The sequence below is a fragment of the Cupressus sempervirens genome, chromosome 2 (genome assembly GCF_028749045.1).
Source record: "Cupressus sempervirens isolate cs-2001-9-10 chromosome 2, ASM2874904v1, whole genome shotgun sequence".
NCBI lineage: Eukaryota > Viridiplantae > Streptophyta > Pinopsida > Cupressales > Cupressaceae > Cupressus > Cupressus sempervirens.
The window spans coordinates 454,298,821-454,370,909 of NC_143119.1; the positions used below are offsets into that span (position 1 = coordinate 454,298,821).

General features: G+C 35.7%; 1 protein-coding gene and 1 pseudogene across 4 annotated transcripts; both read left to right on the forward strand.

Annotated features, from left to right (window-relative positions):
- Positions 1-27,357: 27,357 nt before the first annotated feature.
- On the forward strand, positions 27,358-30,949 carry LOC149573011 (UBP1-associated protein 2C pseudogene; annotated as a pseudogene). 3 transcript variants are annotated; one of them, XR_016360001.1, is made up of 2 exons: positions 27,358-28,718; positions 30,506-30,949. The product of XR_016360001.1 is annotated as a UBP1-associated protein 2C pseudogene, transcript variant X1 (transcript). The 3 variants fall into 3 exon arrangements; XR_016360003.1 differs by having other exon boundaries at positions 30,509-30,949; XR_016360002.1 differs by having other exon boundaries at positions 30,681-30,949.
- A 16,450-nt stretch (positions 30,950-47,399) lies between these two features.
- Positions 47,400-49,813, forward strand: LOC149573012 (LOB domain-containing protein 1-like). The gene is made up of 2 exons (XM_089814151.1): positions 47,400-47,677; positions 48,874-49,813. Exons 1-2 carry the CDS (start codon positions 47,489-47,491, stop codon positions 49,237-49,239), a joined length of 555 nt encoding a protein of 184 aa, XP_089670277.1. The 5' UTR covers positions 47,400-47,488; the 3' UTR covers positions 49,240-49,813.
- The last annotated feature ends 22,276 nt before the right edge of the window (positions 49,814-72,089 follow it).

The following is a 72,089-nucleotide window of genomic DNA, read 5'->3' on the forward strand; positions in this document are numbered from 1 at the left end:
AGAGGTACTGAAGTCATGTGTTTCACAATGGCTTCCTCTGTTTCTTTCCTTACTTCCTCATTATTTCCTCCCATAAGAAGAATAACTCTTCTTTTATTCCTTAGCAGGGGTTGAATGCCTTTCAAAATTATGTCCAAGTCTTCCTTGGTGTTTACTTCACACAATTCATTAACCATGCTCTCTCTTAGCCTAGTCTCTTCTTTTACTACTCTCCTTTTTCTATTTAGTAACCTATTATAGGGATCTTCTGGGATCTTTCCTTGTATATTATCAAATATGTTTGTTCCTCAAGATCATATTCCTTACTATGGCATTCTCTAATTGCCTTCTATCCATATTATTATATAAGCTATAATACTTATTCAATTGTACAAAATTATCATCATTAATAATCTGCATGTTCAGATTTTCTACCTTTGATTTCCATGCCTTCATGCCTGCTGGTATTCTTCCTTATTTTGTTTCTTGCTCAATCAGTTTCTTCTCTGTTTCATCATCAGATTCCTTAGAATCACTAATTTTCAACATTTTTCTTCTTTTCTTGGGTCCACTTGTGGTTTGCTTGACCCTTTTATATGGAGGATGATGTAGGTTCCTACTTTGTCTTCTCAAATCGCTTAGATTTTCTTTGCGCAATAGGTGTGTCATCCTCTTCTTGCTTCCTTGGTTGATCACGTTGAGCTATGATTGGTTGCACTTGCACAACTTCTAAATAGGGTGCACGTATCTATGCAATAGGTTTTACAATTGTTACCCCTTTAAATGGTGTTGCAATAGTAATTGGTGTTGCTGCTATCATGTAGTGCCTCTCCCATTTGACTTTTGTAAGTTGTCTGGATGGATGCGACCTTGATGATCTTTTGTTGTGATGGGATCATGATTGTGACCCTGAGTGGTCTACACTGTTGAGGTGTTTGGATTTATGCTTCTTTATCAGTTGCTTTATTTATGCTTTTGACTGATCTTTGAGATTATGATGTGATTTTTGGTTCACTGAGGTTTGTGCCAGTGGTTACCAGAATCGATGTGGTATCATGAGGTTGTTCCATGATTACCCTGAGATGTGTGCAGAGATTGCACTATGTTCTTTTACCATGCTACACTAGACTAGGTTCCTGTAGCAGTGGTTAGTCATGTTTATGACTGTGTTTGCTTATGTGTTTTAAATGCCTTTTAATGCAGAGTAATCAATCATTATTAAATGCTTAAGTAATTAGAATGGATCGTTCTTGTTGGATTATTTGGTTATGTGCTACGAACATTTACCTTGTTTTATTTTGATCTAAGAGATATCTGTTCTCATGTTATGTTTACATTTGAGATGACCTGAGGGTCAAATGTTACTCTTTGATTCCAGTATCATAGATATTAGACTACTATGTTGTTCAGTTAATCATATTGCATGATGATGCTATTTTGAGATGACAGTGTGTTTTGTGATGTTCTCTGGTTATTTGGTATTTGGACATACCTCTGATTTTGTTATGTGATGGATTTAATGCTATGGTTATTTACTTCATTCTTGCATTGCTATGCCTTTTGCGAACGTGAGTGATGTAAATAGATTATTTTAATATAATTAATTAAATGGTTAAATTAGGTGATTTAATGCATTTATTGCTTCGGCTATGTTATTATATGTAATTGCACTTGATCGTGTTGTTTAGTGTGCAAGATTTATATCCCTGGCAGTGGCACATGGAGTTAGTGATTTAGTCGTTCATATTTTACCAATGTCGTCCTCATATGGTCGACGTATCCTTAATTAAATGTTTGAATTAAACCTTTCGGTGATTATTAAATCCGAACTCATTTGCATTATGTGATTAGACCAGTAAGCGTGTCTGTGCATTTAGAGGTTCGCATTGTCGCGAAAGTTGTTAAGGAGATTTATGTGTTTTTGGGTTTTCGGGCTTTTTAATTGATTTATTTTAATTTTTGGCAGCTTTGCCATAGATGAATTCCTATTTATAGGAATAGCCTGTTTTCGTTTGGGTCGATTCGGGGTTTAACTAGATTGGCTGGTTAAATGCCCTAATCGATTATTCACCCAAAAAGTGAATAAGTATCCAAAGAGGAATTTAATTCCTCACTTTTCACTTTCAAATTGGAAAGTTGGAGAGTAAAAACCCAAAATCCTCTTCATGAGGATTTATTGTTTTGTTCGTTGTGGGAGCTACGGGCGTAGGATCGCCGCAAGATTGGGCTCGTTGGATCCAGCTCGGGGAAACCTTGGATTTCTGCGATTTTCAACTACTTCTGCGAGATATTTATTTTATGGTTCAGATTCCCGTTTTGCCCTTTTGGCTGTGAGGTAGGGCTTTCCTGTTTTATTGTTTCTGCTCCGTTTCTACTTCTGTTTTTGGTAGCCGTTTGTTTGGAGGCTGAGAACTAGTGTTCCCCTCTGTTTTTGTATGTTAGTTCTACCCGGTTGGGCGGGTATGAACATTTCCTTGTTTTTTTGGGATGAGGGTTTGGAGTTTTGCACCATTATGCTGTCCGTTTTTGCATACGGTGTCTGATTCCATTTATTTTTGGATTTTTGGGGTTTTTGAACCCAAAGGCCAAATGGGTTTTAATGTTGAAGTTTTATCAAAATTTGAGATTTTTACCTCGTTTTGCATGCTGCCCTGTTTTCTCGAGTTTTCTTGGTACATTGTGGTTCGTGGACCTGGATGATCCATTTGGATATCAGTCAGACCACTTTTGCACTTTTATGTTACATTGGGATGCGTGTTGCATCCGTACTCCCGACGTGTTCGATTGAGTGATTTTATACCTGTTATGGTTTTTGTTGGACCTTTGCTTTCGTTTCGTGAACCCTAGGATTCGTGTAGAATCCATACTCTCGGATTGAGGCCGGTTGAGTGATTTCATGATGTATGATTTTATTGGCTTTGGGATTCATGTAGAATCCGTCCTTCCCGTGTTGCTTTCAGTTGGGTGTTTTATTTGCATCGTGTTCTCATTCCTGTCCTTGTGTTATGATCTTCGTGATGGTGGTGCGCCACACACGAGGATGTGCGCATACATTTGTTGGGTGACTTGCGAGGCCTAATCTTCCATGGATTTACCGGAAGTTATGATCATTGGGGTTGGGATGAGAGTATGCATGCCCACGGGCACTTGTTGTAGGATGAGCATGGGTAGGGTAGGGTAGCATCTGGAGGGGGCTTCTATCTCGCAGCCCGACGATCATGGCGTCATGGGTTGGCAGAGGAAGCTTTATATAAGTGATAACTAAATAAAATGTGTGATTGTTAATAAAACTTAAGATAAGTAAAATGTGTGAGCACCCGATTAAGTTCGAGGACACAATGTGTGAGCACCCGTTTAAGTTTGAGGACACACGATCCGAGCTTGGGCTTTTTGATGCCAAGCGACTCTCCAGGATGTCAACCCCTACATAGTAGCCTATTGAGTGTCTGACCAGGACCTTTACTCCTTGCATTGTCTTAGGTTCTTGGTTCAACCATCATACTGTCTGGCGTGAGTGTTAGCCATGGATGTTGTGTTTTATGTGTGGTTGTGGTTGGATCATTATCTCCATTAGCATGGCGGGTGTGGACCTACAGGTGCCACGTGGTTGGGAGGCGTAGCTACCTTCACCACTACTAGGGATTGGTGTACAGAGACGATCTTTGTCCTAGTGCGACCGTTGCTGGATGTTTTCACTTGGTACTTTGGGTTCCGGAGTATGCTTTCTTGTGATTTATGCTTTCATCAGGATGCTTGTATATCATGTTTAGATGATGTTAGTTTACTTGACGCATTCCCTTATCATGATGTTTAGCATATGATTAGATGATGTTATTTGATTTAGTAGTATATATGTTGCTTACTGTTGTTTAGCATGTGATAGGTGATGTTATCTACTGTAGGATTATCTTATGCGTTATCACTAGTATGTTAGATTTCCTTGCGCTTATATTGTTGCATGTTTTAGTAGTGACGTCCCTATTACGACAATACCGATGATTTGGTCGGTTGCTTGGGATGTTACGCACGGGGGATGGCTAGGACCCACGATGGTCTTATGATGCTATTGACGGTTGGGAGGAACTGCGTACTTAGTTTGGTTGTTTTGTTCCTGAGATGTATTTCTGTACATTGCGATGTTGCTTTTGTTCTCTGCGATGTTTAATTCAGTGTGTTCTTTGCTGCTGTAGTTTAGATGGTTTGATGTTCTTCATTCTGTGTTGTTCTTGCACTTGAGTGTTCATTCCTCGAGCCTTTGTGGATTCGGTACTCCCCAGTGTGGAGGTTCTTTTGTTGGTTTTTCCCCGTTTTTGAGTTCTGGAAGTGTTTTTACTTTCTATGGGCGACATTTGTTCAGCATTGTGCGACACTGATAAAGTATCGCACGCCCATAGAAAGAATGTCGTACGATACTATAAAGTGTTGTATGACACTGGAAGAGTGTCGCACGGCTTTATGAGAAATGTCGCGCAATACTTTTCCAGTATCGCACGCCTTCTTGAGAAGTGTCGCACTCAGTAAGGGAGAAGTGTCGCCCTCCCTTAGTAAAAAGTGTCGCACGGTTTTTGTGAAAAACCTGCGCGTGCCATCAGCGGGCACTTTTCTTCATGATTTGATCTTTTTTAGAGTGGTTTTGGATACCCTTTTGGGCGTTATTCGAGCCTATGTTGTATTTTGTATTCAGGAGGTTTTCTTTGAAATTCAATTTTTGGGTTTCTGTTGTGGTCCATCGGGGTTTAAAATATATCGTTTAAGTATAAGGAATTTAATTCCTTATACTTAAGATATATTTTAATATATGCGACAAATCGTTTGAGATAGGTTTCAGACCTCTCAGAGATAAGTTATGGATTCTAGGAAATTTCAGGGCTTCAAAAATCCAGACTTAGCCAATTTTCAGGGCTTCAGGATTTCAGGCTTAGCCAAATTTCGAGATTCTGCATTTTACCCCAGCTTGGTGTTTTGTTGATGAGTGGTTGTTTCTTGTGCCCTCATCATGTGCGTTGTCTTTGTTGGCTTTGTTTGTGTGTGTCAGTTTGGTAGTGGCATTCGAAGATTCGTTGGTTGTCGAGATTGTGTTGAAGTCTTTCGTTGTGATCTTTGTGATCCCTGTATGATGTTGTCTTGTGCATTCATACTTGTAAAATATATATATATATATCTTGGCTTGATTTGAATCCTTGTTTCCAAGGATCTCCGGGCGGGGCATTACATATCACCTTAGTTTGTCCACTATTTTTTATTTCAAGTGCAATACCTTTGATCTCATTAAAATCCTCTCAAGTCATACCTGATTCCTCGAGGATGGAATCTATCTTCTTCTCCACTTTCTTCTTTATTTCCTTGTTGTAAAGTTCAGAATGAACTTCCCTTACCTTGTCCTGATAGGTAGCCCATCTAGGGCATTTAGTGTCCTTCTCTAACTGTAGTATGATTTGCATATACCTTTCTATGAGTTCTTCACTCATTTCATATCCCATAGGTTCAATGAATTGTACCCTTGGTTCTATTACTTATATACAAGTATTATCAGTTTCCACCATGAAGCATATATCATCTTTATACTTTTCCCCCATGGAGGGAGGGATTCTATATCTATGTTTCATTTCATATTGAAATTTCTTCATCATTTTGTCAATGTCACTATCTCTGACATTCTCCAATCTCATCCTATAACATTGTGTTGCCATCTTCATAGTACATCCATCACTAATCCAATTTGTCATTCCAAGGAATTACTTGGTTGCATAGAAGAATAGATGTGCCAATAATGACTCAAATCTAAAGTTTGCATTCTTGGTCTTCTTTATCTTTGCAATGTTTTCCAACAATTGTGTTCTGATAATCTTGCACATGTTTACCTTTCTTTTCTCTACAACCATCACATATGTTGCATGCATAAATCCTACTAGAATTGAGTTCACTCTAGAATTGTGATTCAGTTTATATCCAAAAAATTTGCTCAATAATTTAACTCCTTTTATTGTGAATCATGTCAACTTTCATGTTTCTTCCATCAAATTTGGTGTACAAGTTTGTCTCGACTATCTTTCTCATGTTTCTATCATTCATTGGGTTGCATTCTTCATTGCTTAGACCTGCAACCTTGTGAATTAGGTCATTTTCAATTGTGCCTGATACATCACCTATCCAAAACATCACATCATGAACTCTACTCAAAATGATTCTGGTCCACTCATGATTGTCAAACTTTGTGTAGAATATATACTTGATCAAATTCAACTCATTTAGGTGTGCATACTCCAATTTAAGGGTTAGGTCACTGTTGTACTTGAATCCTAAATTCTTATGAATGTCCTCATCTCCAATGCTTTCAAATTTGTAATGCATGTAACTTTGAACATCCTCTACATGAAGAACATTAAAAGGGATTTGTGAAAATGCTCCTAACGGATCATCCATAAAGAAACAAATGGGTATTTCTTGAACTTATACCTCAACCTATCACTTACATCATATATTGTCTAACTTTCCATAATTCTTAACTGTATATGCTAGAAATTTAATTCAAGCTTCATAAAATCCTATGAAATATCACTTTTTAGGGCTTTTGTAACTTCACACTTCAAACACCTTTCTTTGTACTTAAGATTTCTATCAAATCACTCTTAGATCACTCTAAACTCTTCACATGATCAAATGGTACTCACAATCTTGTTTGCATCATTAGATCACTTCAAATTAGACTTTGCATTAAATGTGCATCCACCACAAATTCAAAAAATGTCACTGCTCACCAGTAAACTTATTTTCTATCTGACAACTTATTGTGATCATATCTAATCTTGTGTAGTCAATCATATCTTCCTCTCTATGTCTTCTACCTATTGTTGATTGCACAACTTATAATCTACTCTTTAACATTAATTATGATTAACTGGCACTCTATCTCTAATAGAATTGCTTAATCTAGATAGGATAAGTAACAAACAACTTCTGACTTCAATTTCCCTTTAGGTACATCAAAAATATTGTTCTTCCAACACTATATAAGAATTCTCTAGATTATAGGATTTCACAAATTCTTCTTTGAATTCATCAACATGTTCTGTGATTGCTTCCTTCTGACTGTTGCACTACCATTATCATTTCTTCTATCATTTATGTTATTGTCCCTTCTATGATTAGGATTCATGTTGAAGCTCCTTCTATCCATTCTACAAAATCTTACTGTGTATCCAAAGTTAATACATAATTGACATACAGGTGCATTCGTCCTCTGATTGGTTCCATTCTGACTATCAAGTGTTCTATAATTCCTTGCAATGTGTCCATGATTGTTACATTTATAGCATACAATCTATTTTCTTTCACCATTATTTAATCTACTATGTGGTCTTCCTCTTTCATTACCTGTAGGGTTAGTAGTCCTAAACATTATATTATTTGTATTATTATTATTATCAAACTTAGGTTTCTTACAATCTACTACTTTATGTCCATAACCATGACACTTATAACAATAAAAATTAGTAATAGGTTTGAAAGAATTACCTATGAAATATCTTTTCATATGACCAACTTCGTTCCATATGAAATATTTACCTCTAAATTCATATCTAACTTCCTTGGGTGATTCAACTTGCTTAGGTTAATCAACTTGCTTTGTTATCTTAGGTTCATCAAATTTCTTAGACAAATCAACTAGTTCAACTCCTTTAGATGACTCGATCTTATCCTGATCAATTTCTTTAGGGTTTTCTACAACTAGATCTGGTACTTTCCTAATTTCAAATTTCTTGGCTGACTTTTCTCCAATAAGATATCCAAGACCTATTTTTTCATAAGAGAGTCTATGAAAAATATTTGCTCATCATTTTTCTCACTACTTGTATAAAGTTTCTCTAACTATTGTTTAGCCTATGTCAACTCTCCTTTCACAATAGTGTTGTATTTTTCTAACATAGCATGTTTTATCTTGATAGAGTCTAATTCAGATGTTGCTTGACTCAACTGGGATCTAAGGTCCACATTCTCAGATTTTAGATTATGTTCATTCTTACTATCACTTTTCTTAATGCTCAACTTAAGTTCAACAATTTTCAACTCATGCTTCAAGATCTCATTTTATTTTTTGAGATTTTATACTTCATCATTGTCACTAGTTTGCACATTTGATTTGTTGCTAGATTTCAGATCATCAATCTTGTCTTTCAGTTTTCCAATGTAAACTTTCACATCTTCATATCTATCTTTTAGGTTATCTCTTTCTTCTATAAGAAGGTCAATCTACTCAAGAGCTTCTTTAAGATTTCTCTTTAATTATTCCATATCCATAGGGATCTTACTTAAGTTGTTAAGCCTCTTCAAAGTAACTGGGATCTGATACCAATTGTTAGAAATAAACAATATTGGGGGGGGGGGTGTTTGCCCACAATCGAATATTGTTAATTACTTTATAACTTGCATATGAAAGTAAACCAACAATGTTGAAGAGTAGATATAACTAATATAACTAATATAACTATACACAAAGAGAACTCATAACACCATTATCTATTAAGTAGGGAAACCCTGGCCAAAGGAAAACCCTAGTGGGGATGATACCCACTAGATGATTCTTAAAACAAAAGAATCCTATTAAGGATATTGACCCTATTAGGAGTCTATGAAGTACATATAGTGTCTCAAGTCCTTGTTAAAGGACTAGGCCCTGTTAACAGCCTCAACCTTGTTAAGAGTTTCTTCAACCCTATTAGGATTTGGTAGATCAAATGCAATGTATGCAGTAAGAGTCCACTGCCCTAACATGAAATAAGCAATAAAGTTCTTCACAAGTATAGGTATATATATGCAATACTTTCTCACTATTGAAACTTGCACTTGATCTGATCATGCACCAAATTTCGTATCACATAAGGCTAGCATATCTTTCAAGCTATCTTCACAATAGTTTGCATCTCACACATCTTACACATTATTTGTGCAAGATAAGATCTTTACTCATATCTCGCAAATTAATAAATCTTTTCTCAGTTTTCCTTCATGTCTTCACATGGTTGACTTATTATAAAATCACTTGGGGATTAATGTCTATAATGTCATCTCATCATGACTTAGTAATTATTTTATCACCAAAATAATTCCTTAAGACTTACAACTCATATTTTTTACATGCCCTATTATATCTTGTTAAATACATGAATTGGTAAATCAACTATAACTTGCATCATACTATCCGTACACATCTACACACTGACCTACGTCATCATGCTATTGTCATATAGCTATCCTGAACTACACATGAGCTAACTTGAAGTGTGTTGTTTGTACAAATCACATTTGTCTATGTATTGTTGCAAACTATCTAATACTTAGACAATTTTCTAACTCTAAATACATAAATGAAATACTAAATACATGTTGCCATAAAGGACAAAACTCTTGACATCCGACTAACCATACTACCAACAACATTTTCCTCAACTTTTTCTTAATAGGCTTGACACCAGGAGAAATAGATAGATGATGCATAATTAGATTAGTATCAAGGCCAACAATATCTGAATAGGTCCATGCGAAGTTGATCTTTTTGTCTTGGAAAAACTTAGCAAAGTTCAACTTTTCTTCCACTAATAAAGATTGAGCCACATGAATGATTTTGGGAGACTTTTATGTACCCAAATTAATAGGTTGTGTAGGTTTGATGAGAACCAAATAGTTGCCTCGAAAATATCTTGGTAGACCACCAAGTATCTCATCTTTAGGTGCCTCAAAGAGGTTTTCACCTTTAGATACATGTTTATTTTTACCTTTTCAGGGTTCAGAGACCACCCCAAAGTAGTTTTTGTCACCAATACGCTTATTTTTTGTTTTTATCTTGATTTGGTAACTAAGGTACTAGATATCTATTTCTATCATGTTAACCATAGGTTTTTTGGTGGAAGATATCACTAGCTCAATGAAATTGAGGTAGCAAGTGATCTCATAGTCATTTTAAAAAGATGGTAGTTCCAGTCTTTGGTGTTGAGTAGACCAATCTATGAGATTGGGGTGGATTAATGAGAGGGACATGAAGGCTTCAAGGTTTTTGATATGGAAGGAGTCATCTCTAGTGACATGAGAGGTTGAGCCTATAGTGAAAGTTTCAAAGGAATCCAAATCAGGAATAGATTTAGAGGGATCAAAATGATCCATTAAAGTAGATTACAAACCAAACTTGTCAGGCCCTAGACTAGACTCTTCAACTCTATTTGGTTGGTAGCATATGCATGGATAAAATCCACTACTAACTTACAAGATGCATCACAAATGGATTCCAATTCATATTCACCAAAATCTATACTCTGGTTCCTATCCTTCCTCTATTTTGATCTTCATGATCATATTCATCTTATTGGTGTTGTCTAGAGGTAGAAGCCTCAACATCATTATGGGTGACCATTTTTTCTTCTCCCAAAAGGAGAGAAGTAGGAGGCATGAAATACTCTTCTTCTAGAATGGTAGTAATAAAGGGTGGATCATCATCCTCCGAGTCACTAAACATGGGGGCCCTTTTATCAAACTTTGGTAATTCATCTTCTAGCCCAAAGCCTAGGCCAATAGTATCTCTATTTTTGTGACCCTTAGAATGACATAAGGGTTCTATGAGAGCTTTCTTATTACCAGTTAAGGACACTTGGCCATGATAGCCCTTTTTTTTAGAAATTTGTAACCCTTTCCATAATGCTTATGAGAGATAGGAGTAGTGACCATAACTTCCTCTACATCTTCCTATTCCCTATAAATCCAATATCGTATAGCTTTATCTTATTTTCTACTTCTAAGGGAATATAGGATTGAATAAAAGTGCCAAAAATGGTCATAGTAGAAGCTGAAGGACTCAATTTTCTAGAAGGCTTCATGTAAGATCGAAGAGAAACTAGTAGAGCAACAATGGATCCAGAGTGTACTCACCCATATCGAGGCTCATCATTTTAAATTTCTATTCACACTGTTGGAGAGATGGTTTGAGCTCATAGGAAGAGTAATTATGAGGGACTAGTGTTTCACCAATAGACAATGTGTTGATAGTCATTGAGTTGTCCTCTGGAACAACTATTTTGGTACCACTGAAAGGAAAATTTATGCATTGATGGTATGTTGACGACATAGCTTGTATGTCATGGATCCAGGGTCTTCCTAGCAACAAATTATATGCTAGTTGGATGTGTAAAATTTGGAAGACCATATCTTTTTCAACAGGACCCACATGGACTGGTAGTACAATAAGACCTTTAGAAGGTCATTCAACCTCATCATAGGCTTTGATGGTGATTTCCACCTAGGGTTGATAGTAAATTTGGACATGCCTGGTTGTTTAATAACATTGAAAGAGATGATTTTTAACCCTACACTATTGTCTATCAAGACTTGGAAAATGTGAGAATGAAAGATTTAGACTTCTATGCGTAGGGATAGATTATGGGGATGACTAAGTGACTTCTCATCTTCTTTAGAGAATGTGAGGTACTGTGGTGAGGAGATATAGTTCATCATAGATTGGAAACACTCAGTATCAATATTTGTGGGGATGTTGGTTGTGTAAATCTTTCTGGAGAATTTCCTTGTGTAAGGGAGACAGTTTTAGCCACTCAAAGATTGAAATTTGTGTCAAGGTTCTTTAGAACTAATTGTCAAGGTCATAGCTAGATATAGTTGGGGTAGCTTCTTATTTGAATGATGAGGCATTCTAGGATCATTTGCAATTTTAAGGACACCATTAGATTTTCCCCTAGTTACAACATTGAGTGTCTCACCATGCGAGGAGGAAGGTTTCACCACTTTAAAAACTACCTTAGGCTGAGTGTCCCTATGATGTTGTTGACCACTATTCATTTTTAGGACAACCTTAGTTCTTTTATCATCCATATCATAATTTGGTTCCTTGTCAAATTTAGGACCCATCATGCAAAGATATTCAACATGTTATAGCATGTTTATAAAATTTTCAGTGTCAATGTAGGTGTAGTTGATCTTGGCATCATGGTTCTTCTTGTTAGCCTTAGATGATTCCCCTTTTTTCATATCTCAGTAACGGTTGTTTGAAGGCTTTGTGATCATAATATTTTACTAGGTCATCTGTTACGAATTTGCCTGCATCGATGAGATCTTGGCTAATATCCTTGAGTTTGAAGTAATTTTCAATGTTATGACCTTAGCTCCTATGATAATTGCAAAAATGATCCTCTCTCTACCAAGTAGGTCTGATGGGTGGGTCATAGGGTCGAGAGTTGTCTGGAAGTGTGACAAGTTTACTTGCAAGAAAGGTCTTCAAGACCACTTCATAAGATTCTACCATAGGTGTGTAAAGACATTTTGGCTTAGACTTTTTTTAGTTTTATCAAATGTTTGAGACTTTGAAGTCTCTTGTTGTTTTGCAGCATAAATGGCACTAGAAAAGTTAAAGGATGACTCATGGGTCTTAGGAGAGTCCACTACTCCATCTTTGACGAGATATTTGTTATTATTTGAAGGGCTTTTTTCTTTACCATTCCCATCACCATTTTTGTCTTTATTCAAGATAATGCCACCTTTTCTAATAGCAACATCCTCAATGTGGTATGCACTTTCAACCATGGCATTGAAGGATGTGAATTGGTGTTTTATAAGATTGAAGTAGAGTTCAGGTACATATGTATTGACAAAAATGTCAATCTTTTTGGTCTTAGGAATTCATCGAGGGTACCTAGAATGTAAAGATCTTTCTCACTAGAGGTACATTGCAAAGGGTTCACCTTGTTTTTGTGTAATGTTGCACAAATCTAGCATACTAATATGATTTTGAATTTTTCTTAATTGCTTCTAGATTAGATTGTGTCAAATTTTTTTACCATCAACATTTTGAATCACACTATGTGATTCATCATCATGGTATTTTTTGCAGCTGTTGCTCTCTCATCCTGATGATGAATCATGTAGTGTGATTCGAAATGTTGATGGTAAAAAATTTCAACACAATCTAATCCAGAAGCAATTAAGAACAATTTTAATGGATTGTGGAAATCTAATCTCTCTGATGATTTTTAATGTTATAAGATTACTATTGGATGAAGTATTGTGCAAGTTTGTCAATTGTCTTGAGAGGGGGTGACAGTTTTGTGAACCATTCCATGGATTGGCCCTCGAAGCTCCTAGGAAAAACCTCCATAAGGTACACTTCTTCATGCATGAAGTCCATACTAAGAGCATAGAAATGCCTTAGATGGTTGTGAGGATCACAATTTCCATCATATTTTTCATATTTGGGAACCTTTATACCTAGGAAATGGGAGTATGTACAGACTCTTGTCAAAAGAAAGAGCACATATTGATTCAACAAAGGAGGTCTTGGGTTGTTCCTTAGAAACTTGTAGTTTTGCAAGTTGATTTATGAGTTCTTGCATTTTCTCTCTCAAGATCTTAGTTTCAGTAGGTTCTCAATTCTGGATGATCCTTTGCATGTCAAAATCTTGAGGGTGTTTTCATCCCTTTGCTGTCATGTATTGAAAGTATTGGTCCACATTTTGTTCCAAGGCTTTGAGCATTAGCCTTTGGGCAACCTCGTCTTGTTGAAATATAATATGATCTTCGCTAGTGATTTCGTCATTGTTTTGACTTTTGTGATATGATTGTGAGTTTCTAGGTGGTGATGGACACACTCCATCATTTATTTGTATTATTTCCATCATTTCTACCAATAGGGATGTTACCAAAGGGGTTTCTATAGTATTCATGCCTATTTTCAGCATTATAAGCATGAACATCAGTCTTAGCTTGGTGATAAGACCTTTCCCTAGTAGCCCTACATATGGCCTGTTGCATTTTTTCTTTTTCTATGTGGGCTTTTTCTTCTAAGTGATATTTTCTCTCCTTAGGATGCATGGTAAATGACACATTGTCTTCAACCCTAGGTGTATCAAAGGGCATATCAAATGGATTCTTAAAGCTATAGAGTGGGTTATTCCAAGTATTAGCTTCTTGTGGGCATACTTTTATTCCAAGATTTACCTTTGTCTTTACCATTTCCATTGTTGTTATTATCTTTTTTTATAACAATGCCACCCTTTTTGATAGCAACATCTTCAATGTGATACACACTCTCAACCATAGCATTGAAGGATGTGAATAACTATTTTCGTAGATCAAAGTATAGCTCTAGTACAAGGGTATTGACAAAAATTTCAATTTTTTCAGCCTTAGGAACTTGCTGAGGATAGCGAGAGTATAAGGATCTCCATCATTGAAGATATGTTGCAAAGGGTTCCCCTAGTTTTTGTTTGATGTTGCATAAATCTAGCACTGTCATAGGATGTTGAATGTTGTAGGAGTATTGTTGGATAAAGCGTTGTGCAAGTTTGTCAAATGGTTTAAGAGGAGGACTCACTTTTGTAAACCATTCCATAGCTTTCCCTCTTAGAATCATAGGAAATAGATGCATAAGAAAGGTATCTTCATGCATAAAATCCATGCTAAGAGCATAAAAATGCCTCACATGATCATAAGGATCACCATTTCCATTGTATTTTTCATACTTAGGAACCTTTATATCCTTAGGAAATGGTAGCATTAGAGACTCCTATCAAATGGAAAAGTGCATATTGATTCAACAATTAAAGTTTTGGGTGGTTCTTTTAAAGTTTGCAATTGTGCAAATTGTTTCCTCAGTTCTTGTATTTCTTCCCTTAAGATTTTAGCTTCAATGGGTTCTCATTTTTGAATTATGTGTTCTACATCAAAATATTGAGGGAGTTTCCATCCTCTTGTTGCCATGTCTCCAAAGTATTGGTCTTTGTTTTCCTCTAAAGCTCTAAGCATTAGTTTTTGAGCAAAGCCATCTTGTTGGAATTTTATAACATCCTTGCTAGTTACTTCTTCACCACTTTCATGATGGGAAGGGCACACGCCCGTGGTGACTCTAGGAGTTCTTGGAGGTGTGTTGTCACCATCATTTCCATCAAAAGGATTTCAAGAGTAAGTCCCCTTATTCCCTTCATGGCAAGTATGGTTACCATTTTCACCTTGTTGATGTTCTTTCTCCCTAGCTACATGGCTTCTAGGATTCTCTAATTTTCATGCACTTGTTCTTCTAAGCAGTGTTGGACTTCATTATGGTACACCATTGTAACAAAACCGTTCTCACCCATAGGTGTCTCATAGGGTGTGTCAAATGGGTTTTCAAAATTGTAAAGTGGATTATGCCTAACGTTAGTTGTTTGTGTTTGAATAGGTTTAGGGTCTTCCACACAAGGTTATCCACGAGGACATCTAGGTGGGGTTTTTAATTGTTTAAAGACAAAAGGGGTATGACTACTATTTCCAACTTGAAATCTAGTTGTAACCAACATGTAAAGACTTCTTTGATTAATAGGATGAGAAAAGTAAGTCAAATTTGAAGCTCTTACAATCAAGATTAGTCACTTGTCAAAGTATAACAGATGACTTGTCAAACAGTGCTTAAGAATTTATAGCACTGGTGACTCAAGCCAAGCGAGCGAGCAAGAAGCTCAATTAGCAAATAGTTAAAATAGAATGGTAACCAGATCTTGACAAGCAATTCATTAGTGACATTTTAAGACTTACATTTGATAGACTAAACCCATCTTTTCAACTTAGGACAGTTTCCTAACACACGAATGTACAATCAAGACCAGGGAGGATGGAAGTGACGAGACCCTAGATTAGAAAAATAAGAACACATACCTGGTTTTGATAATAGACAACCTAAGGCGATACTTTTTCAGAGACTAAGCAATATTAGGATAGAATAATACATCGTACGACACAGTTCAAAACACCCATGCAATACTTTTCTTGTAGATGATAGTTCGTCCAAGGCGAGATGACATATTTTTGAATATTGAGATGATAGACTTTAGTAAAGACGTATGACACAATTTGTGAAAAATAATGTTGCCTAATATTTCTTCAGTGGACATATGATAAAGTGCCAGTTTTTGTGCAAAAAGGACAAGTTTGACTCCAAAATTTTATGTTTCAGTTGGTCAATCAAGTGATTTTTGGATTAGGTAGTGTGAAATTTCAGTTTGTGTCAATTATCGACAAGGTTTGCAAACAGTAGGGGTGTTAAGATGTCTCAAACAGTTAAACAAGGGTAAAAACAACCTTTCCAGCACACACTTGTGATATTAGAACAACCTTTCTACCAATATTACCGAGATATTTGAGGTGTAAGAACATTGACACTAGTCAACACATTCAAAAACAATAGCCAAGCAATCTACCTTAAAGTCATGGTTCATCACTCAACAACTTAGCCCATGCTTGATGCTCCTTTGCCTCACATCAAGTGGTTTCCCATAAGAGATATTAGCTTTGTCATGGAAGTGCCATAAGCACAAGCAAGAGAACACATATTGTGAGTGTAAATCTTGGGGTGATTCGGGTAGTCCACTAGGATCAATCCTTGCACCAAGAAGTTGAGCAACAAAATAGGGTAGCTACTAACCTAGGGTGTTTAGAAAGGGCTTCCATTTGTAATGTTCCTCTTGCACCCAATTAAGGGACACCCCACCTTGTGGTGGGTAACAGACCTCGCAGCCACAAGAGAACCTTAAGCATTCTTGCCTAGTGATCTCCTTATGGTCGAAATCCCATAAGTGATCACACTAAGTGAAGACAAACACTATGTCTACCAAGGTTTTGTGTCCTTGATAGCCTTGATTTTATAGTGGGTTGGAAGAGTCGGGTAATTTGCTTGTCCCCACTTGCGTCATTCCACTTAGGTTGTCCGAGAGCAGGCCCTCTAAAAGATTCTAAGTACCACAAAATATATCCACTCTCAAGGGTCAAGATTTTTTATTCACCTCAAGGGTGAAGAGCATACTCTCCTACCTTGATTGCTTCCCTCAAACATGCCAAGAAGATTCAATTATCCACTTGCTTTTGAAATCCAAAGGTGGGTCAAGATTTTTGATTCATCGCAAGGGTGAAGAGCATACTCTCCTATCACTGAAGAACCTCAATCACAAGTTTAATGTGCCTATGAAATGAAAGAAACTAGTAGAGTGCCACACATGGAATAAAAAAAATACAAGAAAGTCTGGTTTTTATGCTTTGGGCAGCCCTACAAACAATCATTAGTAGCCCTTGTGCATTTGAAGCTTTGACATGCGTTCTTTTTAGCAATGAAAATGAGAAACTCCTTGCAAAGAAAATAAGGTTATAGCATAACAACCAAGTAAGATTTGCAACAAAAAATGGTTAGTTGCCTCAAAAATCCAAGTTATCTTCCAACTAAGTGTATGCTAAGAAAGTGCAATCTAATCACAAAATGATCTCTTTTTTACTCTTTGATTTTGACCTAGTCAACAAGATTGGACTTGTTTGCTATGACTTCAAATTCAAAAATAGAAATAAAAAGAAGAGACCCTTGCTAAAAACTAGAGAGCTTTCTAAAAATGCAAGAAATTCAAAAAAATCTCTTCATTTGTGCCCTAGGGACCCATTTTGTCAAAACAGATTAGATTTATCAAATCAAATTTTTGAGGCTTAATATGAGTTCAAAAGTCAAAACACAAAGAACTAACCCCCTATAGAATTTTATTTTATTTTATGAAAATGTAAGTTTTTCCAAAAAAATCCATTGATTTGTGACTAGAAATGACTTCATAACTAACTCAAATCAAGTCAAAATGATCTAAAAATCAGACTGAGACATCTTAGACACATAGTCAACCTACAAAAAAAATTTCAAAACCAAATTCCAAGTGGTTTAGGAGATATGATCAAATCTTCAAAAACTTAGGGTTTTGGCCTTCAAACCAATCTGCATATGGCTTAGCCTTAAAACCAAAGTAAGAACTATACAAAACCACTTGATTAGATCCAATGTGTTATTGTAAAAAATTAGAAATGAGAAATGAAAGCAAATGGAGCTAGAAACTTGATTCAAGCCCCATGGTGGGCACCAAAAATGTGTGCATAAAAGTGTCACACTTCTATAAACCATTATTCTTGAGAGAACACATGGAATATGGAGTCTCAAGAGCTAACTTATAGCTCTCTATCTATGATGTGCAAAGGCTATGAGATGGTGGCTCTCAAATGAACCAAACTATGCAACCCTTGCAAGGTGCACCATAGAACGAGAGATTCAAAGAGTAGAGGCAAGAGTGCTAATATCCAAGAATCTAGAATAAAATGCAATGCAAATGCAAGCTAACAAAGAGAACTAAGCTAAAGTATAAATGAAACTAAGCTAAAAAGTATGCCATAACGTAAGTAGAATGAGAGCTAAGCTAAAATGCAAAAATAGAAGAATGCTCCAAGTCTCCAAAATCACCAAGAAAACCTACAACATAACAATAGGATGAGATACTAAGATTTTTTGAAAGAGGAGAGAGCCCTCCCTTTTAAACAAAAATGGATGGTAGAGATTAAGAGGCAAAAGAGGAATAATCAAGGAAGGATAATACATCTTGAGCGATCCATGTGCACAAGCATCTCAACTAATAGAATATAAGTTGACTTGTCATATAAGACAAAAGTCACAAAGCCTTTTTCTTTTAATTTGAAAAATAGAAAAGGACTTTATGTGTGCACTTTAAGTGGGTTAGAATAATGGGGTCTTTTATTTAATTATAAGGGGACATGTTCTTTTAATCAAATAATGAACTTAGGATAACATAGTCAAACTATAGGTTATAATAAAATTAATTGATTATTAGCAATTTGATCTAGGTAAATGATTAATTAAATTAGTTGAAATGCTAAGAAGGGGACTAATAGTCTAGATGACCATTTTTAGGTGATTACAAGAATCAACAGAAGAGTATGTAGACCAAAAGAGGACTGAGCGAACTTTTGAGGTTGGAGATATGGTGTATCTTATGTTGGAGCCTTACCGTCAATCCACTCTCAAGAAGAGTGGTGTTGAGAAACTTAAGCCACGATACTATGGTCCATTCAGGATTATTAGGAAAGTGGGAGAGGTGGCTTATGAGTTAGATTTGCCGCCGAAGAGCAAGGTGCACAACGTTTTTCATGTGTCATGCCTCAAGAAGGCGCTAGGACATCATATTGTTCCTTCTATAGTGCTTCCACCCTTGGATGATGAGGGAAAATTGGTATTGGTGCCAACAGCTATCATTGATTTAAGGGAAAGGAACTTGAGGTAGCCTACTATAAAGGATTATTTAGTGAAATGGAAGGACCTGCCAGTAGAGGATGCGACATGGGAGAATGAGGAGATTTTGCAACATCCAGACTTGAAGTTGCTTGAATGCAAGCAATTTCAGGGAGGGCAGACTGTAATGCCCCCATCTTTTTAGCATCTCAATGGAGTTCTTAGCCTTTACATTCTCTAAAGGCTAAGTGGAGAAATAAGGAGAAATTGATTAAATTAATTTCTTATAAAGTCATTAAAAAAATTAAAATTAAAATGTGACTTTAGATTTAATAAATTTAATTTTCTAGAAGCACAATCAATTATTGTATTGCAAGGGAGAAGCTTCTAGAGAGTGCATTTTCTAGAAATACAATTAATTATTGTATTGGAAAGGGGGAAGCTTCTAGAGAATGCAATTAAATAATATTTTATTTCCTTCTAGAAGGTGAAGGAAAAGAATAAAAATAGATGAGAGCTTCATTGTTAATCATTTGATTATTATGAATTGCATTTGATAAGAACTTGGGAGAAGAAACTAAGGTTTCTAATTTCAGTCAGCCATTGGAGAATGTCAATTCTTCAGTGTTGCAACCATTTGAGGTGGTAAAATATCCACTAAATTTGGTATTCAGACGAGCTTCAATTCAGGAGTTCTATTTGTGCTTAAATTGGATAATTCATTTATTGTTTATTGCTACAGTACCCAAGAACGATGTCGTGCTACAGTACTTATGCTTGATTCATCTCCATTCTTGGGCATCACTATTATTAGATTCCTCTTACAACTATTAGTAGTTAGCATTGTAATTTTTAGGCATATGATTTTGCTGTGATAATTTAGAATCAAATTTTGGCATTATTGTAGTCATTATTGTAAGCCCATTTGTCTTGGCAAACTCATAGCAACATTGTACATGAGAATGAATTCAATAAAGGAGACACATGTTGCATACCATTTGTTTGAAAAAATGTCCATCTAATAGCATATATGATTAGCATAATAGTTGTATGTCAATTATTTGTCAAAATGTCAGTTGGTTGTAGGTATGCATTCCATATCTAGTTTCCATGTATATGCATTTAAAATATCAAAAGAACTGCATTTGCATATTAGTTCATTGTAAGAGGCATTGTAATATCATTTGTGTACATTCTAAATTTATTAGCATTGAAAGGAAACAATATAAGTGTTTGAAATATTCCTTGAGCTAAAATCAGTCAATTTGGACAAGGGATATTACATTGGTATTAGAGCTTGCTTTTAAAGTGTTTGACAAAATGTCAAACAATTGAATTTAAGAAGGATTTGGTGTTTCACAAAGTTATAATTGGTTGGGGTTATTACAAGGCTTGTTCGGTTGTTTGTTGTATGGTAGTCATACGGGAACACATGTCTCGCACCATGTACAATGAAATGTTGTATATAGTATCTGGGCACACCTACATCCTCTAATGTAGGGGGCACCTCTATGTCATCAAGACTCTTGGTATCTATCATCTCTATATCATCCCTTGTCAGTTGACATCTAGTCCCAAGAATCTCCTTGTATCTCATCCCATACAAATATCAGGGCATAGGCAGTGAAGGACCTTGATGTAGGCCAAACTATTGCATATATCTGTAATAATAGTAGGGTACCACTATGTACCCATGCCTGTCGTCTAGGACACTTTGCCTCTGCATCCATCTTAGTTGCACTACTGAGTCTAGCCATGTTATCATAAGATAGTAGGGTCTCCATGTAACATCAATAGAATGTAGTCAATTGAACCTGATCCTCTAGTACAGTATATCTCCAAACTGCCAAGCACGACTTCTTGTATATGCATATACTCTCACTCAATTAGTTGGTATCTCAATCAAAAACCCTAATGGCCTTGTGCATGTGAAGTGCTTAAAGGCCCATACTTGTACGAGTGTACATTTGGTCAAACCCTATCGCCAGTATCTCACAAACTTCCCTAACTCATAGTATAATGCCCCCATGCATAGACTGTCGACTCTCTCTCCATATGTCTCACTATATATACCAACGGAGTCATGATACTATACCCTTTGTATTAGGTATGACTATCATAGTGGTAATACAAAGCATAAAGTTCTTATGTAGAGGCATATGCCCGTGGATGATGCCCTTCAAGTGCACCTAGTTGGGTCTCTGTCTCTCTCTATATGACATACTTATATAGTACTCAAAGTTTGTCATAATCTCAGCTGGTGACTAGTGTTGGTAATTTGTTCAGCACCCCCCTTAAGATTCGTGAAAAGGGCTTAACTGCCTCTTGTATATTATAAGTTGAGTGGTTGTATCAAGCATTGATATATTAGTCTTTTGGTGCAATGAAAATACCACTCTAACAAGTGGTATCAAAGCTTGGTCATAGGTTCAAATCTTCAGATCCTTGGGTAACACTTAGGAGGAGATTGTTGGATATTTATTTAGTGCTTCCTTTAAGATTTGTGACAAGGGATTAACCATCTCCTATGTACTATAAGTTTAGTGGTTGTATTGGGCATTAACATATCAGTATTTTGGTGCAACGATAACCCCACTTTAACAACTGATGTACCTGTAGTCTAACTATAAGTCCACAGACTAGCAAGTGCAAGATTCATAAATGTCCTTTAAGGTCACTATCATCTCTACCACTAGTAGATGGAATGAACATGTGGTCTCATCCTATCTCTCCATCAACGCTAGTAGCATCCCTCTATGAAACCTCATATGCAGTTTTCATGTTGCCTAGTGTGAGCCAATATCCCTAATTATCTAGATATCCACTACCTCTAGATCTCTGATGTATCCAATCACATACAAAGTGTAGTACTCTCATCATTGGTGGATCCTACAAAATCATCACCAAGGGACCTATCAGTCAATCATATCAACATCTCCAAGTCATTTGGTTTGCCTCTGGACTAGATCAACCTCCTAGGGACTGGGTTGACTTCCCAAGGTCTAGGTCAAACTCCCTAAGGTCAAGGTCAACATCCCCTTGGGATACCTAGATATACCCAGGACAAGGTCAACTTGACTTGGGTCTAGGTCGACCTCCTACCACAAGCTCTAAAAATGCCTATCTAGCAAGATTCTACACCTACAAAATGCAAAAATACAGAACAAACACAAAATGGGACACAACATGGGATATGATACTTACCTCCTCAAGCGCAGAACCTTCTAGTACATCCTGTCGGAGCACTTCCATCCACGTGGGCTGCAATGGTTTTGTGATCAACATCTACATCCTTTTTTCTTCTCCCCTTCAATAACTAGGTAACAAATGTAAATTTCAAAAGGTAACATGAGCTTATATAAGAGTTTTCTAGGTTACTTTTTGAACATGCTCTAGAAAACCCTATTTTTCAACTAATATCTCCCTTCACTCTTTTCATTATAACTCTGATTTCCTCCCCATTATAAGCATTGGAATCATGATTCAGTTACCAAGTCTTCTAGGTTCCTTTCAAGGCATTCCAAGTTCATCTAGAATTATTTTGAGGGTTATTTGTATCATTCTCAACATTCAGTTTGTTGTGGTAAGCATGATACCCTATTTCACCTTTTCTAAATAAACAAGTTGAAATAAGGGGAGCATATTTATCCATGAACTTCATCACCCTTCTATAGTAAGCCTTAGGTAATTTTGTCTTATTACTAACTTGTAGTTATGTAGGATGTGGTTACTAATGCTTTCTTGCAAGAATTGTGCATATGGATTTTGTTATATCCCTTTTATAGTTATGATTATGCTTTCTTACTTGAGCTTGGATATGCACCTAGTGTCATATCTTGCTAAAGTGGGGGCTAAATTTATCACCTTAAAATGGACACACTTTAATCTAGGACCTTTTAGCTCCTCTTTAGTATGTTTACATTCCACGATCATATGTTGAGCACACACTCTGACTCCTTTCTTTTCTTCCTAGGTGAAACTAAGGTAGGACCCAACAAGTCCTTGATTTCCTTATATTTCACTAAACTCAAACTTAACTCATGAGTATACTCTTCCTTTTGGGCTTCATATTCCAAATTGGATCTTCGATTGTCAGTTTGGAACACCTATTATACCCATGACTTTTGCCAACCTGGAATTTGGAATAGGGAGATCTAGAAGTTGATTTCCTAATCTAGGCCAACCTAGTCTGGTCTAGGTCAACCCAAGTTGACTTGGTCTCAGTCAAGGTTGACCAAGTTGACCTTGACCAAGAGTTTCTTGTGATTCTGGGCTCAATGTTATTTTACTCCTATACTAAAATCTTGCTTGAACAGTTGGCTCTCATGGGGTAATTTCATGATATTTTGGGAAATCTACTATAAAAGGAATTCAAATCCATCATTTGCATATGAAGGGAGCAAGATGCAACACGTGTGGACACCCCAATCTGGCATAGAGAAATTGCAAGGTGAAAGAAAGGGTTGGTTTATTATTTTTTCTTGCAAAGTGAGACTATTATTCTTCATCAAGCTTTCAAAGGCAATATATCAACATGGATTTGTGAAGGGATCTCGAAGATGGTTAGAGTACTTTAGCCTTGGGGGCTTGGTATGATTTTTATATTGTATTTTAGATCTAATTCTTGGCACCTTCGTACTTTTTACATCCACTCACATACATGCACATATAAATGTTATGGTTTCACTCACATAGTAGATTCTAATAATTTTAATATATATTTGCATTCTAGATCTACACATCTAGGATATAAATATACACATGACATTTTTCCAAACAACTATTTGTGGAGTTGTAAGTCACCAAATGGGGGGTTGACTAAGAAAACCCCTCTATAGCTACCCACATACATGAAATTTGTTGTAGAATTGCAAGAAATCAATTTGGTGTAGACATATCTGGAAACTACTCCTCGAGGGCTTTCTAGAGAAGTTGAATTGGCTTTGTTGTAGTACCCTTGGTACACATCAACCTTGTGGGAATGTGACCTCCTAGGTTGATCTAGACCCTGCTACTTTTTTGTAAAATTTTTTTCTAGGTTTTTCTCTATGTTGTCACTCCATTCATATATTTGTTGCCAAATTTTCAAAAATAGGCTCAGATCCATGATTTTTGGAGCTAAAATACACCTTCCACTACATATTTCAAGGTGAGTACCTCATCTCTTATTTTATCTCTTAGTATATACTCATTTTCAGATCTATATTGGGTTGTTTGTGTACATTTCAAATTTATAATCATCTCACATATTTTGTTTAGACTTCATTTTGATCTCATAACATTGCATGAAAGAGGCTTTGCTAGTGTACTTAATTGATAAGTTTCTAGATTTTGTATTGGTATCCCTTTTTCCTCTTTGGGCTTTGCTAATCAAATTTAGGGCTTGTTGAGAGTTATGCGTGGAAGCTCCTCTTTCTTTATATTGAATGGCTTAGGGAGAAAGTGTTTAACTTATCTCATCTAGTTTGCATTGTCGTTGATGTCATTTACCCTCTAAACTTTACCTTTTCTCAACATTTTTAATTTTATTTATTTTTAATAATAATAATATATTATTTATTTATTTTCTATTTTTTTTTTTTATAGTATAGGGTTTATATTATCATAAATGGGATTCCCATGTCATGTATTTTCTTAAAAATGTTTCTTTAATCAATGCTTGAGTCTTAAGAAGTAGGTTTCCTTACCAAACTTGTTTAGGTTGGGGTTATCTTGTTGATTACAATACTTTCAAAGTAGTCAGTTCTCAATTCTATTCTTTCTAGTGGGTTTCCTACATTTCCCCCTAAAGTATCCTTCAAGTACTCCTTAAGTAGGGCCTTAAAATATTTAAGAGAACTAGTGATGATAACAAAGTAAACCTAAAGAAGGAAGGAGATAAATTATTGTAGGCTAAAGTATTTATGGGTGACATAATCTTTGGTGGTAATGATGACATGAGATTAACATTTACAAAAGAATTGAAGAAAGAGTTTGAGATGTCAATGATAGGAGAAATCAATTTTTTTGACTAGCTTACAAATGACACAACTCAAGGATGGAATTTTTATCAATCAATCCAATTATGTGAAGGAAGTGTTGAAAATATTTGGAAATGAAGATTTTGAACCAGTTGGGACCCCCATGGTTACAAAATGAAAGTTTTCTATGGATGATGAGTAGAGTGCAATAAATAAGACAATTTATAGGTCATTTGGCAAGCTACATTATATTGTTCACAATAGACCAAACATTGCTTGTGTAGTTCCAGATTAGTTGCAAGATTTCAATATAATCCCAAGGAAACACACATGTTTCCATGGATAGAATTTATAGATACCTACAAGGGACTACAAGGTATGGTCTTTGATATTCTATTTATGGCAATTTTAGTCCTAGTGTGTTTATTGGTGTAGACTAAGTAGGAAATATAGATGATAGAAAGAGCACAAGTGGTGTAGCATTCTTCCTGGGTGAAAGATTTATGTTATGGATCAACAAGAAGTATAATCGTATTTCATAATCCACAATAAAAGAAAAATATGTAGTAGTTTCTAGTAATTATTCACAAGCTACATCAGTAAAGTAATTCTTGGAAGGAATCAAATAAAAGATCACATAATCAATGACTATCCTTTGTAACAATACCCATGCTATAAACATGTCAAAGAGTCTGATGCAACACCACAAGACTAAACACATTAGAAAAAAAAGTATAATTTTCTAGAGAGAAAAAGGTACAAAAGAAATAGGTGAAGATGGATTATATGTCATCCAAGGAACAAGTTACATATATCTTCACAAAGCAATTACCTAAAGATGCCTTTGGAGGTAAGGTGGGGGCCATTCCCCTACCAAAAAAGAACTAAGATGCTATTCCTACATCAATCCAATGGACTCATTGAATATATAATAGTGGATTGATGTTAAGGGGACAACTTCTCAGCCGAGTAGTTAGAAATAAAGTAATTGGGAGTGCAAATATTTGTTATGACAGACAGGTGACTTGTGATTGAGTGACACCTTTGACATTGTTGTCAAAGGGGAAGAAGAACTAAGAAGTTAGGGAAGGAAGTATTAAGTAACAAAGGGGAAGAAGACTTGGCTAGTAAAGAAGGAGAAGAGTCGAGAATATGAGATGATGCATCAACTAAAGGGGAGCAAAATGTTACTAGGATAGTTAATCATAATTGGTGTTGCCATCAATGCTAAAGAGGGGGATTGTTGACATAATTGATGTAGAATATGTTGATGCGACGTTATAATTAATGTTTGATGTTTAATTGATTAGATGTGTTATCATTGATGTCAATTTAAAGGTTGTTGGTTGATAGTTCATCGAGAGCATTGTTCTAGTATATACAGAGTGGAAATCATCTTGAAAGTTGTGGTGCAATAAGGAATGAAGTGTGTGGTAGGTATAAATGACTAAGGGATGTCTTGTGACGTAGTGTCTACCATTGTACAAGCTGAAAATAACTTGACCAAGAGTTAGGATGAAATGAAGTACGACAAAGCAACCAATAAGAATAATTAGTGACAAATAATGAATGATTTGATTGTCCTATCAAATCTATGAGGATTTAGATGGCGTGGCTTTGGATTTATGATTGATACTTAGTTATATTAATGATAATCACAAAATATTTTATTTATCGAAAGTCATAGTTTGGATCAATTGAATTTTGTTTAGAGGAAAATTCATGAACACTTAGAGCAATTTACAATCGATCCTTAATCCATAATGTTTGGGTCAACTCCGATGGATCATTCACGAGATTAAGTGTTTTGATGATGTGGTAATGATGGGCTATAATGAATTGGCCATATATTGATTGTTGTGATTGAATTTCTCGAAGTCTTGCATGTTATAAGACAAAGTGAAAAGAGTCAAATGTTATTTGTTGAATTGATGTGTGATTCAAATTGGTGATCAAGTGAATCTAGTTAATAATGTATTAGGGTTTGGTAACACATTTTCGTGGAACAAAAGAGAAATTCAAGTTAATATGTTTTTGTTAGCATAGTAGCTGCCATAGCAAATGAATAATGTATTTACATTTGAGAATGTTGTATTTGCAAGATTGTAAATCATGAATGTTGGATGCAATGAATAACTGAATGAATAACTGATTAAATAGTTAATTGGATCTATACAAACAATAGAGAAGTGCTATTTCGAAATCACTTCCCCTCACTCGTAAGGAGGACAAACAAGATCCTATAGATTTTAGGTTGGGAAGAACGTCACAATGTCGGCTTTGCTTTTCCTTAGAATAGCGAGGGCAAGTTGATGAGGCGCAAATAAGAAACCGTAAACCTAAATTGCACTTGGCATTGGGGAAGCGATTAGGAACGAGGCAGACATTTTCAGAGCGAAGTGAGTTCTTCAATTCGTAGAGCGGGCGCAAAAATGGATTCGAAGAAGCGAAAAGTGGAAGAAAACGGTGGGACGGGGGAAGTGGAAGTAGAAGTGGCGGCCGAGGATGTGGGGAAAATGATAGAGGGCTTCACACGGGAGCAGCTTGCGGAGATTGTGCAGGAGGCGGGGGCGAAGCACTTGGACGTCCTGCAGGCGATTCGAGGAATTGCAGACAAAGATCCCGCCCAGCGCAAGCTCTTCGTGCGGGGTCTCGGATGGGACACCACTACCGAGTCCCTCAAGTCCCTCTTTTCCCAATTTGGCGAGCTGGAGGAAGGGGTTGTCATCATGGACAAGAACACTGGTAAGAGCAAGGGTTACGGCTTTGTCACTTTCAAGCACATGGATGGCGCTATTAAGGCCCTCAAGGAGCCCAGCAAGAAGATCGATGGCCGTATGACTGTCAGCCAGCTAGCATCCGCTGGCTCCTCTCAGCAACACCCCCAGCCCTCTGCTGACGTTTCGGCCAGGAAAATCTATGTTGGCAATGTTCCCGTTGACATGTCTGCTGATCGCCTCCTCAGTATGTTTTCTCAGTATGGTGAAATCGAAGAAGGCCCCCTGGGCTTTGATAAACAGTCGGGCCGATCAAGGGGTTTTGCCCTTTTTATCTTCAAGACAGTGGATGCTGCCAGGCGGTCTTTAGAGGAGCCCACCAAGGTCATTGATGGACATCAGTTATTTTGCAAACTGGCCATGGAAGGTCAGAAGCAAAAGCCCGGTGGGGGTAATCTTGGGGCCTCTGCGGCTTCTGATGTATCTGACATTGGCTCTTTGAACCAGAACCAGCATCAGCCCCAATCCCATGTGTCTGGGATTCAGCTGGGTGGCGGTTACATGACCCCTGGACTTGGGGTTTCTAACCCTATGGGTTTAGCCGGGCATCACGGGCTGGGTGCCTCAGCGCTATCTGGGCTTGGGACACACGCCAATCATAGCGGTATTCATCCATCGGGATTGCATGGAGCGTCGAACCCTGTGGGATCCTCATTGGGCATGGGGGTTTATGGGGGGCTCGGACCTTATGGAGGTGGAGGCGGATATGGGGGCAGCAGTCAGGGCTCGCTCGGGGCAGGAGGAGGTGGTGGTGGTGGTTATCCTTCTCTCTTCCCCTCTTCCGCTACTTCTCAAAGTGGCAGCTTTGCGGATGGACCAGGTCACTATCCCCTTTCTGCCTATCAAAATCAACACCATCAATCAGGAGCATCTCCTGTACCGCGACTTCCGGGGAGTGGAATGTATCCAGGTGGCCAGCCCTTCTATCCTGTTTAGGTATGTTTCTTGTTCCATCCTTTGTTGAAAGTTTGTTTTTTCCTGGCAACTTTTGGTGCCAAACTTTAGCTGTTAGGAGGTAGTTTTCTATCTTTAAAAAAAATTAGATTCATAGTTCAAAGTTCTCGAAATTACCTTGTCTCAACATTTTCTTATCTTATAGTCATGGGTTTATATTTTCATAACTACGCCTACGCCGTGCATTTTTTGAGTTTTTTCCCAAAAAATTCTTCTTCAATCGGTGCTTAAGGACTCACATCCTTAAGAAGTGGGTTTCCTTGCCTAGCCCGTTTGATCTGGGGTTTTCTGGTTCGGGAAAGGGTTTCTCAAGTAGTCAATTCTTGCCAGTGGGGTGATTTATGGATGTGGATGATAGCATTTTTTGGCCTGATAACAAGCTTTCTATGTTTTTGTTTTAGATACCCATTTACATCATAGACAACCTCTATATTGTAAATAATGTTTGTTTTGTTCATGTCTTGGTCTTTGCTGAAGATTGAACGGTGTAAATGATTTGTACTTTGAACTGAACAATTCTCTCCTTTTTTTTTCTATAAATGAATCGTGTTCTGTGCTCTAAATAATATATAGTGTATCCCACATTTTGCCTTCTAGGTGTAATTTAGAAGTCTTTGCCCATTATTGCTTGGAAGTTTTTATTTGCTTTCTTTGTTGTAGTACTTTTCTGATGCACATTATTTTACTTGGGTGAAACTATGTTTGTCATTGTTTTATACTAAGGGGTTGTTAATTTTACTTGAAGTTGGGAATCTTGGACTGCCAAGTGATCACAATTGCTTTTGTGTACTTCCCAACTGCATATTGGATTCTGAAATGTTTGACAATGGGTGCGATATTTTTGAAGGTTTTATTTTTCTGCCTGTGTTTTTTAACATATAGATTTTTTTAGCAATTTCCTTATTCTCTTGATCGCTTAAGTATGTCTTTTTTCTTCCTTTGTGGCGGCAATTTTTAATGCATTTAATTGCACGAAATTTGACTATGAAAGATTAGATGTAGATTTTCGATGGGCTGTGTAACTTTTGCATGTTGTGCCATACTGCTCTAATGTAATCTTGTGCTTTGGGGTTGTGAGATCCTATATTATGATATTCACTTTGATTTCTTTTATGATTTTACTGTCTTGTAATTTTCCTGTAAATAAGGCAATAATGGTGAAGCGTGTGTTATTATTGATGGTTATATTGCTTGATGAATTAATAATGTGTCAGTTCTGTTGGTTAGCTTGGTGAAATTTGTGCCTTGGTGACATTGGTGATTGGTTTCTTCTTGCACGTTGTGCAATGATAACCCTGCGATTTTGATTTCCACAAATTGAGTTCTTATTGGGCAAACAAGCACCTTCTTTTGAGTATAGTTGTGTTTTGCATTTTTTATGCTGATGTTTTCTCTGATCTACTGTCTCATTCATTCCAGTAGATTTTCGATGGGCTGTTGTGAGATCCTATTATGATAATCACTTTGATTTCTTTAATGATTTTACCGTCTTGTAATCTTTCTGTAAACAAGGCAATAATGGTGAAGCGTGTGTTATTATTGATGGTTATATTGCGTGATGAATTAATAATGTGTCAGTTGTGTTGGTTAGCTTGGTGACATTGGTGATTAGTTTCTTCTTACACGTTGTGCAATGATAACCCCGTGTTTTTGATTTCCACAATTTGAGTTCTTGTTATTGGGAAACATGCACCTTCTTTTGAGTATACTTGTGTTTTGCATTTTTTATGCTGATGTTTTCTCTGATCTACTGTCTCATTTCATTGCAGTAGGCTTATTTTAAGAGTGGACTTATCTTGGTCTTGCAATTGGAAACTGTGAATGTTATGAACATGACATTGCCTGAGATGCTACTAGCACCAAGAAGCATGTTTGTTTGAGCTTGTGTTGGGATGAGCTTGTTTCTTGCAAGTGATGTGAATTTTGACAATGAATTTGATTCAGGTCTTTGATGGATACATCTTTGCTAAGCAAATGAGAGGTGGGAGTTTGAGTTGCTTGTTATTACTCTGAAGGCATGATTGACTAATGCTGCTGATTTCAAGGATTTTGCAAGTTCTGATGTTTAATTGCTTGTCCATAGTGGACATTGTTTTTCTATTATACACATGACAGTCCATTAATTTTGGATCTTACACTAGTAATGTAGTTTTTAGGAGTTGTGAACTCCACGTTGTATTGTAAAGATAAGATCTGTTACTAAGTGTTTTTTATCTTTGAGTTTTTGCTTTTCTGATATGATGCGATAATAGTATAGGGAAAACATGACTTGCTTGTGAAGATATGTGTACTTAATCTATATAGTGACAACTTAAGTCTAATATGGATTATCATTATTAGCCAAAGAAGCAAATGCTATAGGGTAACCTAGTTTATATTTTAAAGAGCAACTAGCTTCTTATTTATGTAAGTGTTCTTTTATGAAGTATTTTATTTTGGTAAATATATACATAGTATTCTTTGAAGCTGTTATTTTTGACTTTGCTATAATGTTGTCCTCTGTGGAAGTCAATTTATTGAGAGATTTAAGAGTGGGTTTCTGTGTGATTACACTCTAGGGGATTTGTTGTGGGATCACTATTGTTTAATTATCTATTATATAGGAGGATTGCCCATTATGTATGCATTATTGTGTCAGTACTGGTTGACCTGTGTTTGTTGCAAGGTACATTATATTCAGATTGCTAGGTCTATCTATAATCATCCCTTTAGAGATGATGTTAAACGAATTCTATTTATCTACTGTTTGCTGTTTTCTGACAGTGTTGATTCTTGTTCTGCAGTTTGAGTAGTATGTGGACTTTGTACGCTTTATTGTTTTTACTTTTGTTTGAACCTTGTATTGTTTGCTTGCATGACCTAATTTTTGAGTTTCACATGAAATGGTATGAATTTGCATTCTTTAGATTTTTGTGTTTATTGCTTCAGTCGGGTCATTTCGAACAAATGTGTATCCATTGTCATCTATTTTATGTTCCGTCAGTTTGCCTCTTGTTTCTGCATAATTTAAATGTTATGTTTTATTGTTTTATGGTATTTTGTGTACATCTTCTAATTGCTTGTCAATAGGTTTCACAACACTGGAGTTTTGTATTCACTACTGCTGTTCCTTTAAATTTTTATTACAAGAAACGTTGCGGGAGGATTTGCCTAATATTAAACTAATTTGTCTTGTAAATTATTTGCTTATTTTTACCTAATTTGTTTGAATCAATTAGTGATCAGATTTTATAAAGCTTACATTGTATGTTGATTGAACCACTATTTGCTATTGAAGATAATGAGATTATGCTATTTCACTGTTTGTGTGTTCTAGTATTCTGTTTAAATTGTTTGGTCTCGTTAGCATGCATTTTTATTAAAATAAAGAAATGGAATAATTCACATTCGCCATTTTTTGGTTATGATTACATGACATGACACTTGTTTATTTGCTTGTACTTTTTTGTGATTACCCGGAAATGTTGCGTTCTGTGTGTTTTGGGGAAACATTGGTGATATGCAGCTATGTAATGTTTGTTCTTTCTGTTATCTTATCAATAATTTGCATTTTTCTGGCTTGTTCATTTCTAATTCTGTTTGTTACAATTTTATGAAATTTTAAGCGACTTGTTTATTTAATCTCCAGTTTCCTTGGGGTTATAACTCCTGAATATCTCACGGATTTTAGACTTAGCCAATGAGGTTTGCTCCCATTGGCAAAAATTTGTAGCAGAGTTCTTTACTGGATATTGTACTGAAAAGTAATAGGTGGTCGCATCTATTATCGTTATAATTTTTATTTAATTATGACATTTGTGGTTTGTAGATTATATTTCATTCAAATTTTAATATTGCTTTATCATACTGTATCGATTATGTCAGGCAAATTGCAAAACAATTTTAAAACATATTGAATGTAGAGTAGAGTGATTCTACACAATGTAGTGGAGTGTGGGATATGCTCAAATCCACATCAATGTAAATGTGTTTATTTCAGTTTAATCATATTAAATCGTTTGAAATCTCTCGAGGTCTATTATTCTATATAATAGTTTTATAGTAGTTTTGAAGAGTAATTTAAATTGTTGTTTCAAGAAAATAATTTTGTGGGTTGGACTGTTTTTCAAGAGACGACGATATTAAAGAATTTTTGGATGGAATATTGTTTGGATCATATCATTTTTAGGCTTCTCATGCTTTGGAGCTGTGAAGTTGTCTATTTAGGTTAAGACATTTGCAGATCAATTTAGACCTTTGCTTGAATTGATGCTTGTAGACACCAAAATTTGCGGGCAAGCAAGTCCTAGAATGTAAATGAAAATTAGACAAGGTTTTAAGGTTTTTAGTTATGTTTAGAACATGTACATATCAATTATAGTTGAGCATAGCCAAGTTGGAGTAAAGAGAAAATTCAAAAGAATATTTACATTGGACATCGACATTTACACCAAATTCTATTTTTTCCTAATAGTGTAGATGTATCATGTAACACATATTATATGTGCTCAAAGTTGTTACGTAGTATTGCATTAAAATTAATGTTATATTGTTCGGGCTCTGAAGTGAGTTCCCTTTTCATTTTAGCAAAGAAATGTTTTTTTTATACGTGTAGCAAAGAAATAAGCTAACTAATTAATTGAATCATATAAAAGTTATGCCTAATGTAATAGTTACTATTCAATTTTTCGTTTGAAGTTTGAGTAATTCAACTTATCAAAAATTGGGCTAGTGTTTGAGTTATCCAATTTATAAAAACTTGCGCTAGTGCATCCGTAATAGTTAATTTAGACATAACAGTGTGGCCATTTTGATGAGGACTTGGTTGGGATGGATAGCTAATCACTTGTGGCACAAAGAAAGTGTCTCGGGCCTGGTTGGGATGATAGTTGAAACTTATGGCACATAGGACAAATGTTTCATCTTTGGGAAAATGAGTAGCGTTGATTACATCAATGAAGCATTATTCCTTTCAATCTCTCACTTGCAAAGGGGATAATCATTGTAGAGGTTTTGCCTTTGATCTCTCAATTGGAATGGTTGCGATCACTTTAGAGTTTTGGAAGGATCGGGCTTGGTTGGGATGGATAGCCAAAACTTATGGCACATAGAACAAATGTTTTATCTTTTGGGTAAATGAGCAATGTTGGCTACATCAATGAAGCATTTGCATGATAAGTTCTATTCCTTTGAATTTTGCAATTGCAAAGGTGATAATCAATGTGGATGTTTGTGCATTTTGCTTATGTAATAATAATGACATTGAATGATGCTTATGATAATTTTTTGTGTACTGTTTGGTGAGGGCTACCCATGTATATCATAATAAAGGAGACATGATTGATACTTATGGATTTATTATACTTGTATAGATGGGGGGTATGAATTAGTGGTTATACAAGTGAAGTTTACTAATTATTGTTTTATATGGTTGAATGTCTAAATGTGTACATATATGATCAATATTAATAATGATGGGTGTATTTTGCTAATGTTTAACATATTATGAGAATGTGTTGACTAATTTTTTTGATCGGTAACAATGTGTAATAATTATTACGGTGATTATTTGATTTTTTGGTTCTTGGTTGTAATGCACATGATTATTAGTGTGGCTATGAAGGGGATACCATGGTTAACTTTTTTGTTTATGATAAAATATGAGGAGAAAATGAGTTTTATAGAATAAAATGTTGATTGAACAGGATAAAAATGTTTCCTTCAATAATAACTTAGATAATGTAGATTAATATGGATATGGAATGAATGCTCGAGGATGTGGTGAGATCAATAGATGATTGGTCTTTCTTTGAATGTAAGTGATGTGTGGTCTTTCTTTGAATTTAAGTGATGTGTGGAAATGAACTCAATTAGATACAAGAATGGATCTAATGTGCAAATGTATATGAACCAATGCATAGGGCCAACAAATAATCAACAAAAAAGAGGACACTTCATCGCTAAGAATGTTTCTCATGGCGTTGGTAGTAAAGTAAATAAAAGGGATATCACTATGGATCTAATGTGCAAATGTATATGAACCAATGCATAGGGCCAACAAATAATCAACAAAAAAGAGGACACTTCATCGCTAAGAATGTTTCTCATGGCGTTGGTAGTAAAGTAAATAAAAGGGATATCACTATGCCTCATGAGGCATTTGATTGCACTGGTAGATGACATAACGAAAAGGCCATCAACACCAAATGAGGCATTTAATGACTCTGGTGACCCACATGTGTATACTACAAAAATACATCACAAAAGCAATAAACCTTGCTTGTTTTATGGGAATATGGAGATTAGTTTGGTAGTACAATTGTTGCCATTGTCACATGTTTGGGTAAGTGTTCTAACATATTTGGTATCCATGTTTTGTAACACTAAAAATACATGGAGATCAGTTTGGTAGTACAACTGTTGCCATTGTCACATGTTTGGGTAAAAGTGTTCTAAAATATTTGGGATCCATGTTTTGTATCACAGATGTAGCTTTGTAAGTTGTGTCATATACAATTTCTTGCTTGGGTAGGCCTTATTTTGGTGTCCCTAGCCTTCCATGTTTGTTATGCTTGATTTGACATAAATTTTGCTTGGTAAAGAATAATTTCACTTATGTTTTTGCCTCTTCTAAAAATTAGGATATTTGGTCTCAATTTTGGGCCTTAGTGGAGTAACTAGGGTGACATGGATGCCATGTTAGCTACAATAGAGCAACTTGGTTGCCCCATTTTTTGGAATTGGGTAACTAGGTTCATCATCTTCATTGAACCCCAAATTGAAGTCTTCCAACAATTACTTTGTTTAAGTGGGTTTTAAGCCTATGTTGCCTTTCTTTGAATTTTGTATCCTAAAATGATGTGTGAGGTTTATAAGATAGCTTACCTCCCTCATTTGGACATACAATACAAGCATTTACAAAAGGCAAGGATATCTCAAAAGCATCTATAAGATAATAAAGGCAATTCAAACAATCTAACAAACACATCAAGTGTATTAAGCATTGGAGATCATGGAATTATTTGTGTAGGTTTGAAGTCCCTTCAAAACTAGTTTTTGCCTTACTAAAAACATTTAACTATTATATTTGCCAGGCAATGGTAGATCCTTTGTCTTTTTGATTATACTTCATTTTCCCATGTTGGTGGATTGCACTAGTTATTTCTATAAGCTTGTGTGTGAAATTTTATTTTGACATTAATGAATAAAGAAAGAATCATCTTTGCAATGCATTCTCCTAAATGCACAAATGTAAACACCAACCATAAATTATTCCACATATTATCCTATGGGATCAATTGTGTGAATAATACCTTGCAAACCTCACAATAGGCCTAATTAGCCATAATTATTGAAGCAACTACCAACTAAACATATTTCCAAGACCCCAACCATACCAAGTGACAATCTTCTATTTTGGTCCCAAATAAAGGATTTTGCGCTCATTTGCATAACAATGGTTAGCAATATTGGAGTTTGTGGGGGAGGCTATCGGGGATTCTTAAATAGTTGATACAGAGTCTTCTGATTTGTTTAAGATGATGTATGCTGGCATTCTTGTGGAGGTTGATGTTTCTAAGGGTCTCTCTAAATAGATTACTTTGGCTTCTCCAAATGGTTCAGGGACCCATAATCTTGATTATGAGGGTATTCCTTTGAGATGTAGTGAATGTCACAAGACTGGCCATCTCGCTATGCAGTGTTCTTGTGATAAGGTTAGATCGAAGAAATCACCTTCTTGGTGGTTGGGGGTTTCAGACCATCATTACGCGGTTCTAAAAGTATTTAAGGAAGGGGATGGGGTGGATTGTAGATGATAATGTTGCTATCTTTGATGATAGAGATGTTGTCTCTAAGACGACTTTGGTTCAGAATGTTAAAGCTATCCCTTCTCTTGTTGTTGGCTTTGTCCAAAACATTGTTGCTAGAGTTGGTTTAATTGTCTTATCCCCTGTTGCTATGAGTATTGATGCCCATGTTTCTTCTACAAGGGTTTTGGGGGTTAGTAGTGGTGCTACCCCTTTCTCTCCTATGGATACGCTTGCGGTTTGCCTTGGTTCTTTCGATTTATCTTTGTATTGGCATAGATAAGATAATATTATTAATGTCCAACAAAAGACCACAATGAGGGTCTATGGGACTGGAAGCTTACAACAAGAAGATAGCAGACAAACGGAGGACCAAATGGTGACCACAAAAGAATTAAGTACAACAAACGAAGAAGAAGGAGAAAGTAGGAGACAACACAAAAAAGATTAGGTATCTATCCTCGCAGGGAAAAAAGTCCAACAATGACTGATCAGTGTGGCTACCAGAGGCCCTATGATGAAGTTGAATGCTACAAGAGGAGTGTCGCTAGCAAAGATGCCCCCTACGGGGTCTCACAAATCTGGAATGGCTTGTATTAGGGAGACTGTACGGACGCTTCACACTCCAAATTGGAATAAGGGTGAGAAGAAGGTTGTAATAAGATGTGTCTAGGCCTGACTCCTAGGAAATGAAAGTTGCAAAGTATGATCACAAAGTTGCAAGGACTCACAGAGATAGAGCGCAATGCAATGCTGATTGGTGTACTTGAAAAAATCTGAGAGGGATCTGTAATCTCTCAACAAGTAGTAAAATCTCCCTTTAATCTTGTAGTATATGGGGCATCTGAGAAGAGAACGAGTCTCAAATTTTGCCTTAGCTACGATACAAAGTGTGCACACCCGATCCTCTCTAGCAATATAGTGATCAACTTGGATCCAGAGTCTGTGCCAAAGGAGATATGCAGGGCGTGTGTCCAATATCTATGCAAGTACTCAGGGTGAACAATAATCCCATCTCAAATATCTAAGAAGTGCTCGGAATAGAAAGCCATCCTCGGATGTAGTCCCCCTGGAGGATCTACCCATGTTCATATGATATACTGCTTGTAGATGTCAAGTCTGACATGCTCGTTCAACTCATGTCGAGAGGGAAGTAGATGAGCAGGAGTGTCTAATGAGAATTGTATGGAGGGAGATGGTCGATTTATGATCCCAACTGAACTCAGTAGGATAGTAACCTGAGCATACCAACATCGGGCTCTAATAGCTAGATCAGAGCTTGCAAGAGCAATTGAGGAGCAGTAGGCTAAGGGGATTTGTGTTGGCCTTCAACCGAGTTTGCAAAACCACATAGATGGTGGAGAAACTAGGTTAGGTAAAAAATGGCTGCAACCTGGAATGGGTGAGCTCCAAACTCGACCAAAATAATATTGGAGGGGGTAGATCTGTGACATTTAATAATCCGACGGAGGAGCAGAGTTTGGGTATGCATGATCATGGCCCAATTCGAGTCTAAAAGGGAAGGACCCCAAACCATCGCACCTTAGAGCACTATAGGTCTTACTAAGGAATCCATGAGGGATAACTTAAATGATGTGTCATGAAAGTGGTGTTTGAAGCACTGTCTCTCAAGCAAGGCAAGGGAACCCAACCTTTTACTGATCTTAGGCTGAATGGCCGATCTCAAGCTAAAAAGAGATTCGAAAAACTTAACCCCAAGGTATGTGTAAGATGATGTATTCTCATCTTCTTGACCTTGGAAGTGAAAATGGAGATGTGAGGTCTTCAAACCACTGAAGACCATAACATGAGTCTTCTTAAGGTTCATGACCAGCTGTCTCATGTCACAAAAAAAATGCAAGTCTTATCCCAAATCCTCTGAAGCCCCTCAGGAGAAGAAGAAAGAAGAACCACATCATCAGCAAAGAGGATGGAGATCAATACCTGGTGTAGGTGATAACCATCACCTGGAAGCGAGGAGTCACCGAGAAAAGCCTTGAGCTCATCAATGTAGATTCTGAACAAGGTGGGCGAGAGAGGGCAACCCTACTTCATCCCAATGGTGCTCTGGATAGGGTCGGAGAAGCCCTTTGTGGTCTTGAGTCTACCAATCACTCTCTCATATAACCTCATGATAGCCATTAGTAAGATCTCAAAAATACCAATATCTCTCAATTTCTAAAAAAGGGCCGCTTTGGGGATGGAATCAAAAGCCTTACAAAAATCCACAAAACAACAGTAAAATTTCTTCGAGTGGTGCTGAGCCTCCTCAATGATAGCCCGTAGTGTAAAGATATGATCCATTGTCTGGTAGTCTGCCTTGAATCTTGCTTGATCCTTAGCCATTCAATTCCTCATGTTGAGCTCATTGGATAAAATTGTATTCAATGCTGTAGCATACAGTTTGGCAAATGTATGCCCAATCATGATGGTCCTATAGTTTTTGGGATAAGAGGTCAACCCAGACTTATGGATCGGGTGAATAACGTGTCTCAACCAAGAGTTCAGAAAACAAAAACAAACCACTCTATTAAAGAGTAGAGAGATAAGGGCCCCACGATCGTGGTGTCGAGCTTGAAGAGCTCAGCCTGAAAACCCTCCTCATAAGCTGCCTTGTTGCATCTCAGAAGTTTGATGGCCTCGTAAATGCTGTTGAAAAGTTGGAGGGTGGATGGATATCAGGTAAAGGAAAAAAAGTCAAATCCTCCAAACCTTTGTTTGATATGTCTTTACGTTCTCAAAAGATTGGACCAAAATGTAAATCTTGATGGTCTTTTGTTTTTTGCTTGGCTGGTCTATAGCCCTTGTGTTGGGAACTATTGCATGTCCCTCTAGAATGTTGGGTGGTGTTCCATAGTTGTGTTAAGATTCTTCATTGTTATATCTTTTATGTCTCTTTGTACAAGGTTTTGGGTCCTTTCAAAACTTGTTTTTGAAGGATTTGAGCAATACACAAAACAAATCCATGAGACCCTTGAATACTTGCATGTAGAAAACTTGTCACCGAGAAGAAAAAAATAAGAAGAGGCAAGGGTTTGCTCTGAAAATATGCAAATTATATTATCAAAAAAAGAAAAGATTCATCTATAGGGGTTTTGACGCCTTCTAAATCCAACCGTGAGGTTTATTTAGTAATTATTAAATGGTAATAATTACTAAATAATTGCTAAAAAGTTGCTAAAAATAGGGGTTTTGATGCCTTTTGAATCCAACTATGAGGTCAGTTTGTCCTCAAAGTGCTTCAAATTTCAGAGACCCCCTATTTCACAAGAAATACTCGAAAAAATTTCAGATCCGATCTGTCAAACTCTCGTTCTCCTTTTTCTCCAAAACCCAACAAGCTACAACAGATCTGGCTTTGATATCATGAAGAATTTGAGCAATACGCAATACAAATCCACAAAGTCGTCGAATACAGAGAAGAAAAAGACAAGAAGAGGCAATAAATATGTAAATTGTATTGTCGGAAAAAGAAAAGATACAAGATAATTACAAAGGATCTATCCTTATATGAGGAGATCAAAACCCAAAATGGGTAACCTAAAAGATACAAAGGGTAACCTAAAAGGTAAAATCCATTTAATAATTACTAAATAATTATTAAATAGAATGCAAAAGTGCATAAAGTGAAATCTTAAGAAGGGAGAAAGTGAAATGAAATTAACCTTTTTCTCTAATAGTTTTTACGTAATTAAACCAATTTCAATAGATGGATCCAAAATAGATAGAAAGCTATTCAAATGAATTCAAATCTAAATGTGAGGGAATTAATGCAAAACAACCATATTCAAATTTGCACTCAAATTTCCAAAAACCTATGCATTCTCATCAAACAAATTGTTTATCTTATGACTCTCAACTATTCTCCTCGTTTTAACAATCTCAAATGGGCACGAATCAAGAGTTTCTAAACTTCTTTTGCATCGTACACTGACCAAATCTCCAAAGCTACCGCTTGAACCTAACAAGCCATGCTCGTTTGGTTGCAAGAATATGATTTAGGAATTGGAATCTGAAGTCCTTGATTTGAGATTTTGGAACTTGAAATCCATATTAAGATTTTTGGAATTTATCAAGGGATTGTTTGGTTCAAACCCCAAAAATTTGATATTTGGGATTTGTTATTCCAAGTGTGTTTGGTTCAAAATATGAATATAAAAGTTACAGTGAAAAATAAGATTCATATCTCCAATTTGTTCAAGGACCTGTTCATGGTGCTTTGAACTCCACATATGCTGAAAATGTCGATGTTCATTACAAAATAAAAATTCAAGAAAAAGTTAAGAGAAAGACCAAAGAAATTCAAATACTAGTTGTTTTATTTAATCCAAACATATGAGCAGGTGCAACAATAGCTGAAATTTTCCCCCAATTTCTAAAAATTGCATTCATACAATTTTTTGCAATAATCTTTCTAATTTCTTCAAGCAACATTTGCTAATTTTTGTAAAATGGTGTTCAAAGGGTAGCCAAAGTTAAAACTCAATTAAATTTCAAAAATATGTGCAAAAATAGGTGCTACCAAATGGGCATTTGATGTCAAATCTAATTAAATTTCGCTTTAGTTGAAATCCTCATTTTCAAAAAAATTGGGAATTAAAATGGGATTTCCAAATAACAAGTATTTTGAGGGGAGACAAAATTCTTGTTTTGGGGGTCAAATGGGGGTATCAAATCCACACTTCCCTAATTCCCAATTCCCATTTTGTAGACCTAAACAATGAATTAGGAATTTTTGAGACTTTCGAATTCCAATTCCTGCTCAAATCCGTGATTTCAAATTTGAATTTGACAACTTTTATCATAATGATCTTAAAACTTTGCAATCAACACATAAGACCTTAGATTGTCTTCATTGCATCAACAATGACTTAAGAACACCTAAATCACTCAACTAGACCCTTTAATTACATAATTACATCCACTTGCTTCAATGAGCTACTTTTGACAATATTTTGGCAAAATGACAATTTTGCAAATAACTAACCACTTTTACACAACAAATGGCTTTACATGCCTTATTACATCAAATAAGCTTGGATATTCCCCGTTACGCATCACTTGTGGTTCTATTACATAACTAGGTCGGATGACCCTTATTTAGTTGTTTCGAATATTTGTCTAACATTTTGGTTGAGATGTGAGTTATCATATTGTGAGATATCTCTTTATACAAATTTGCCTGTCACTAGAAAACTCGTCAAAGGAGTTACCAAGTGTCTCCTCCTTGGAATGGTAGTAAGTTATTGTGCAATTCACCCACTAGCTGCATATATAGGAAAACCTATTATATACATAATTTTAACTCATTTATGTAATTCATTTGGCCTTTGTGTCTCATGGTTTGTGGAATTTTGGCCTTTCCTATTTTATCATAGAAATCCCAATAATTGCCCTATTTGGCTCTCTTAATCTCCATTGAATTAAAAAAGGTAGATTACAAAGTAGTTTTATAGCATTGTACAAATATTTTTCTTGGCATGCTTTTTAAATTTGGAGCAAGATAATCTTTTAGTTTCTCTTTAAATACTGTTGTTTACTAGTTTCAAGAAAAAGTAACCTCACATTAACATGCTTTTGTTCTCCCATTTTTATACATACATATATTCATCTCTTCATCTCTTGAAGCATAAGCTTTGTATTGTGATGTGACTTCCCATATGGATGTTCTTGGATGCAATTAATCACCTTTTTAAATGATTATATAACTTTTGATATTATCTTTTTGTAGTTAGATCCCTAATTAAATGGTCATTCTCCCTTCTTGGAAGACCATGTTCTCTCTTGTGATGAGAGCTCTCAATTTTTTTTTTCTCTTGTAAATCATTTCTCAACATATTTTCTTCATATTTTGTAATTTGTATTATAAATGTTGATCCTATTAGAATGGACTCATGGGGAGTCAACATATTTTCTTCATACTTGTAACTTTAACACTTTGGTTAAAGAGATTAAGGAGGGCAAAATTCAAATGGAGGAGCTGATTGACCCTACCCTTGTTATTTTGAGTGACATCACAAAGGACAACCCTCAGATGGATGTGCTTAATAATGCTTAAAACAATGCTATTGATAGTTATCGAACCACTAAATGGACTTTTCATGAAATCTAGGAACTCAAATATAGAGTGGGTAGACTGGAAAAGGATAATTGCAACATGCAAAACATGAAACAGAGAAGGAATAGGAAATGGATAACAGAGTGGAGGAAGTGAAGAGTAGAGTTTAGACTATGGAGGGCACTTTGCAGAGAATTGCTGAGCAAAACTATAACATTCTAAAAGAATCAAATGACAACATAAAGGTGCTCATAAAAAAACTTGAAGAACACATGGCTAGTAAGGAGGATGACCAATCTCCTAACAGTGGGAAGGATAAGACTCCAGAGGATGGTTTGAGAAAGAGAACTAGATCTAGCACAAACAAAAAAGACATCCAGGACCCTGAGAAAGATCTTTCAGACTTGAAAGAGGCGGTTGGAAGAATGACTGAGCTAGAGATTCGAGTTGCGAAAATCCTCAGAGAAATTGCTTGAGCCGTTCTCCTAGCTTATTGTGCATGTCTTGGTTTTTTTGCTCTGCTTCCTTGCTTATTTATGTTTTTTCTTGTTTTGTTGTGGGAGGCCGTTGTTTCTGTCATTGACTTTTATGCTGATGACACTTTAAGCGCTTTATCTATGTTTTTCTTTTACTATTGTAGGGTTTCAGGGCCCCATTAAAACATGTTTTTCCTTAATCAATAACTTCAACACGTCTCTTATCTACCAACATAATCTTATAACTCTTTGGTGACTTATTTCATCTTCCATGCCTCCTAAGGAGCAACAAACTACTGTTAATTGAAAACAACATTGTTTTAAGTGGAAATAACTTATATCCTTTTCTTGTATTTATTTTCACATCTCCCTTTCAAGTTAATATTAAGGTGTATTGTTAGTGTAAAGTACACGATTCGTTTGTATATAAGCATATCTTGATTTACTAAAAGAAACCTTGCTAGCACAAAATGCTCATTGTGAAAATCATTTATCCAATATTTAATGGGAAAGAGATCATAATGAACAAATTATCATTGCTAGAGAATACATTTTGGAAAAATCACTAGATTTAAATTTACACAAGAAGGTAATGGACTTAAAAGTAGTTCACTATATTTCCATATGCAACAATGTATTATTCTTACCATTCATGGATTATCACACATGTATATTATCCATTCTTAGTGGTATATTTATTTATATTTTTTGAATATGAAATATCTTATTTAATGAGTTCATGTTATACGAAATTGGCCATCTCTCGATATTCTTAAGGATATCCTTTTGATCTATTTTTCTAAACATGTGGCTATGTTGAAACACAATGAGGCATGCTACGAGACGCGAAGAGAAGCCATAGGTTTGTCTTGGTAGCAAGTCAAGACCCTAGAGGTGTACAATAAACTAATTCAACTAATATGAATTTATAACCCAAAATCAGAAACTAGAGTTATTTTCATGTAAATTAGAGTTGAAAAATATTTGTGTCACTATATAAATAGTTGGATATTGAAAGAATTGAGGCCAATTCATCTTATTTTTATAATCTTCAAGTAATATTTTAAGCCTATATTATTTAAAATAGCTCATTGTACAACCTCATAGTCAAACAAAGCCTACAATGGAGACATAAAGTCAATATAATGATGTAATACCATATTGTTTGGATGTAATACATAATTTTATTTTGGAATGATTATATAATATCATGTATGTCTTTAACTTATTAACGATTACTTAAAATATGTCTATAATTACATATATATGATTAGTTATTTAAGAATGTTGACTTTTAATGAAATAAGATAATGAGTATATTTTGGAATGATATTTTAAAAAATGAAGATAGATAATGAGGCTCATCAAAGGAAGTCTTGATATAAATCATTATAGCATTTTGAATTCTAATCATATTTGTTAAGCTTTCCATTATTCTAATGATAAACTACAAAGTGCGACTTGAAAAATTGACGCAAAACAAATTTTACATAACAAATCTAGAAATAACATGTAGTAACTATTATAGATTGTGAAAATATGATGTTTTATATCACAATTTTTGTGTGCATGAGTTGTATTCAACATGTGAAGGTAAATTTAAGAGAATAAAACATGTAACCATAATCTTTATTTTCTGATAGGTTTGCTCCATCTATCGTTGAGTACTCCATAAAATGGATCATTATAACCTTTATCCATATGACTTATCCTCCATCTATGCATGATACATTTATAATAATGGAACCTACAACCATCATTCATATTCATGTTTTCTAACTATGATTGGGGACCCAGCTTGTTTCAATGCTAACCACTAGATCTTGACTTTTCTCCCAAAACAATCAATTTTAAAGTAAAGTTATTGAATATAAAACAAGATGGAAGACACTGCATTATTGGAGGAGTGACAATTGATTGAAAAGTTATGTAACACAAAAATGCATATTTAAACACATTGGAAGGTCCAAAAAGTGTTATTTTATTGTTTACAGCACGGAAGTGGCTTATCAAGAATATCTTTGCCTCTCTTGTAAAATCAAGTATTGGAAGGAAAAAAGGAGGGAAGTGAGGATGGTATGATAGGGAACAAGAGACACCAACACCAACATAGAGAGAATCTAGTGGGTGGGGGGTGTTGCATAAAATGCTTTCCTCTTTCCTCTGTAGTTGACATGCAACCCAACTCCTCAACACTTGGCGTCACAATGCCCACTTCCCGCCTTTTCCACTCTCCTACCAACAACAAACCCAACTCCTCTCAACCTGCTCCCCATTTTCTCCACCCTTGGAATTGACGTGGAAAATGATAATCTAGAAAACTAATTAAAGCCATGTCGCAAATGCACGCATTTCAACACTGCACATGCCTTGATGCCTAACTTTTCCACACTTACACCCATAGTGCCTGTCATTATTATACTAATCAATGACGAATTAATTGAAGTAATAATAATAATCAATGACATTGTGGAATGATGTAGGTGTGTTAATAGGAGGAAACAAGCTGTTATGTGCTTTCTTCCATGTGCCCCACCTCACTCTGTAGACTCTCCGTCAAGTAGACGCTTTGAATTAAGAGTTGCTCTGTGTTTTTCTAGTTGACAGCCTCCGTCTCCCTTCTTCTCTTAAGTGGGGCCCGGGGCCCTCTCATCCTACACTCGCTCCTCGTTGCCTTTCTTTCCACCACCGTTTACCTTGGATTTTGTTTTCTTTTATGACTTCACGCATTTCTCTAATTTGAACGTAACATTTTTATTTTCCATTCCATTTGCTTCAACCATTTCAGACGGCAGCGTACCTCTTACGCAACTCTAGAAACTGAGGGAAATGCATTAATGAATCTTCAATATTTTATTTCTGGGAACATATTATGGTCGGTGTTTGGGGAATAATTGTATAAGATGGGCGATCTTCCAAAATGTATCTATAACAAATAGATTTATTGTTTCTTTCCTAACTCAATAGTATCCTTCAACATATCTTCTTAAGGCTATATTCAATTACCATTGTTTTTTCTTTTGGAGATTCTGCCCATTTACCCATCTATCTTTCAATGACCTAATCTAGAAGCTTCTAGCTCTCGTGTATACACAAGTTCTAATGATGTTACAACATTCTTTTATTCGCTTGTCATTCTCCCTTTATGAACCATACACCACTATAGGATCATTCTATCATTTTTGTGAGAAATAATACAAATAAGCTAATTTGATTTAAAAACTTCATAATTGAATCTTGATACAATACATTTGGATGAGAAAATAGAAAAATTAATTTGCGCGATTGTTCGAACAACAATAAAGAGATAAAAATGATTGTTAGAAGAATATAATATTACCATATGAACACGATAAATTTGTTTGAAAAAATTGCATACTAACTAAAAAAATTCAATCCCAAGTAAAAATATGATGAAAAGCTAAAAGCTTATATAATCTTTAAAATGAAGAAAAATGTTAAAATTTTAGTCCTTAATCTTCACTCATCATCATTTTCTATGCCAGATGGATAGAAGAACACTGTTCAAAGAAGGTCGCAAAGACTAAACTTGAATTTGTGGAATATTTTGAAAGTGGAGAGTGTGAATGAGATTTTCGAGGAGATAAAGTTAAAATAAAATAAAATAATATGATATCTCTTCTCCATTTAGGCTATCTTGTAAACATTATTAAAGTTAATTAATGAGAATAATGAAAAAATTTAATATTAAACCTCTTGTACGTCGCTCAAAGACAAAAAGAACTTTCCCAGAAAATCATACCGACAAACTCGTAACAATAGTCGAAGTGGAGCCAAATTATAATTAAGTCGATATCGAAATCATGATAGACCAAAACCAACAACCGCTACGGAAACAATAATAATGATCTAAGATTTCCATGGAATTTCATTTCAATGTTTCCAAGCTTGCGATTGCGCGGTGATACCCGCTACGTCGTTCACACCCGCACCGCCGAGAAAATGGACAGTGATAATGATAAATAATAATAAGCTTTGCCGTTGAAGTCGAAGAAATCGCCATCAATTAGCGAAACATTTAGTGTCTTGTCTTTATAACCTCAATCATTTCAGCTTATCACGCGATAAACGAGCCACCCACTAATTACATTTTAGTGCTGCTAATACTTCCAAATAAAAATACCCCAACAATGGTTTACGAGATTGTCAACCATATTAGATCTTCCTATGAGATTGAAGAAAGTTATTGCCGTGCTTTACCTGTCAACATTCGACTTTTTCCTGTATTGCACAATAGCTTTCAAGAAAGCGTGTAATTTCTTTCCTTGTGCAAAGGTCCGAGTCATGAATCGATTTTGTTGACTTGGGGGAGTTGGAATGGGTTTAAATATGGAAGGCAGGAGTGCAAAGAGAAAAGAGCAGAATCTCCTTTTCTTCTCTGTATAGCTCTCTCGACATACATTAACAACGATGGAGTCGATGAGAGCAGGAGCAGGAGCAGGAGCAGCATGTTCTTCCCCATGCGCTGCATGCAGGATGCTCAGGAGACGCTGTGGAGAGAAATGCGTGCTCGCTCCTTACTTTCCCTCCAATGACCTTCACAAATTCGCTACTGCCCATAAAATATTTGGAGCAAGCAACATCATTAAGCTCCTTCAGGTCTGCAATTCTTATATCTCTTCCTCATTCCCCCATCTCTCTACATTCTACGTTCTGCAATTCCTTCTATCTCTTTCTTTAGCTTCATGGTGATCAACTAGTAGTCAATTGTCTTTCTTGGGTGATTCCAATTTTTTATATAAGAATAACGATGATGATGGGTTCTAGAATGTTATTTAACATGAAATTATCATTATTTGTTTGATGGTATGCTCCGAAACATTGATATACAAACATGTTCAATAGTTTTCATTTGTATTAGCATTCTTCTTTTCTTTACAATGATAAGTTGTAGAATGTGATCCAAAATGTAGATGCACACTACAATTGTATCAAACTGTATTTCAGAGTTTGGTTCTTGGAAGATGACAGAAATTGGCTTTTCCAAAACCCGGATTTGAAAATTTGTGCGTTTGTCTTAAAATTTGCAAAATGGAATTAGCATACGGGACTTCCAATTTTGCCTCAAAACCAGGTTTTCCAACTTCCTGAAAAAAGTAGGAATTGAAAATCAAAACTTGGTTTTGTTTTTTAAGGAGTGTAAAAACAATAGATTGGACTACTTTTTGAAATTTGCCTTCAACTCCAAGCTTACGCATAAAAATGTGTCTTCACATGCATCTTCTGAGTGAAACAAACGCTTTCAGTAAAATCCCAAAAATCGAAATGAAGATATACAAAACCTTGATTTGGCTAAACCAAGGTTTGTAGAAATCCGGGGTTTTTAAATTCCATGAACCAAACGGACCCTTATGGTATGTAATTCTATATTTCAGAAACTACATTCTTGGCTGTCAAGAATTCCTTCTTCTTTTCAATAATGGGTTGTAGAATGTTGATATAAAAAGAGTTAAATGTTCAATTGTAGAACTTAATGGGTTGTAGAGCGGAGTGTGATCTGAAATGTTGATATATAAATCTCTCTCATTTTTTTCTAATACCATGTAGAATTAGTTTTATATACTTGTAAACACATGTTAATGGTGTAATTTTTTATACCCAATTCTACATGTTAAAAATCACAGAATATGATCTAAAATGTTGATAAGAAACAATCAAACATGTTAATTGCGTAGTATCTTATAACCAAGCTATTGAATACGATTTACTATGTTAATGCAAAAACACGGTGATATAAAATGTTGATACAATATCATTATAATGGGTGGGTGAATCTAATGAAGTTGAGTGATCAGGATCTGCCAAGGGAGCAGAGAGCGGATGCAGTGACAAGCATGGTGTATGAAGCAAGTGCGAGGATAAGGGATCCAGTGTACGGGTGTGCAGGCGTCATATGCCACATGCAGTCTCAGTTGTCTGAACTGCAGTCTCAGTTAGCAAGTGCTCAGGCAGAGATTCTCACCATGCAATTCCAGCAGGCTAATCTCCTCTCACTCATCACAGCAGCGGGAGGAGGAGGCAGTGAAAGTGAAACATTCTCCCCCTCCTCTTCTTCCCAAGAGGGCAATGAACACCGTCACCATCACCATGCCAAGAGTTTTATTTGCTCAGACGAAGATCCGCAACAGCTTTGGGATTCCTTGTGGACAGATTCTGTCTAGTCTAGTCGTCATTCTGAATTCTTACTGCGAAACTGACTGATGAATCAATGAAAGCACGAAAGATTTTAATGATGTTCACGAAACTAAAAGTTCAACACAAATTTCATCCTAATATGTAAAGATGTCCACATGCCTCTTTGTTTAGTCAATTAAGATTATTCTCCGCATGTCTCAAAGTGCTTTCTATGTATCTGCTCGGCAATTTATTGGAAACCAGGATTGCTGAACATTAGAGAATACTTGTAGAATCTCTCCTTTTTCTCCAGTCGCCTTGTGCGAATTACTCTATTAGTTTGCAAATGTGGGCCGGCAGAATTCTTTTTCGTTGACTGGAAAAGTTAATTTGATGTGATCTAATTGCGGTTTGATGAACAACTCCTAGTTGGTTGAGGTGGGTACAACAGTCAAATCTCATCCATTGAACGCCTACCTGCCTCTCAACGAGAAGTCTTTATGTGCACTCCAAACACTTTGGAATGAATCTAAATCGTCCAACCTCGGCGAGGCGAAAAAGAAGTAGCATTCTTTAATGTAATTAGTTAAATATTGAAAGTGGACGGTCGTTGCTTGTGTACATCAATACCTTGCCAATCTACGACGCATTCCAAGAATGTGACACTTGTTCAATTGGTAGATTTACTTGGTGCCTACCCTTCGATATAATCCTACATTCATGGCTAGCAAGAAAAAGGTTATTATTAGTTTAAAACGAAAATAGTATAAAATAATAATATTTAGTTCAAGATCAACAAAATGTTGTGAGGGATAACACACCTTCCATATAAGTTTGATAATTATTATATACAATAATTAGGGAAAATTGTGAATAATTCTAGATTAATTCTAGATTAACAAAATATTGTGGAAAATATTATAATCATTAGAAAATCTTTTAAAACTAATTTAATAAACAATATTGCATCTTGCATGTGCTCAAAATAAAACATCGATACTATGACACTGAAGCATCTAAAATTTGATGTTGTTCAAATGGTAACTAATCTTCAGCTAGTCTTTAGGAATCACTTGGAATGATGAACATAATGAAACAATTTGAAAAACTACATGTTAAAAGTAAACTTTAGTATTTATGCTTTGTGCTTTTATCATGTTTTGGAAAAATAACTAAGAATCTACTTTTAAAAATATCAAGCAAAATAATGCGTCTCATAGAATTTGTGACCATAATAATCTATAAACCAAAACTTGAAATGACTTCTTCAATGAAGGCAATCATATAATATTACAGGAAGAATTTTTTTTTGGACATGAACATTCCCAAAATGTAAGTTTTAAGCTTTCATTACACTAACAAAAAGGACATTTACGTTATTGAACTAGATCATACATCTCAACCTGTAACCTACTCCAATAGTATGACACGTATAATTTTTTAGGCTAAATCTTGAGCATTGACATTTTCTTTAGACCTCCAAACTTGAATACACAATTTTTTATAAGTTGTTTCATGTAATTTACATTTCCATTTATGATTCAATCTTAGGTTTAATGACAAAGTTGGTAGGAGACTTAACTAAGTTTTCTTTCTAATAGAGTCATGTAAACTAATAATAACTAGCTAACCACCACCAATCCTAAAAAAATTGTATTGCAAGGGATTGAAAAGCTTGACATGGATAAATCTATGGGAACCATTAGTAGATGACAAAAAATGATAAACCTTTTAAACTTGTTATTTAAGCGAAAATCCCTTAAAATTATGTTAGGTAGCCCAATCCATTAAATTAACATTTCATTAGTCCACAAATTATCAAATCCCTTTATTAAATAAATAAAAATCTTGCCTTCGAAAAGAGATCTAGCCAAGGACTATTATTGATATTCCACCATTCTATTCCTCCAAATAGATGAGGATCCAAAGATAAAATCATGTTGTAAAGAAGAACCTTTCCAATTTAAACATTTGCTAACATGTTTCTGTTAAAGTTTGTGCAACTGTAGCTGCATAGGTATAGCTTAAAAAAAGAAGCAAAATTTACAAAATAGAACAAGAGTATCTTTGATGGAAAAATAAAAATTTAATCTTTTTATTCCATGATTTACCTTGCACACATGATGCAGATTCATACAATCAAATTGCTAATAAATAGGCACTGTTAACAATATAAAATTACAGTGAGATTTGAAAGAGAAAGTGGAGTGCATTAAACTAAACAATAGTTCTCCTCATGGACTTATTGCATCAAAGGCGATTGCTCATGATTTGGGTAGTAATCATTGATTCATCTGTAAATTATGGATTTGAACAAAGACTTAACACTAACACCCCCACTTAAGGCTAACTAAGGAGAACCAAAAAAACTAATTAAATCAAAGATGCAACTGAAAGGCTTTTGGGACAAGAGAAATGTGAACATCTATCAAGTCATAACCACTATGGTCTTGAATAAAGAACTTCCTCTGAAATCAAGATGAAGATAAGGATTGATTTGCTTGAGTGCCCCCAATGACACTATTTGAACAATGACCAAATGACAAAGAAGGAAAAACAATTGTCAATCAAATCAAAGATACAATAGACAATAATCTACATATGTGCTCCCAAACAATGAACTGATGACAAACAAAGGCAAAACATCTATCATTCTAGGATACATATGACACATGAATATGTATGGGTGACCCTAACAAAATTACTCAACCATGTAAGAATAAATTTCTAGTTGAAAACACAAGCGTTAATTGTCTATAAATTTGTTAACTATGGAACCAAGAAAGAATTCACACAAAGAGGCATGAAAGATCTACAAATTAAATGTATGACTAGAGAGAAAATGAAGGCAAGACCCATGCGAAGAGAGCATGACCTTGGCCTATATCTGTTGTAGAATCAGGTCCAACCTATAATGCCATTACTTTTCAATACGAATCTCTTCTGATGGGCCTAAGTATAATTGGTAGCTTTAGTTCAAAATTATCATATAATATAGGAAGAGAAAATGTTGATAACTCCATTCTTTCAAGCTCTAATACCATGTAATTTTTTGTGTTGTTGTAGCTGCATAGATCTAGCTTACAAAATAAGAAGAAAATATTGAATAGAATAAGAGCATCTTTGATGGAAAAATAAAGACAATCTTTTTATTCCATGATTTTGTTAGCCCCGACTGATGATATAATTGAGAATGCTATGAATGCATGTGAAAAAGTAATATTAGTTGTTATGTTGTCATTGATGTCAAAGTCTTAGTTGGCTACACATGTTGTTGATTCAGTAAAGTGCCATTTCATTTGATTGATGAAGGGGATTTGAAGAAATTATGTTGATGATAGAGTAGATAAGTATGGTATTCAATGGATAGTGATAATGTAATTTTGGTTTGGTTTACAATCATGTATTCATGTAATGGAGTGATGAAATCTATGTATTCACCAAACAACACCAAGTAACAAGGTGAAAGGAGTATAGTGTTAACCAAGCATTTGGAAAAGAGAAGTTAAAGTTTAGTGTTAACCAAGTAATTCGGTGTTAACCAAGTGATGTATTGCTCAAGTAAAATGTAATATTCAATGAGCATGACCTAGAAGAACATGTTAATAATGATGAGATCTGAGGCTGACTTGTGATGAAAATAAAGAATGTTCAAGAAGTTTGAAGGAAAAAGTCAGAGTTAGTTACAAGATCTACAACTGAAAAAATACAATGAAGATCTGATAGGAGATTCAAACAATATAAGGATGAGCACAAAGTTTAATGAAAGTTCTATTTTCTTAGTGACTAAATACATTGAATCTGAGATCTATGAATGTGGTTAAGCAAGAAAACCTGTAAGATTATGGTAGTAGAGAGTTCACTATTTAAGGAGATGTTCAAAAAAGTATTTGGCTGCTGATCATTATTGTTAAGCTGGTGATTTGTGTGAAGTAAAGAGAAGGAAAGAAGCAAGGTGAACCGAGCATAGAAGAAGGAAGATCAAGCAAAGAGAACAAAGTGAAAGTGTAAAGAAGTGAATCAACCAAATATAAATCAATATAAGGAGACATAATAGAAAAAATATCTGAACAAGCAAGGTAGTGCTAAAACCTAACTGATCATTTGACTATTACTTTCTTACAATTGAATAGAAAAATATCCTAGCTAAGTGGACCTAAAAAGTCTATAAAATCCTATATGGTAACATCGATAACTGATGCTTGTAAGTCTATTAGAGTAGGCAACTCTTTAGACATGATCAAGGAGTGATAAGATGTAGATGATCTTTATGTTAAAACCCTCTAACTAGATCACACTAAAAATGTGCATGTAACTGTTGACATTTTTTGTCAACTTTTAGCCCATTGTAGTTAACCAATTAGAGACATGTTTCATGGGCTAAGATATGTAATTTTTGGCTAGAAAAAGTTGTATATTCTTAGTATTCTCAGGTGCACAAAAATATTGTGCATTTTCAAGCACCGAAGGAGTTGGTCGAATGAGTTTTCTTATTGTATGAGTCCTTTTTGCTCATTTGACATTTGCAGGTAAAAAATGTTGTACATTTTTGTGCTCGTATAGGATCACAAAATAGTTTGAAGAGAAGGGAGTCTTTGTTGCAATTTCGCAAAGCCAAAATTGTTGTGCATTTTTGGACGTCGTAGGAGCTTCATCAAATGAGTTGGCTTATCAAAAGAACACTTTTTTTCTCATTCGATGTTGCAATCTTGTGCTATAAGTTATTTTCATTTTTTCGCATGATCATAGGTTAGATTGTGTTGATAGAATTTCTTGTTGTAAGGTTGCATCGTAGTGCATTTTTGTGTTGTACGACATCACAAGGCCTATGAGAGGAAAGATAAGTTTTCTTGCGATCTTGTGCTATAGTGCATTTTCATGCTACATGTGACATCACACGTCTATTATTCAAGAAGGAATGTCTTATTACAATGTCGTGCTATAGGATGTTTTCATGCTTCTCACATGATTGTAGGGCTTGCTAGGAAGAGGGAATTTGATGTTACGATGTTGCAATCAATACATTTTTGTTTGTTGCATGATATTGCAGGATAGTTTGTGCAGAAGGAAAGTCATGCTGTGATGTTGCAATTTGTGTGTTTTTGTGCTAGGTGCAACATCACAAGCCTTTTATAATGAAGGAAATATGTAGTGCAATAGTGAGTAGGTAAAAAATGTGGTGTGTTTTCGTTCTACTTATTCTGATGCAACCCGAGAACAAAATATTTATGGCCGAACCACTTTTTTGCGATTTTCACACGACATAAGTGGTTATCTTTCCTATGTTTCCACTTGTGAAGGGTATGGGAATGATTTTATTGATTGTAGGAGTATTTATTGGCCCATTTTTTAGCATTTCATGGATAAGATACACATGGAAACTAGATTTTTCTTGATTTATTCTATTTGGGTTGTCTGCTCTTTCTACAGAATTCTTCATTTCTGGTTGTTTCCTATCATTTCATGCTCAAATGTACACACAAAATCATATTTTTTCTAATATTTTATTGATTTGAAATTCTATAACTTAACTCTGTTAAGGTTGGAGTTTGAACTTCATTGTTGTAACTGAGTTATATTTGATCTCTTTAAAAGGCAGTTTTGTAATATTTTCTAGGTTCTTCTCTATTGTATTTGTAGTAGTCTTATGCTCTATAATTATATTCCTTTCCCTTCCATTAGGGTATGTGTAGGATCATGGTCAACCAGACTATGGCCTTAAGTGGTAGTGAAAAACCAACAAATCAAGGTTATGTTAACTTGATACGTAATTTTAAAGTGTTTATGGGCTTTATTTCAAAAAGTTGTAAGAAAAGAATCTATAGGAAATCAAAGGTAGCTTCTAAACTATTAGGGATAAAAAATTATTTGATTGATCAAAATTTTTGATTTTAATGCAATACTACAAAAATTCTAGAGTGAAAATAAAAAGTAGTTGTATGTCTGACCACCTTAATCAAAATCAAACGATGCTATTTTTAAATATAATTATAGATATAAAAAGTATACTCATGCCCATATGTGACACATATTTTTGGGTACTTTAATTCCAAATAAATAATTAAATATGATTTTTTTTGTACTTTTGACCGGAGCAATCAACCAGTGGGGTCACATTAAGGGGGACCCCATCTCAGAGAATTTTTTGGCTACCGAGGCATCGACGCCTCCTAGATACATCTATATTTATACCACCTCACTACACACATTATCTCTCCAAGACTATGTGGCTGCCGAGGCATCGATGCCTCCTAGATACACATATATTTCTAATGCCACTCTACTCTCCTTATCTCTCTAGGCCTAAGCCACATTATGCCTCCCTCCTCCACTGAGCTAGATGACACCCCTTTTTCTCTCTATAGTTGTCAGTCATGCGACAACCCCACTTATAACTCCCAACAATTGAATGACCAGCTGTACCTACATGCATGCACCATCCTTGCAGCATCATCCTTGTGGCAACACCTGAACAAAAACATCTATGAGAGACGTGATCCGTTAGTTAGAGCCTAATCACATATAATCATTGACATCTTGGTAGTGAGAGATTTGAACATGCAACTGTCCTATCAACAGGACATGCGACTATTGTGTCATTGCAGGGTGATCCCCCAATTAAATATAAATTTTCTACTATAACGTTTTCATAATAAAAAAAATCCAATGCTTGACCACCTTAAATAATTGAAAACTTTACAAATTTCTCTCTCTCTCTTATACTAGGCAAAGTATAGAATGTGATGCAACTTTTGGATTTAAAAAATGTTATACCATTTGAAAGTTATAACTACTTTTCAATCAATATGTCAATCAATAGTTTACAGAGATATTTATTGAAGATTAACTAATAAATACTTATAAAACTCATAATTTGACAACAATTATATCGATGGAATCTTGAGAGTGTTCTAAAAAAACCCTTTTCGTTTTATTGAATTTGGATGAAAAATATATTGTCAGATGGCCAATTGAAGTGTAAATATCAGGGAAACATGTCTAAAACACATTTTTTGAGTTGACCAAAGAGGCTTGGTAAATACCAAGCCTTATTGGGTATCCGAAATGTGGCAGCAAAACACAAAAATTAAAAAATTGAGATGGTGGGAACTAATTGTACATTTTAAACCAAAAGCTTACAAACATATTTAAATATGTTTTCACATTTAAGATAAATGAAATTTGAATATTATTATTTTTAATTTTATTATTATATATTATATAATAATAATAATAATAATTTTAATATTATATATGATATTAAATATATATTATTACATATACTACTATAATATATATATACATATTATTAGAAATTATTGCATAGTATTAGATAGTTTATTAAATTACAATATGGTCAATTACCATCTGTCCCTAAGGGTCCTAGGACCCTTAGGAAAATATGTCATGATGAAATGGGTCAGGTCGGAGGGGGCCGTAGGTTAGTCTACAACTTTATTCAACACATACGATCAATTACCATATGTCCCTAGGGGTCCTAGGACCCTTAGGGACACATGTCACAATGAAATGGGTCAAAGGGGGTCGTAGGTTCGCTTACGACCCCATTCAAACCATATGATCAATTACCATATGTCCCTAGGGGACATGTCATGATGTAATGGGTTGAAGGGGGTCATAGGTTAGCTTCTGACCCCATTCAACCCATATGATTGATTACCATATGTCCCTAGGGGTCCTAGTTGAAGGGGGTTGTAGGTTAGCCTACGACCTCATTCGACCCATATGATTGATTACCATATGTCCCTAGGGGTCTTAGGACCCCTAGGGATAGATGTCGCAATGCAATAGGTCGAATGGAGTTGTAGGTTAACCTATGACCCCATTCAACCCATATGATTGATTACCATATTTTCCAAGGGGTCCTAGGACCCCTAGGGACACATGTCATGATGAAATGGGTCAGAGGGGGTCATAGGCTAGCCTAGACCCCATTTGACCCATATGATCAATTACCATATGTTCCTAGGAGTCCTAGGACCCCTAGGGACACATGTCATGATTAAATGGTTTGAAGGGGATCATAGGTTAGCCTACGATCCCATTCAACCCATATGATTGATTACCATATGTCCCTAGGGGTTCTAGGATCCTTAGGGACACGTTGTGATGAAATGGGTCAAAGGGGTTTGTAGGTTAGCCTATGACCCCATTCAACCTATATGATCGATTACCATATGTTCCTAGTGGTCTACACATGTCATGATGGAATGGGTCGAAGGGGGTCATAGGTTAGCCTACGACCCCATTTGACTCATATGATTGATTACCATATGTCCATAGGGGTCCTAGGACCCCTAGGGACACATGTCATGATGAAATGGGTCGAAGGGGGTTGTAGGTTAGCCTACGACCCCATTCAATCCATATGATTAATTACCATATGTCCTTAGGGGTCCTAGGACCCCTAAGGACATGTCTCTATGAAATGGGTCAAACGGGGTTGTAGGTTATCCTATGACCCCATTCGACCCATATGATCGATTACCATATGTCCCTAGGGGTCCTAGGATCCCTAGAGATACATGTTGCAATGTGATGGGTTGAAGGGGGTCATAGGTTAGCCTATGACCTCATTCAACCCACATGATCAGATACCATATGTCCCTAGGGGTCCTAGTACCCATAGGGACACATGTCATAATGCGATGGGTCAAAGGGGGTCTTAGGTTAGCCTATGACCCCATTTGACCCATATGATCAATTACCATATGTCCCTAGGGGTCCTAGGACTCTTACGGACACATGTCACAATGCAATGACCTACAACCTCATTTGACCCATATGATTGATTACCGTATGTCCCTAGGGGTCCTAGGACCCCTAGGGACACATGTCATGATGCAATGGGTCGAAGGGGGTCGTAGGTTAGCGGACAACCCCATTCAACCAATATGATCGATTACCATATGTCCTTAGGGGTCCTAGGACCCCTAGGGACACATGTCATGATGAAGTGGGTTGAAGGGGGTCATAGGTTAGCCTATGACCCTATTTGACCCATATGATCGATTGCCATATGTCCCTAGTGCCTCTAGCACCCACAGGGACACATGTCATGATGCAATGGGTCAAATAAGGTCATAGGTTAGCCTACAACCCCATTCGACCCATGTGATTGATTACCATATGTCCTAGTGGAACTCAATAGTTTAAATATTTTCCACCTATTGTTGCTTTGGTTATAGTTGATCTTACTGACTTATTTTCATGTTGTAAATTATTTACCATTTCAAGGATATTCTTCATAGCCTAGGTTGATTATATGGTTGTGATCAAATAAATGAATTACTTACTACATTTCTTTTGTTTGCAAGAAATCATGATTTGCCATCTAAATCAAAGGTGCCTATCTCAAAATGCATTCCCAGGGCTTACTCATCACATGACAATCCCTATTTATGGATCTTGGTTCTGATTTTCTTGAAACTCTGTGAGGTATATGATTTTTTCATATATCACTATAGCTACAAAGATGAAGCTTCAAGTATCAATGTATACTGTGGTGATAGCAACAGGGTCATCTTCAAAGGCAGGCAAGATATTGCTATAACATATAGCGATCAAGTTTATCACTATGTGGAGAAGACATATTATCAATATGGCGATAAGCGATGAAGAAAGGTGTATTGCTATAACCTTCAGCGATCATTAGTAAGCGGTGAGATGAGGTTTTGGTTACTATGATAAGCAATGAAGTGGGTTGTATCACTATATGATATGGCGATAAATTCTTTCGGTGATCAAAAAAAGGAAGTTTGTGTTGCAGTGATTAGTAATAAGATCGGTTAATTGTTGCGTGTTACAACAATAAAGCAGTGTGATTTTCAAAAGGGGTTGCTATTACCTATAGTGATGGATTGGAGTTGATCGTGGATTGCATTTGGAGAATAATGGACATAGTGATGAGCGATGGGCATTTGCGTATCGCTATGTATTATAACAATAAGATGAAAAATCACAACAAAGACTGAAACTTGTGATCACTATACTCTATAGTGAAAACACTTACCAGAGGTTGCAGAAAGGAGATTTCCTATATAGTGATGAGCGATAGGGTTATCACTATTTTTGTAGCAATAAGGGTGAAAAGTAAAGACATTACTATATAAAAATAATAGTAATAATAATACATTACTATATAATATAATATAATAATAATAAAACATTACTATATTATATAATAATAATAATACATTACTATATTATATAGTAATAATAATAATAATTTATATTACTATATTATATAATAATAATATTATATTTTTGTATAATAATATATAATAATAATATTATATTATTATATAATAATATATAATAATAATATTATATTATTATATAATAATAATGTATAATAATAATATATAATAATAATTGATTTTCCACACTAATTGATTTTATATAATAATATACAATAGTAATTGATTTCCCACACTTTCCCAATTGATTTCCCTCCAAATTTTGGGTGCTAATTTCAAGTACCCAATATCATATCAGAGACTCGATATGGGATCGAGTACCCAAATCTGTTTATTGGCAGACTTTAACCAAAATATTCGCTATCACTATAGACCTGACAATCACTTTTTTTTTGGGATTTTTCATCGGTTTGCAGAATTTATTTTGTTTGGGGCCCATTGCTTGAAAAGGTTGTTACAAGATTTGATTAGGTGTCTGGTATTGTTGTCTGAATGGGGAGCAGTAGTCATCGAAAGGCTAAATGCAAAAGGAAGGTATTGAATGAAGACATTGCAACATATAGGGAAAGAGATAGGGTAAATCACTGAAGGAAGATAAAAGCTATGTTAAATGTGAATCAAGTTGACAATGTATTGATCGACGGTGAAATCATAAAGTCAACAAATGAATGTGTTCAGTTGAGGAATGAAAATGTACCAATTTATAATGACAATGTTAGGATTGAAAATGTGGAGAATTATAATTTACCAATTCATAATGTAAATGCCATGATTGATCATTTCAAAAATGAAAATGCATAGGAATGTTACATATCTCCTAATTATAATCAAAACGAAGGTCCTAGAACACCAAAATGGATAATTGAAATTGATGAAATGATTATTATTAATTTGGAAGGAAAAAAATCACAAACAACCATTCAGTTATGGGCTTCAAGACTATATGATGTTTTTCGGCAACAAAATAGTGGTGGAGAAATGCCAACTTTTTGTGCACTTATTAAAGATGCAAAAGATGAGACCTATGCTTTCCAAATTGAAGATTCCTGTCAATAAGAAAATAGAAAGAAATGTCATTATTGTGAAGAATATTTTTAGTACTCTCAATAGAATTGGGAAAAATAATAGGGAGAAGGATAAGAGAGTTGCTCGAAGGGTTATTACAACCTCCAAGAATTTTGAAGATCAATCAAGTTGATGCAGTATTTTTAGAGCAGATTGCATATGAATCAGTACATCAACTACATATAAAATACAATGATTGTCGTCTTTAGCATGAGATGTCAAAGAGGGAGGGTTTTCTGTCATATCAGATAAGTTTTGTATCAACAAGTTCATTCTATATAAGAACATATTAGTAAGTCAGAGGAGAGATTTCAGTCAGAAAAAAACATTCTAGAGGGAGAGATTGATGTCAGATCTCATGGATGAGAATCAGAATGAAACTAAGGATATTATCCTTATTTCTATTTTTCTCTAAAATTTATTTATATTATGACATGTTGTGTTGCCACCAATGCCAAAGAGGGAGATTGTTGAAAAAAATTATTCAATTGTATGTTGTCTCTGATGTTACATAAAATGGCAAGCCTTTACTGAGTAGTCAATGATAGCCGAGCTCATTCAGACATGAAAGGTAGTTTCCAATATTGACTGAGCTTAGTCGGTTAATGAAACAAAGTTTGTATTGAACGAGTTCAATCAGTTATCAAAGGAAAGTCAACATGAAGTCAACATTGACCAAGTTGGGTCAGTTAACATTAAAACTCCTATTCTAATTGAGTTGGGTTGGTTAACAAAAGGATCCTCTGTGTTGACTGAGTACTCAATTCTGTATCATCCATCTGTCAACATATTTAGTCTAATAAATTTATTGGTTAATACAAGTTGACTTAAGGGATGGAAATTGTTAAATTTAAAAGAGTATTCAAGCTAATTTGACAAGGTGAATCATACATATGATAGGTCAAGTTGAGGATTGAAATGTGAAATTGAAGAAGATGAATTAAGGAAGCAAATTTGAAGGATAAATGTAAAGGGTAGAGTATTCGAGTTGATCGAGTTGCAAAGAAAATTTTGATCAAGGAGGATCAAGTAATCAAGCTAGAATTGAGATCTGAATCAACAAAGTTAGTTGCATTAGGAATCAGGTCAAGTCATAAGTACTCTCTCTAATAATTGTAGTAGTGAATCAAACCTCCTAACAAAGTTAGCTTAACAACTATTCAACAAATCCTCTAACAAGGTGGCATTTCTAGATTGAAGTGTTTGACGACCTCTAACAAGGCCACTCCTAATAGGGTGAATTAAATCCTCTAACAAAGTCACACCTAACAATGTATTTTTTTTTACCTTTAACAAGGTTGGCTCCTAACAAGGCTCACTTTAAAAGAGTGAAAACAATAACTAGTTGCAATTGGTGGTTTTCCTAAATTGGGTTTCCACGTTAAATCTTGGTGTCTCTTGTGTTCATGTTATTTCCTTTATGTTTCTGTAACTAAGTTAATAAAGGCTAATTAATTAATATCTTAAGATCTAATTATCTTTGTGCTAACTGAATGATAGTAATATATTTAGCGTTAATTGAGTTACAATAGAATATTCAGTGTTAATAAGAGTTACACCAAGATTTGGTTTTATATTTGTGTTGACATCTTAAAAGGGACTTGAATTTTTTTTTGTAGTAATTGATTCACCCCTCCCCTCTTAGTTACTCATTTCCATTTCCAACATTAATTCTAGCAGGGCTAGTACTAGAAGGACTATACTGGGTAGATATGTTAATCACCTGGTTGACAGTACTAAAATAGGAAATGTAATTGTATTTATAGAAAATGTGGATGAATTCAATGAAGGGAGGACCCCTTGTTTAATGATAAGTGTCATCCCTCATGCTCCAACACTTCCATGACATCAACTTATGAAATCTTTGACACTGTGATAAGGGATGGGGACATGAGACTCAAATGGTTTGAGGGACAACTCCCATGGACAACCTAGATGGACTAAGATCAACTTATAGTTATAATTCTTCTCTCTCTTTTTTTTTTTTTTGACTGGTTCGATATATTAATGATGATCTGTCAGATCTCAAATCATATACTTGTGGTTTCTGCTTGTAAACTTTAATATGCTAGTATGAATTGTTATATGAATTTATATTATATATAATAGAAAAATAAAAATAATTTTTTTTGATATTTGGTAAGTCATCATTTGAGAAACGATAGATATATGAGACAAATTTGTATTGACCTGAACCTAAATCATACTACTTTGAGAAGAACACTTACTAGATGAGAGAAAATTGATGATCCTCTTCAAAATGATACATGAGATTTTGGTGGGAGACTTCCATGTTTTGATAAGAAGCTAACCAATAATGTGAAGCAAGAAATTACGCAATTTTGGCACTTTAGCTCAAGAGTCTCACCCAATGCTAAATACATGTTGAAGTTGAGAATTGACATTAGAGACTACATGCCACATCCTAAATTTTTTTTGGAGGTAAGTCAAACTAAGTTGTTCAAAGCATTTAGAGAGAGTCATCCAAGATTGCATATATCACAAAGGGCTTTTGAATCCTTGAAGCCATTTTATTGTGTGCCACCTAAGATTCAAAATACATGTTACAAATATCATGTGGAGTTTTCTATGCACCATGAACTATTACACTCCATCCATTATGCTTTGCATAGTAATGAAATGTTGGATAATTATGGTGCTAGCAGGCTTCCCAAATCATCAAGAGGCTTGCTAGATCACTTTTTATGTCCTAGAGTTGATGGTTGTTACTTTTATAGAAATGCTTTCTTAAATGAGAAGTGTTCAGAATGTAGTGACTTATCCAAGTTTGAAACATGTTTCTATGAGGGTACAAACAAGATCTTGGGAGTACAATTATAAAAAAAAAATGGTATATGAAATGGTGAAATACACATTGAAGAGTGGAGGTGAGGGCTCTAAATGTGAATTGGTTGCAAAAGAAATTAATGTGGCTAATTTTATTTCAGATTTAAAGACAAATATTTTCTACAAGTATGTAAGGCATAGTCATAGGTCTTAGTGGTTGGATTAGAAATTTAGAATGTGTAAAGAGAATTTTTCCATTGGCACTATTATATCAGTTGTTTACTTTGTAGAGAACTACACATTGTAACCCCAAAATGAGACACAATCTCAGTATTATAACTCCATTCAAATTGCTATTTTTGTCCATATAACATATATACATGCTCTGAATAGTGTGGAAGATAATAAGAAGATTATTAGAGGGTACCATTTTTATGCGAGTGATGATAGATCTCACTCTCACAAGTTTGTGCAACATTATTTTGAGAATTATTTTGATTTCTTACAGGAGCATGACATTTCTATGGATAGACATATCATTTGGTTAGATAATTGCATAGATCAATTCAAGAATGCTCACATGTTTTATTGGTTGTGTAGGATGCATGTAGAGAGGAGGGTGCCTCATATTTGGAGTTTATTTGAGTTTGGCCATGGGAAAGGGAAACATGATGGAGTAGGGGCATGTGTGAAGATAGCTCTAGTTAAGGAGAAATTAAACATTTTAGGAGCAAAGCTTCTTGATACTCGTAGCATTGTTGATTGATGTATTATGCAGGAGCATCTCTCGTGTCACCCAAAAAATGTACTTAGACTTAGTTTTTATTTCATGTGTTTTCATTTTTGGATACCCATTTGGGTCAAATAAAGATTCCAACTCTCATAGTTCCACTATTAGTGTCTTGGGTTAGAGTTTTTAATCACCTTGGGATATGTGTAAATGCCAAAAAAATAGGAGTATGTAATTGAGCCATCATTTTGGTGAACTAGAAGGTGTAAATTGGTTGGATGATTTTCATTGTAATTTAGAGCATTCCAGAAAAAGAATCAGGTCAAAAGGCCCCACGGTTTGAAAGTTATCATAGTTTTTTAGTTTCTGGAGACCTCTTAAGAATGCCTCAAAGTTAGGTTAGGGGCATTAAATGAGCTCAAACAGGGCCAAAAAATGGGGGACAAAAAGAGCTTTTCCATAAGGCTATAGAGCACTTCAAGAGCTTTTTGGAAATGTAAATGATTTGTCAATCGGAGCTACGATTCAAAAGTTATGCCTCCCGAAAGTTCGATTACTATTTTTGGATTCTTCTAATTTTGTGCCGACTTCTAATGCGACTTCTGGAGCCTTCTATTTGGTCAGTGGATGCCAACTAGCACTTTCTAGAATGTATTTTTAATCCTTAACCCTTTAGGGTCTATTTAAGAACATTTCTAACATTGTAAACGGCAGTTCAGAGTGGAGTTTGAGATGAGGTACTAAAAAGAGAAATTATCTCCAGATTTATACTATTGTAAGCCCTTAGGGCATGTTTTGAAGTCTATTTTCTCTATACTGAATGTATTAGCATATTTACATAGTTAATAAAATTTTCCCCTTTCCTGCTTTGTCCATTCTATTATTTGGCTTGACCCCATCAAGTGGTATCAGAGCGGGTTTTCTCGAGTGTGTAGACAAAGCACTGACTGTGAGGCAGTTTGCACCAGGACTATGTGGTTGTGGTTTGAATTAAGAAGATGCCTCCATGAAGAGAGTGTGGTGGAAGGGTTAGAGCTATTAATCTTGAGGAGGTTAGAGCCCTCCAAAGGTAGGTACAATCGTTGCAGGAGGAGCTCCGTACAGGAACAAATGTTACTGCAGGTGACGAAAGTGAGGATGACAATGAAGAAGAAGAAATTGGACTAGAAGGGGAAGTTGATGGGGAAGTTCTGAATCAGGTAGAGGAGAGGCTTTTTAGGGCCATTACTAAGTTTGGGAAAAGACCTATAATTGATGTGGGTGTATTTTCAAGAAATCTGAAACTAGATGAGTTGATCGAATGGATCAATGAACTAGAAGAGTACTTTGAGTATGAGGATACCAGGGATCCAAATAGGGTTAATTTTTCAAAGGCCAAACTAAAAGGACATGCCAAAATCTGGTGGCAAGAGGTTCAATTGGAAAGAAATAGAAGAGGAAAGGAGAAGATCACAAGGTGGATCGCATGGTGGACCAACTAAAGAAGTAGTTCATTCTTGTTGACTACGAGCTTGATTTGTTTAAGAAGATGCACAGGTTAAAGCAAGCAGGAAAATCAGTCCAGGAATATACAGAGGAGTTTTATCGACTTCTGATTAGAGTGGGGCATGTAGAAGCAAATAAGGAGAAGGTTTCTCGTTATATTAGTGGGTTGTGACCTAGCATCCAGGAGGAATTAAGTCTAGTAAGAATGACCATCATTGAGGAGGCATACCAATTTTCCCTACGAGTTGAAGAGAAGGTAAATAAAAGGTTTGAAGGGAGACAAAGAGGGCGTGGTCAAGGAGGAAGGGGTAGTGGTAGGTCATTTGGAGGCCGAAATGAAATCCAAAAGAAAAATGAAAGTGTGGGTACTAGCAGGAATCAGAGGAACAAGGGTTTCAACTGCTCCTGTGATCAAGACTTTGGAAATCAGAGAGGAAGAGGTAGAGGATGTAGACAAGGAAGAGGACGCTTTCATGGTACCTGTTTCCATTACAATGAAGAAGGTCATCGTGCCTTTGAATGCCCTCAACAACAAGGAAGGATAGATAGGAGAGCTGAGGGTCAAGCTAGGGTGGCTCATGTGGATGAGGATGCACAATCATCACATTCAGAGGATGCAGAAAGAGGAGAGACTTTAGTAAATGAAAGGGTCCTACTAAGTGGTGAGATTGAACCAGGACGAAGGAGGAGTTTATTTTGTACTAGGTGCAAGTGTGAGGATAAATGTTGTGATGTGATCATTGATGGTGGTAGCACTGATAACTTGGTATCAGAGGAGATGGTCTCTAAGCTAAAGCTCAAGAGGGAGAAACACCCCCCAACCCTATCGGATCGCTTGGGTGAAGGATGATCATAAGGTCCTGGTAAGTGAACAATGTTTAGTGAAGTTCAAAATTGGGAGTTACTATGATGAAGTTCTTTGTGATGTTATTCTAATGGATGTTTTCCATCTATTGTTGGGTAGACCATGGCAGTTTGATAGGCATGCAGTGCATGATGGTCATGCAAACACATACTCTCTAACAAAGGATGGAGTTTGCCACAAACTAAAGCCCATGAAAAAGGAAGGCGAAAAGGTATGTAGCAGTACTAGGATTTCTCTTGTTGATGGAAGGAAGTTTTTAGATGGCATGAAACATCAGCATATGTGCTATGCTTTGATTCCTAAGAAAGATAAAGAAGGTAGTAGTGAAATACCACTTGAAGTTTTAGATTTACTAGGTGAGTTTGGAGATATCATCTCTAATAATGTTCTAGAAGGATTGCCACTGGTAAGGCAGATCAGTCATCAGATAGATTTAATCCCAAGAGCTAGTTTGGCTAACAAGGCTGCTCACAGGATGACTCCTACTAAAATTGAGGAGCTAATAGATAGGTTCAGGAGCTATTAAGGAAGGGGTTTCTCTGGGAGAGCCTGAGTCCATGTGCAGTACCTGTAGTATTGGCACCAAAGAAGGATGGAGAGTGGAGGATGTGTACAGACTCTTGAGCTATAAATAGGATAACCATCAAGTATCAATTTCCTTTGCCAAGAATGGATGATGTTATGGATTTTTTGAGTGGAGCTCAGTACTTCACAAAGATAGATCTCAAGAGTGGTTATCACCAGATACATATACGAGAAGGAGATGAGTGGAAAATTTCCTTCAAGACCAAGGAGGGTCTTTATGAGTGGTTAGTCATGCCCTTTGGATTGACGAATACACCAAGCACTTTCATGCAGCTTATGAATGAGGTACTTAAGAAGTTCTTGGAAAAATTTGTTATTGTTTATTTGGATGATATTTTAATTTTCAGCAAGACTTTGGAAGGACATTTATTACATATTCATAGTTCTCTTGAGAGGTTGAGGGAAGAGAAACTATTAATTAATCTAAAGAAGTGTACCTTTGCTAAAAAGGAATTAGTCTACTTGGGGTTTGTTATATCACCTGAAGGTCTCAAAATGGATCCAGAGAAGGTAAAAGCCATCTTGAAATGGCCTACTCCAAGGTCTACTACTGAGGTAAGATCATTTCATGGTCTGGTTAGTTTTTATAGGAAGTTCATTAAGAATTTCAGTGGCACATGTGCACCCCTGACTGAAACAATAGGAGGGGATAGAAGAGAGTTTAAATGGACTATGGTAGCTGTGAGAAGTTTTCAATTGCTAAAGAAGAAGGTGACAGAACAACCTGTGTTAGCACTTTTAGATTTTAGAAAGGTGTTCCAAGTGGATTGTGATGCTAGTGGTAGTGCTATTGGAGCTATGTTGAGCCAAGAAGGTAAGCCTATTGCATATTTTAGTGAAAAATTGAATGATGCGAAAAAGAAGTATTCTATTTATGATCAAGAGTTCTATGCAATAGTTTAGGCCTTAAAGAAATGGAGGCATTATTTATTGCCAAAGGAATTTGTCTTGTATACTGATCATCAGACATTACAGTACCTAAATAGCCAAGGTAAATTGAACCAGAGGCATATGAAGTGGGTAGATTTCTTGCAGAGCTATACATTTGTGTTGAAGCATAGAAGTGGAAAATCTAACAGGGTTGCAGATGCACTAAGTAGGAGACAGTTGTTGCTTACAGTAATGCAGGTTGAAGTAGTTGGGTTTGATGAACTAAAAAATCTGTACCCTGAGGATCCTAATTTTGTTGAAGCATGGAAAGCTTGTAAAAATCCTGTTGCTATAGATAGAACCAAGTGGCTAGACTATTTGAGTTAGGATGGTATGGTTTTCAAGTGCAGTCAATTGTGCATTCCAAGGAGTTCCATGAGGGAAAATTTGATTAAGGAGAAACACAGTGGAGGGATGGCAGGACATTTTGGTCAAGATAAGATCATTGCCATTCTCAAAGAACATTATTTTTGGCCTCAAATGTCACAGGATGTGAAGAAGTTTGTACAGAATTGCTAGGTTTGTCAAGTGGTCAAGGGATTTAGTCACAATACTAGACTATATCAGCCATTGCTTGTTCCATCAAAACCATGGGAGGACATAAGTATGGATTTTGTTCTTGGATTACCGAGGACACAAAGGGGTAATGACTCAGTATTTGTGGTGGTTGATAGGTTCTCCAAAATGGCACATTTCATTCCATGCCACAAAACTCATGATGTTGTCCATATTGCAGACTTGTTTTTCAGAGAGGTGGTAAGACTGCATGGTCTCCCAAGGAGTATAATTTCTGATAGAGATACTAAATTTGTGGGGTATTTCTGGAGAACATTGTGGAAGAAGTTGAGAACAGACTTGAAGTTCAGTTCTACACATCACCCACAGACTGATGGACAGATTGAAGTGGTAAATAGAAGTCTGGGAAATTTACTGAGATGTTTAGTTGGGGATAAGCCCAAAGGGTGGGATTTGATTCTACCACAAGCAGAGTTTTCTTACAATAACTCTATAAACAGGAGTACTGGTAGATCACCATTCCAAATTGTATATGGAAGTAGCCCAAAGACTACACCAAAATTGAGGAAGATAGAGCAAGGGGAGGGGACAAGTGCTGAAGCCAAAGAATTTATTGAACATATGAAGCATCTACATGAGGAGGTCCAGGCACACATTACCAAGATGAACCAACAGTATAAAGCTAAGGCTGATCAAAGGAGAAGACATAAGGAATTCCAAGTAGGGGATCTAGTCATGGTACACTTAAGAAAATAAAGATTTTCAGCCGGTACTTACAACAAGCTGAAGATGAAGAAATTTGGCCCCTACAAATTTTTGAAGAAACATGACTCTGGAAATCCATATGAAATAGAGTTGCCAGATGGAATTCACAGTTCTCCTATTTTCAACATTGCAGACTTAACAGAGTATCATGATGATGGTGTAGATGAGGAGCTGATGTTAGAGCCATGTCCAATTCCTACTTCTAAGAAGGAGGAGATAGAGGAGATTCTGGATAGTTGTGTGGGTAGGCATACCAGAAATAGGCAGTATGAAGAGTATTTGGTCAAGTGGAAAGGACGGTCGATAGAGGACTCAACTTGGATATCAGCAGCTGAGGTTTCCCATTTGGGATTTCCTCTACCATTCATAAAGTGACAGGGTCACTTTTCAATCTACCCTAGGTGTCTGATGCAAGAGCATCCAAAGGTATAAGGGTAATCCTATGTCACCCAAAAAATGTACTTAGACTTAGTTTTTGTTTCATGTGTTTTGATTTTTGGATACCCATTTGGGTCAAATAAAGATTCCAACTCTCACAGTTCCACAATTAGTGTCATGGGTTGGAGTTTTTAATCACCTTGGGATACGTTTAAATACCAAAAAAATAAGACTATGTAATTGAGTCATCATTTTGGTGAACTAGAAGGTGTAAATTAGTTGAATGATTGTTATTGTAATTTAGAGCATTCCAGAAAAAGAATCAGGTCAAAAAGGCCCCACGATTTGAAAGTTATCACAGTTTTTTGAGACCTCCTAAGAATGCCTCAAATTCAAGTTAGGGGCATTAAATGACCTTGAACAGGGCTGAAAATGGGGGATGAGAAGAGCTTGTCCATAAGGCTATAGAGCGCTTCAAGAGCTTTTCAAAAATGTAAACGGTTCGTCAATCGGAGCTACGGTTCAAAAGTTATGCCTCCCTGAAGTTCAGTTACCGTTTTTGGATTCGTCTAATTTTGTGCCAACTTCTAATGCGACTTTTGGAGCCTTCTATTTGGTCTATGGATGCCAACTAGCACTTTCTAGAATGTATTCCTAATCCTTAACCCTTCAGGGTCTATTTAAGAACATTTCTGGCATTGTAAAAGGCAATTCACAGTGGAGTTTGAGATGAGGTACTAAAAAGAAAAATTATCTCTAGATTTATACTATTGTAAGCCCTTAGGGCATGTTTTGAAGTCTATTTTCTCTGTACTGAATGTATTAGCATATTTACATAGTTAATAAAATTTTCCCCTTTCCTGTTGTGTCCATTCTGTTATTTGGCTTGACCCCATCAATATAGTTCAACATTATTACAGGGGGGAATCTTGATTTAGCAGTATGCATATTCTTTTGGTTGGTTGAGGAAGGCTCCATAGGTGATAGATTAGATTGTGCTACTAGTAGAGATTCATAAAAAATACATTCATTCCAGAGCTCTGATTCTAGTACATGGACCATTTGGACATGACAACTAGCTTGCTTTTATCCTAGTTGTTTTCAATATGTTTGGGATCACTATGAGTCGAGTGAGTGGGTGGACACATGGCTCCACATTATCTTACTCCATTTTCTATCATACCCTTTATTAGAAATGATGGCATGGAAAGTTCAATTGAGCATAACAATCTATTAGGTCTTCTTTAGCCAGGACATGTCTTTGCATTGGTTGCACCATAGGGGAATGATGAGAAATCAAATTATTGTTTAGCATGTTGTGTAAAAGGTAAACACAATCTTGCACAACTTATTAGAGATGATGATAGATTCACATATCCTACTAGTTTAGTTGTTGTTACTAGAACATGATTTTTGACATACATGCTTAGAAGAAATGGAATTCCTGCATTCAAAGATTATCAGAAGCACAAAATAATTATGATATATTCACAACTTATTATAGCAACAAATGTGAAGTTTTTGAAGCATTAAGGAAGACCAAAAGTCAAATAATTTTTTACTATTACTAATGCTAATCATGAAGCCCTATTGGAGACCTTAAAGGAGAAAGAGGACCCTACGTGAACACTCGACTAGGTATATTTACTTCTTATGTTCTTTTGTTCATAATGGTTTGGTGAATTGATGATTATCTTGTTTAATACAATTATTTATTGATATTTTTTATGATATTGGAATGTAGGTACATCATGACGAGTAGCCATGCATGAAGATAAACACTAAACAAGGAGTAGAATGAATAGAAATCTATTCTATTTTTGACACTACAATTTTTTATAGTTGTGTATTGATGTAATAATGATGAAAAACTTGAGATATTGTGAATGTAAACTTATTGATTTAATGTAAGCAATAAGGATGTTTTGACTTAATGCAGTTAATGTGGAGGGACCTTAAAAATGATGTTCTTAGTTAATACTAACACCAAACTTTCACTGTTCCCAACGCCAAGAACTTGAGGGCTATTGGTGAAACCTAGTGATGCCCTTGTTCTGGCTATGGAGAGCCTCCAACATTCATGACCACCTTGTATCGAAGAATCTTGAAGATGCCCTAAGTGCGTTTGAAGGTCAATCTTTTGAGGGTTGTAACTTAAAGCTCACGGGGGAAATCAATGAAATGTTGAATGCTATAAGATGGTCATGTTGAGGTCTAAAATAACCTATCTCATTTCAGAGAGATCACATTCCATTTGGATTCAGCACAATGATCTCGCTTGATGCCAAAACTTGTAGTGTGCCTCAGTTCATTGGTGCATCATTGCATAACTTTGAAAATGCTGATCTTGGCATAAAATCATCAATTCCTTTAGCTTTAGATGGGTAGGTGAACCCTAGTGACACCCTTGTTCTGATCGTGGGGATCCTACAATGTTTACGACCACCCCATACCAAAGAGACTTGAAGATGCTCTAAGTACATTTGGAGATCAATCTTTCAAGGGTCGTAACTCAGAGCTTTTGGGGGCTATCAGTGAAATGTTGAATGCTACAGGATGTCATGTTGAGGT

Coding starts and splice junctions, on each gene's coding strand:
- LOC149573012 (XM_089814151.1), top strand. CDS start 47,489: ATGGAGTCGATGAGAGCAGGAGCAGGAGCAGGAGCAGCATGTTCTTCC. Junction 47,678..48,873: donor ACATCATTAAGCTCCTTCAG/GTCTGCAATTCT, acceptor TTGAGTGATCAG/GATCTGCCAAGGGAGCAGAG.